A 72,089-nucleotide genomic window follows, 5' to 3' on the forward strand; every position below is an offset into this window, starting at 1 on the left:
TCCCTCTCTCTCTGCCTCTCCCCCACTCATGCTCTGTATCTCTCTCTCTTCTCTTTCTCTCTCTCTCTTCAAAATAAACATTTAAATTTTTTTAAAAATATAGTTTATTATTCTATTAAACTTATTATCATTATTCTCGTCATTACTAGTACCATTATTGCTATTCACATTAATAGGAAAGTTTCCATTTACTGAGCATTTACTATATAACAGAAAATGTATTCATTGTTTTACATGTTACACCTCATTCAAAATTCACTATAGGGGCACCTGGATGGCTCAGTCCTTTAAGTGTCCAACTTTGACTTCGGCTCAGATCAGGGTCTCAGTGTTCATGGGGTCTGTGATGACAACACAGAGCCTGCTTGCAATTCTCTCTCCTCTCTCTCTTCCCCTTCCCCTCTCATGCTTGTGCTCCCTTGCTCTCACTCTCTCTCATAATAAATAAATAAACATTTTTAAAAATAAATAAATCTCACTATAAATATATACCCTAGGTTTATCCTCATCCCATATTATGGATGAAATGATTGAGGCCCAAATATGCAAGGTAAACTGCCCAAGGTCAACTAACTAAGAAGGCGTAAAGAAAAACTAAAAATCAAACCTATCTTTACACATTTGCAAAAATTCCTACAATCCTGATTTCAATGAGCAGAAAGTATCAGTAGCTTTCATCATGTATCCAACATCATGAAAGTGTAAATTTAAAGGAATTACTCAAAAAGAATGAAAATAAAATTGAAAATTGTGTAAAGTTCTTTAAGGTCATATTAGAAATACAGACATTTTTCATAGTACATAAAAGTCAAATATCAATAACTGGATGGCAAAGCAAGAGTCTCTAGAGAGCCAATATACTTCCTCACATTTTAGTGCATGCATTACAAGAGCACACAACACTTGCTCAGCCATGATATTTTAAAGAGGTATATTTATTCAGCTTGGCATTCAACAAAACATTTAGTGAATGCTTGTAACATGTTACCTCTAGTTCTCAAAGAACCAAGATCATTGCACTAGTGAATATCAAGAATTGCTGTGTGAATATCAAGAATTATCAGGAGCGCCTGCGTGGCTCAGTGGGTTGAGCCTCTGACTTCAGCTCAGGTCATGATCTCACAGTTTGTGAGTTCAAGCCCTGTGTCAGGCTCTGTCCTGATGGCTGAGAGACTGGAGCCTGCTTTTAGATTCTCATTCTCTCTCTCTCCTCTTCCCCCACTCATGCTCTGTCTCTCCTTCAAAAATAATAAACATTAAGAAATAATTTTAAAAAAGAATTACAAAGTAGACCCATGAACTAAGAATTTTTTGTGGCTGTGGATTTATATATTCCATCTTAAATGTCATGTGTCTGATCCCCAGGAGATAAAACTCTTTATGGTATTTATATAAAGCTTAAAGGAAGCTAGAGGAGCCAACAGGAAAGAATGCTTATTATGTATATGCTAGGTTCTCATTAGTAGTATATGCCCTTCACATATATCACTGTGTCAGAGAATACTAACTGTTTTTTAAACCTATTTCCTTTTCTTCTCAAGCAGAGTTGACTGCCTTTTCAGCCTACATGGTACTTAGGTGGGGCCATGTAACTGGATTCTAACCACTGGAATGTGGGCAGAAGCAATTTGTACCATTTCTATGCCTACCTCATGAAAACCTCCCTCCTGCGGTCTTCCATGTTCCTTTGTCCTTCTGGATAACTGGGGTGGAAATAGTTCCAAGGAAACTGTGGACACCAGATATTACAGACAGCAGAGCCATGAGATAGAAGGAAAAAGACTGATTCTTAGAATCAAGGCTTGGAGGAAAAAAACATCTGACAATCAGGATCATCCATTTTGCAGTTTATCTGAATACAATATAAACTATAAATGTTGAGTCATTATGCAAGTTTCTATTTGATTGTTACAGCAGTAAGCATTACATAAACACAATTATTTAATCCTTACAGAAAAGTTAGCTATTTTAAGTGGGTTTATACCCATTTTATAGATGAAAAAACTGAGGTTCAGATAGTTTAATAACTAGCCCAGGGGAGCCTGGGTGGCTTAGTTGGTTAAGCTTCTGACTCTTGGTTTCAGCTCATGTCATGATCTCATGGCTTTGTGGGTTCAAGCCCCACATGGGGCTCTTCACTGGCAGTGCAGAGCCTGCTTTGGATTCTCTCTCTCTTTCTCTGCCCCTCCCCTACTTTCACTGTCTCTCTCAAAATAAATAAATAAAACTTAAAAAAAATAACTAGCCCATGTATTCACAGCTAATAAAATTTAAACATGAGTCAAACTCACAGAGTAGCACTATTTTGACCTCATAGCAGAGGAAAATGAATAATGATAGAACTACATGATGGCAGGTCACCTGGGTGGCTTAGTCAGTTAAGCGTCCGGCTTTGGCTCAGGTCATGATCTCGCGGTTCATGGGTTCGAGCCCCATATCGGGCTCTGTGCTGACAGCTAGCTCAGAGCCTGGAGCCTGTCTTTGGATTCTGTGTCTCCCTCTCTCTCTGACCCTCTCCTACTCATGTTGTCTCTCTCTCTCTCTCTCAAAAACAAATAAAACATAAAAAAAAAAGAACTACACAATGGCTCTTAAATGTTCTCCACCTACACTCCATTGGTAGCAAGTCAAACTGACCAAATCTGATGTCAACAGAGTCAAGTAGTATAACCCTCAAACAGAAAATTATAAAAACAAAAAACCACACTCTCACTCTTGAAAACTAAAAGTTAAGAGATATGAGAATGTTATGTCAAACTTAGGAGAAAATGAATTGTAAACAAATTATGAAAAAGAAAAAGAACTAAAATATCAATGAGATGATACACTCTCCTTAATCACCACCCCCAAAAAAGTAATAATGCTACAAATTTAATTAAAAGACATGACTTGCACATTTGAACAGACATTAGATTTCTGAATCATCTCAATGACTATCTTAAGCACACAAAACACATACACCCATGTAGATTTTTTTAAATTTTTTTAAATGTTTTATTAATTTTTGAGAGAGAGAGACAGCATGAATAGGGGAGGGTCAGAGAAAGAGGGAGACACAGAATCTGAAGACAAGCTCCAGGCTCTGAGCTAGCTGTCAGCACAGAGCCCAATGCGGGGCTGGAACCCATGAACCGTGAGATCATGACCTGAGCTGAAGTCGGACGCTCAACCGACTGAGCCACCCAGGCACCCCCAATGTATATTTTAACCTACAGGTTGAAGAATAACTATTATCTTCACAGATTACTGTGTATAAAAACAAGCAAGTCAAATATATGTTTGCCAATTAATAAAGGTAAAAAAAAGAAAAGAAAAAAAATACAGATGAGGTGGGAACAATGAGAAAAACTGCACAATTTTGCTTATGAAGCCAGAGACAAAGAAGTCATAATTCAGTTCTGGCAAGTGATAGTCCCTATTCATTTCCTTATCTCATATTCCTACCTATATTTTAAAGGAAATTACTTTTTAAAAGTATGATTAAGCTGTCTCAAGTTACTAGTGCCTTATTAGTGTATTAAATCAGACAAATTGATCAAATAATTCATCTCAAATATTTAATCCAATTTTTAGTCAATAATTGTCAGTTAAACATTGAAGAGGTATTGTCTAACTCTGATTAACACACCTCTATTGCCTTATAAAACAAATTAATCTGAGCATCTCTATCTTTTCTGAAATCACTTTGTACATTCTAGTCTCACTGAATATTTGATAAATGGATGACTGAATGAATGGACTGGAAATTCTATGCTTCCCAACATGATTTCACTTACATATTTAATACTTAGGAAGTTCTACAGTAAGACTCAGTGTCTTTTATTTTATTCTTTGGAACCCAATAAAGAAGACCAAGATGACACACATACAGTGAAAATAGCAGTGAGCCAGAACTCAGCATTAACTTCTAAGTGGGAAGAAAAAAGAAATAAAGTAACAACAGAATGGACAAAATAGTCAAATTTAGCAATCATTTGCAGAACATCTGTGGATTTAATGCAGTTGTATTTTTTTAGTGTTTATTTATTTATTGAGACAGAGAAAGAGTGTGCATGTGTACGGGATGGGCAGAGAGATGGGGAAAGAGAGAATCCAAAGTAGGTTCTTATACCATCAGCACAGAGCCTGACATGGGGCTCAGTCTCACGAGCTGTGAGATCATGACCTGAGCCTAAGTCAAGAGCCAGATACTTAACCGATTGAGCCACCCAGGAGCCCCAGTGCAATTATATGTTTAATGTTGGTATTTGCCATTAGACTGAAACTCTACGAGAGCAAGACCCAGGTCTGTTTTAGGTGGTGTAGCCTTAGAACTTAGCATAGAAGCTACCACAAAAGAGCTCAGAAAGTACTCACTAAGATGAATGAATATTAAAACAGCTCTATGATTGATTATTTCATATAAATTATCTTTGTTAATCTTCAGAACACCCCTGGGGGTGGGTTATCGCTGCCAATTTTACTAATGAGGGAATTGAGACTAGAGAAGTAAGAGCAAGTTCTCTTAACTAATAAGAAGCAGAATCAAAAAGAAAAACATTAGTAGGTAAATACATAATTTATTCTTCTCAGAATAAGTGCTTTGATAATTCAGTGAAAGCCATTTGCTGGGTTGGTTAAGTTGAAGGGCAAGATAAAGGACCAAAAAAATGATTTATGTACATGAAATGGAACCAAATATTCAGTGTTTTTTTTCCATGATGAGCAAAAGAAACTAACACAAAATAGAATAAATGGCAAATGAGATTACAAACATATTTATCAGAACTAAGAATGTATATTATGAATAAAGGTAGAATACAGAGCTCCTGATAATGCCAGAAATGATGGGAAAAAGAGAATTAAATGTAGGAAAACAAACTTCATAATTAAAGTGCATTTCTTTAGCCCACAGAGCAATTGCTTATACCAGAAATGTCACATGTGTAAACCAATTACAACACACCAGCCAATGACAAGATGAGACCCCTTCATTCTTATGTGTCTAGATCCCTGATTTTTCCATTGTATAATGTCATTTCCCTGGTTTGTGTGTACCTTCTTGTGTATATTAGTCAGGAAGAGGGCTTGATAGTTGCCTCAAAATGATAACAAGATAAATGAAATGAGAAGGAAAAAATAAAATAGTTGCCTTGCATTTACTTTACAAACTCTTTTCCAAATGCTCCATATGGAGCATTATGGTCAAAATGCTCCATAGAAGAGTATTCTTCTTTATGGATAAATTCTAGCTAATAAATGATAGAATTAGAGTAGAACCCTTTTGCAACCCTAATGAAATCATGAATCTTGGCAAAAATCAGCAATGGTTCCTAAAACCAATAGGTAAAGTGCTGTCAGGGAAATTATAATGGATGGATCAGCTGACAACAACTACATTCACTGATATTATCACAAAAAAAGATAACCAGATATCACGAGCCTTCCAATGTGATTCAAGAAGAAATATATTGTACCACTAATCAAGTGTTCTTTCCACAAAAGCAAACATGGGTCTGATCAAGCCTCTAGGTCTCTCTGCTCTTTCACAGAAAATCCAGGGGATGAGAGGAACATGGTAAATGATACCTCCTAGAATGCAATCAGCTAAATCCAGGATGCAGGAAGTTCTAGAAACAAGTGACTTGTTTTCTTCAACAAGTAAAAGGTAAGTGGGAAAAAAAAAAAAACCCAGGAAGGAGGAGCTGTTATTTAGAAATCTTGATGTGCTCCTTAAGCATATAAAGAGACATATCGTGCATTGTGGACCTTCTTTGGGACCTGATTCAAATAATACCAACTGTAAACAGACATTTATGACATAATTGGGGAAATTTGGATACTGAATGCACATTTAGTGATATTAAAAATTCTTGTTAATTGGGAGAATGTAATGATGTTAAAAATAGTCCTTATTTTTTATAATGCCCACTGAATTCTAACATAACGTAATAAGCTACCTGAAGTTAGCTTCAACATTATCTGCTAGGGGAATATATGAGTTACAGTTGAAATAAAATTGGCCATATGCTGGTAATTCTTGGAACTGGATGATCAGTTTTTTTACAGTATTCTCTCTTCTGTTTTGTTTTATTTTTAAGTTTTTATTTTATTTATTTTAAGAGAGAGAGAAAGAGAGCCCTTTCAGTGCAGAGATCTCATAGAACTCAAAAACTATTAGATCATGCCTGAGCCAAAATCAAGAGTGGGACATTTAACTGACTGAGCCACCCAGGCACCCATCTCTCTTCTGTGTTTATTATGAATTTTCCATCATGAAATATGGCAAGGGATCACCTGATAGAGTTCTGAGAATCTGATATCTCCTTATCATAAAATGAACTTCCAACGCATCGTGAGGGGCAAGGTATAGCATTGTAGTAATCGGTTAAATCCCCATCCCTAGAAACCTAGACTTAGACTCATGGACAATGTGGCTGGAATAGCAAAAGACATTTCTTTCTGGAGTAATGTTCTACAACACTGTTAAAGTTTCCCTTGTCTGATACATTAGCTGATTCTGGTTTTGTGAGAACCTTGTCTCCCAGCTGAAAAACTTCCACTTGTTGCTGGAATCAGGAGAAGGGAAGCAGCCGCTGCCTCTGTCACAGCCCCATGACCTGCTGTCACCCACAAGCCTGCACAACAGTAGGAAACCAAACACTGTAAATCCATAGCAACCACCTCGGTGCCATCCAGACTCCCGGGAAGCACTAGAAAACATGTTAATAACGGTGATGATGATTCACTACAAATCTGGCAGTGTTTCACACTGCCCACCTCACCCAATTCTGCACAGAGTTCCAGAGACTTCAATAGGATCAATATGAAGAAAAAGATACCCCTAATAATTTGGCCTATGTTTTTCCAAGAAAGCCTATTGTAGTGTGGCTGGCAATGTAGTTTAGTTGGAAAATGCTTTTTTCCTTTAGAGAGAGGCAACTGAGCACCTGTTCACAATCTTCATTTGCAGTAGAGAATATCAGGTAGAAATGGGCAGCCAGTTTGGCATCTATAATTAGTCAGGGGTCCCTTTTGTGTGACCCTCAGAACAGAAACTTTTTTTTTAATTTAGCAAACACTTGAATGCTATATATAGCTGCAAACTGCCTTTGAGAGACTAGCAATCCAGATATCAGGGGATATATAATATGGTATGTCACAGGGGCGCCTGGGTGGCTTCGTCGGTTAAGCGTCCGACTTTCGCTTAGGTCATGATCTCGCGGTTCGTGGGTTCGAGCCCCGCGTCGGGCTCTGTGCTGACTGCCAGCTCAGAGCCCGGAGCCTGTTTCAGTCTGTGACTCCCTCTCTCTCTGACCCTCTCCTGCTCACGCTGTCTCTCTCTCTCTCTCCTAGAAATAAATAAAACATTAAAAAAAAATTAAAAAAATAAAATATGGTATGTCACATAAGTAGAAAGGAAATCATGGGAAATGGGTTGTTTTGGATCAAGAATTATGAAAATCTCTGGGCTGCCTGGGTGGCTAAATTGGTTAAGAATCCTGAGCATTCGGCTTAGGTCATGATCTCATGGTTCATGGATTTGAGCCCCCTATCAGGCTCTGTGCTGACAGCTGGAGCCTGCTTCAGATTCTGTGTCTCCCTCTCTCTCTGACCTTCCCCCCCACCCATCTCTCTCTCTCTCTGTCTCTCTCTTTCTCTCTCAAAAATAAATAAATATTAAAAATTTTAAAAAAGAATTATGAAAATCTGGAAAACACCTGCCAGATTCAAGAATTCTTAGGTTGGCAGTTAAATAGGAGATGAGGTGACAAAGAAAAAAATCTGAAATTTATTCCTCTGGTTATATATTAAGTGGTAATTTTTTCTGGGTGGAAACACTTACAAAATAGGATTGATGAGTTATTTTGGGAGAAATATTGTGTGACATTCTGTTTTATTATAACTGTATATAATATTTGGTCTTTTCAAAGTAAAAGTCACACTAATATGGGGCTAGACCACTACTAAATAGTAAAAATACAATCAGAAATCTAAATATATGCCTATTTGCTCTTAATATATACCATTAAAATAGCATTAAACTACTATAAGAACTGCCTTTAAAAATTATTTAATTGCACCAGATCATAACACCCACCAAGCTCCACACCAGCCACAGCGTGGACTTCTCAAATTACAGGCTTTGAGTTTCCCTGGTTAAAAAGACTCTAGATAACCAGCCCCTTTCATTTTCAATGGTTTGGGGAAGTATTTTTCTTATGTAATCCTCTGTGTGCCACTCGATAGTTCTCTCACTCTCATGCTCTCTCTTTCTTCCTCTTTCTCTTTCTCTCTCCTCTCTCCATGATAAGGGCTTCCTCCCCTCTGCAGTACCCATGATCCTTTTCTCTCCCAAATCACATCTCCACATCTCCTACCTTCCACAACATGGCCTCTTCTCTCCCCCTAGTTGTGTTCAGATTGATTTCTTGAGTGTTCAGAATGATCTTGTATTTATCTAGCTGTGTTTGAGGGATGAGCAAGCATAGGGTCCCCCTACAACTCCACCATCTTAACAAAGCTGGAAAGAATATCCATTGGGGAAAAAGAAAACAGTCTCTTTAACAAATGGTGTTGGGAAAACTGGACATCAACATGCAGAAGAATGAAACTGGACCACTTTTTTACATCATACACAAAAATAAATTCCAAATGGATGACAGACCTAAACGTGAGACAGGAAACCATCAAAATCCTAGAGAAGAACATGGGCAGCAAGCTCTTTGACATCAGCCATACCAACTTCTTACTAGACACATCTCCAGAGGTAAGAGAAGCAAAAGCAAATGTAAACTATTGGGACTTCACCAAAATAAAAATCTTCCACACAGTGAAGGAAACAATCAACAGAACTAAAATCAGCCTAAAGAATGGGAGAAGATATTTGCAAATGAAATATCTGATAAATGGTTAGTATCCAATATCTATGAAGAAAATGTCGATCTCAATACCTGAAAAAACAAATAATCTAGTGAAGAAATGGATAGAAGATATGAATAGATATTTTTCCAAAGAAGATATCCAGATGGCTAACAGACACATTAAAAGATGCTCAATATCACTCATCATCAGGGAAATACAAATCAAAAACACAATGAGATACACCTCACACCTGTCAGAATGACTCAAATTAACAATCAGGAAATAACAGGTGTTGTCAAAGATGCAGAGAAAGGGGAACCCTCTTAAACACTGTTAGTGGGAATGCAAACTGGTATAGCCACTCTGGGAAACAATATGGAGGCTCCTCAGAAAGGTAAAACTAGAACTACCCTATGACTCAGCAATTTTCATTACTAGGTATTTACCCAAAGGATACAAAATACTGATTCCAAGGGTCACATGCATCCCAATGTTTATAGGAGCATTATCAACAATAGCCTAATTATGGAAAGAACCCAAATGTACACTGACTGATAAATGGATAAAGAAGTGGCATATATATATAATGTAATATTACACAGCTGTAAAAAAAGAATAAAATCTTGCCATTTGCAACGATGTGGATGGAGCTAGGATGTATTGTGCTAAGCAAAATAAGTCAGTTAGAGTTAGAGAAAGACAAATTTATGATTTCACCCATAAGTTGGAGTCAAGAAATGAAGCAGATGAACATAGGGGAAAAAAAGAGAGACAGGCAAACCATAAAGCAGACTTTTAACTACAGAGAACAAACTGAGGGTTGCAGGAGGGTTGGTTGGTAGGGGATGACTTAAATGCCTAATGGTTATTAAGGAGAACACTAGTTGTGATGAGCACTGCATGTTGTATGTAAGTGATGAATCACTAAATTCTACTCCTGAAACTAGTATTATACTATATATTAACCAACAAGAATTTAAATTAAAAAAACTAATTCCAAACTAATTTGATTTGCTATCAAATCCCAGAAATTACAATTTGCCTGATTCTGGATGAATAGTATCTCAAGCTGAAAACTTGGCCAGGAAGTTAGAAAGTAACATAGAATAAATTCTATACTGACAGTCAAGGGACTGACCTCTAGTCCCGGTTCAACTGCATATTAGCGTGAGACTACACTAGCCAATTAGCATTTCTGAGCCTCTATTCTGCTACATATAAGGGATTTGTACTTTCTGCTTCCAAAACCTGATGTAACCTAATAAATTAAAAACATTGTAAAATTGTAGAATACTAGTTCTAAATTTTTCAAAGTAGAAAGGTGACTACCTAAAACTATGATTATCTGTTACAAGACTTCTGAAAGAAACTAATTGCTGGATTGGGACACTGTATTTGACGTTAAGTTTCCCCAGGAGAATAATTTTTTGAAAAAGAACAAATTCATCAGCACAAACAACCTCATTCCTGGAAATAAATTTGAATACAAATTAATTCATCTCCTGACTCTAGTAGAGAATCTGGCTAACATTGTAAAAATCTGTCATTTAATCAATTACAGCTTTATAAATGGCACAGAAATGTCACTCAAATGCATGCTTCAATTACACACCCTCTCAATAAAGACAGATCAAAACATAAAGGGATAGGGGCACCTGGGTGGCTCGGTTGGTTGGGAGTTCGACTTCAGCTCAGGTCATTATCTCACAGCTCATGGGTTCAAGCCCTGCGTTGGGCTTTGTGCTGACAGCCAGCTCAGAGCCTGGAGCCTGCTTCAGATTCTATATCACCCTCTTTCTCTGACCTTCCCCTGCTCACTCTGTCTCTCAGAAATAAACAAACAAACAAACAAACATTTAAAAAAACATAAAGGGGTAGTAGGATGAGACACTATGGTCTGGACATGCTGTTCCCTGATGACTTCACCAAAGGATGGAGAGGACTCTTTCTCAAATATCAGATGTCTTAAGAGAACTTTATGCAAGCAGCTCTGTAGTCAGTATAAGTTTTTTCTCTAGCTTCATTTGTATTGCGTCTAGGCTATGATGTTAGCTGAAGTTTAAAACATATGCTTTAGATATCAGAGAAATGGAGGTAAACTATTCATTTGGTTGTGGAAAATAAAGCAGCCTGACAGGTGTTTTGCCTAGGTAGGAGGCTAACCTTCCCTGCACTTACAGCGATAGATGCCTCTTAACTTTAGCTAATTAAAACTTTCCAAGCACCCACTCATGTTAACTGTACAGTACAAAAGAACATCTGAACCTGCCAAAACATACAGGAATCTTTTTATTTTAGGGATATAACCCTTGATCTGTGATATCTGTCATTGCTCTTTGCAACTGTCATTTATATTTAGACTTTGTTTGAGACATTTTGTTATATTAACTAATTTTTATTTTTATATGGTGGAATATATCATCCTTTTCCTTTATGCTCTAAGTTTCTGTCTCATTTTCTGCCATGTTCCCTATTTTCTCTAATATTTTCTTTTTTAAAATTTCGATCTATCTAGAATTTATTTTAATGAATGATGTAAGGAATGGATCTAACTTTTGTTTTCTTCCAGACAGATTGCCAATTTTGAAACCATCTTTATTGCATAAGCCTGGACTGGAATTTTATTTTAAATGTAGGAAAGAACATAAAGTACTGAATTTTTTTAAATTTTTATGTAATTGGTATTAAGTTGTTCCCTAGGAGAATTACTGGCCAACAGATCTTGATGCTTCCTGAAACTTATTCTACTTAGACAATAAAATTATGCCGCAAGCTTAAATAATGATGATTATCTTTATGCTTATTGTAATCTAAGATCCTTAAAGACAGAAACCATACCTTATTGATTCTATATCCCACCACAATTCATGGATTACTTCACATATATTAGATATTCAATAATACTTCTTTAAATTAACTCTATGGTAGTGGAGTAGTATCCAATTTATCCAAGAGACTTGAGGATATCTTGAAAACAAAAGGGTCTCGAGCTTTATTGTAATCATTGAAGACTCATTTTGAAGTACATGAAAACATGTCTACAAATTGCAATTAACAGGAAATTCCCACAGGTTTAGTGTGATTATAATATTTGAAGGAAGGAAGCTACAACATAATTGATCATGATACCAAATCAGGAGATAGCTAATTGTTACAAATACTGTTGATGACATACCCAACAGTCAGGCTCCTTCTTCCTTGATAACAAATCAGATTTGTTTGGGGCTTCATTCCCTCATGTAAGGGCAATTCTCAAGAGGTGAATTATGATTGTTGTCATAAACATGATGTTACATGATGTCTCATTTCTCTTGATAGTGATTTGCTAAGGTAATATGGGCATGGGACCCAATTCTGGTTGATGAAATCTACAGTCAAATCTGCTGTAGGATTTCTTAGGCAAGTTTTCTCTGATAATAGCAGGAAATACAACAGATGAGACCCTCTTCTTTTTCTCTGGTGTTGTTGATCTGTCTTGCAATCACAGAAAAGACTTGGGTTCTTAAGGACATTGTTGAGCCACTAGGTCAACCAACCCTGGAACTTGTGCTAATTCCAGACTTATCATTATATGCAGAATTAAACCCCTTATGTTTAAGTGGGATACGTGTAGTTGGATTTTCATTACTTACAGTTGAAACCACTATAACTACTACATACTGAGCATTAAATAAGACCACAGACTTTGGATCAAAGGCCAGCTTGTCTATCCACTACTTTTTATTTTGAGATTGAAATAAATTTTTATTTGGTTTCTTCTATCTTGTTTTATTCCATACAACTGAAACTAATACTAATTTGAGTCTGTTAATCAATAAAATAGATAATTACTGGCAAAAAAAAGGATAATGTGAAGCACTGCTTTTTTTATTTAGAAATAGGGTTGAGGTGCATGGGCACTTACACCCCAATGTTTATAGCAATGCTATCAACAATAGCCAAATTATGGAACAAACCCAAATGTTCATCAACTGATTAACTGGATTAAGAAGATTGGTGTGGGGGTGTGTGTGTATACACATACATACAAAGGAATACAACTTGGTGGTGAAAGAGAATGAAATCTTGTCATCTGCAACAACATGGATGGAAACAGAGGATATTGTGCTAAGTGAAATCAGTCACAGAAAGATAGATATCACATGATTTCACTCATGTGGAATTTGAGAAACTTAACAGATGATCATAGAGGTAGGGAAGAAAATATAAGATAAAAACAAAGAGGGGGGCAAACCATAAGAGACTCTTAAATACAGAGAACAAACTGAGGGTTGATGGGGATGGAGGTAGGGAAAATGGGTGAAGGGCATTAAGGAGGGCACTTTTCAGGATGAGCACTGGGTCTTATATGTAAGGGATGAATCATTGGATTCTACTCCTGAAGCCAAGACTACACTGTATGTTAACTAACTTGAGAGTAAAATAATAATAATAATAATAATAAATACTCAAAATTTTANTTACTTATTGACTGATAAATGGTTTAATTTAAAAACTATTCTCAATTAAAAGTCTTGCTAAAAATGTATGCACATGTGTATTAAAACAAATGTTTAAAATCTTTATATTAATTATATGAATATTTTAAAATAAAATAAGCAGAATAATTAAGTAGTATTGATATGCATTCACATTCTTTAATCAGTTTCTTAACCATATCTTTCTAATCCTGGGTCACTGGAATTCTTCTAACTGATGTAGTTTTTCTTTAAAAAAAAGTTTATTTATTTTCAGTGAGAGAGATCGCAAGTGGGGAAGAGGCAAAGAGCGAGGGAGGGAGAAAGAATCCCAAGTGCTCCACACTGAGCCCAACGAGGGGCTCAGAGCAGGGCTTGATCTCATGACTATGAGACCATGGTCTGAGCCTAAATCAGTAGTCAGACGCTCAACTCACTGAGCCACCCAAGCGTCCCTGATGTAGTTTTTCTTATATGCTTTCACTAGTTTGTTTTTTGTGATTGTTGTTTTTCGCCCACAAGATTGCCTGCAATCATTTTCAAAGTAGTATTTTATAGACAATAAATTTTAAAATGTTGACAACTTCAGGATATCTGCGTGCTTCCATTGGTTCAGTGTCTGACTCTTGGTTTCTGCTCTGGTCGTGATCTTGCAGTTTGTGAGTTTGAGCCCACAGCAGTCTCTGTGCTGACAGCTCAGAGCCTGGAGCCTATGTGGGATTCTTTCTCTCTTTCTCTCTGCCCTTCCCCTACTTGCTCTCTCAAAAATAAACAAAAACATTTTTTTTGAATGTTGACACCTTCAACAAGCTTTCTGTGTAGAAACAACATTTTTTAAATAAGAAAATATTCTTACTACAGATAGTAATTTTTTCACTTAGAAATGTATAAATATTTCAACCCAATATGATCAAAGTATTGCCTTTTTTGCCTACTTCAGGGCACCTTTCTTCAGTAAAGTCTTTTTACAAAACAAAATTTATCCAATAAGTTTTGCACATGCATCCTCCACACCAAAGAAGAGGTCATGGCAGAAGCTTCCAGTACCAAACAAAAGTCCAACCCATTCTGATTTATTTTAAGGCAAGTATTAATGCTTCATTTCAGGGAAAATGCTAAATTGGGCGTGGGATACTGGATCTCCAACTATAAAGCCAACAGTACCAGATAAGCCAGGATGTATAGCCAGCCTACCTATAATGCAGTGTCTATGATTTCCACTTTGAGGTTTTCAAAGCAAAGCAACAAGTTAAATACTTGCTAAGTAATCTGAATTCGTAATTTTTTTCACAATTTCTAAATTGAAATTTATCTTACAATTTTCTTCATAGTCTTTTACCCACCTCAATCTATTACCTAATTCAACAAATTACATCTAGCATGTCTTTCCACAGTATTAAATTCAGTTTTCATACAAATAATTACTGTTTATTACATTCTTATTACACTCTTACAGATTTTCATTATTTTAACTAAAGTATGGAAATTAAAAACGTAAGTTTGACCAGCATAAGCAGGTTTGGAATCAAATGTAATACTCCTGGTCATCACTGTAGAATCTGAATAACATAAGCCCCGTCTTTGAGATAGGAAATATGAAATATGATAGGAATTAGTCTCCCCATTACAAAGAGAAATAGCTCTAAAGAGAAATTATAAAGCAATCACCAGATTGTTTTTCAGGAGTATTAAAACAAATTGCCCCTGCTTTGAAATATCCACCGTATCTTGTGATGAACAAAACATCTTACTTGTTAGGCTAAGACTGAAGGTTCTGATACAGATTATGTTTTGCTATATTCTGTTGAGTATCATACTCCTAATATTTCCTGACATTGAACTTCTAAGGAAAGAAAAGTCCTCAAATACATGTATTTTATTTTAAAATATAAACACTAACTCCTAGTCTTATATGTTTTAAGTTTTGTGAAATTTTGTAAATTGTATATACACATCAGCATGACTAGTAGGGAAAAACAGGAATAGTGATGAATTTTTGCTCACAACTATTAAAATGAGAATAAATTGGCAGGGAAACAACTAGGTGTTTTTTAATTTCTTTCTTGCTTTACACTGGTTCTTCTATTTTCTAAAAATATTGAAATTCAATGTAATATCCATGAGTCCATATTGATTTGAATACACTATTGAATAAATAAATAAGAGAGAACAGACAAATCTCTCATTCAGAAGAATTCCAAATAATTTATATAGATACTCTGCCTTCAAGAAGGTGTAGTAGGTCAACCTCAATAGTGTTAAGTCATGTTGGTAGTAGGTATCCTGACATGATGCAATGAAAATGACACTTTACCTCTGTGATCTTCCTCCAAAAAACCTCTAAGCCAAGTCTAATCTTATCTAAAACAATTTGGAAAATTTTCAATTTTCAGTGACAACAAAATCACCTTAATAATTGTCTCCTCGAGGCACCTGGGTGACTCAGTCGATCAAGCATCCGACTTCATCTCAGGTCATGATCTCAAAGTTCATGGGTTTGAGCCCCACATCAGGCCCTGCACTGACAGCTCAGAGCTAGAGCCTCCCTTGGATTCTGTCTCCCTCTCTCTCTGCCCCTCCTCTGCTCACACTGTCTCTCTCTGTCTCTCAAAAATAAATAAATGTTAAAAAAATAAATAATAAAAGTCTCCTCAAAGGTTTTTTTTTTTTTTTCAGAGTGGGTGAGGGACAGAGAGAGAGAGGGAGACACAGAATTGGAAACAGGCTCCAGGGTCTGAGCTGTCAGCACAGAGCTTGGTGTGGGGCTCAAACTCACGAGCTGTGAGATCATGACCTGAGCCGAAGTCAAATGCAAAACTAACTGAGCCACCCAGGTGCCCCTCCTCAAAGTTTTGAATGACCATCCAACAGACAGATCAGTTTATAATTCAGGACATACACATGTATAATTTAGACCATCTTTTCTGAATTATAAAGTTATTTTCTCTGAGATTGAAGCTGATTATTCATGACAGATTTTCAACATTGTTTGTGGCAAGAGAGCTTCTCATGTGAACATGTTCAATTTTATTTTTTTAAATTTTTTTAATGTTTTATTTATTTCTGAGAGAGAGAGAGAGAAAGACAGCGTGAGCAGGGAGGGGTCAGAGAGAGCGGGAGACACAGAATCCGAAACAGGCTCCAGGCTCTGAGCTGTCAGCACAGAGCCCGACGCGGGGCTCGAACCCACAAACCGTGAGATCATGACCTGAGCTGAAGTCAGACACTTAACAGACTGAGCCACCCAGGCGCCCCAACATGTTCAATTTTAAAGGGTAGATCAGACACAAGAAAGGGTGTGTGTGAGAGGCGGTATTACTAGCTTCTAGATAGAAAGGTCCTTGAAGTTAATAAAAAGAGATTAATTCTAGTGAAGATTTATACTTCTATTTATCTTCTCATCCAAGCCATGTTATAAAAGATCAAGATAGCTAGGCTAAAGCTTTTTTTTTAGATACATCATAAGACACTTGGGGTTTTGCTCTTGTCTTAGGTTTTTGCTTGGGGAAGAATAGTAAAGATGAGCAGAGCTTTCCGAGGTAGGGGTGATGTGGTGATGATGGCGGTGAAGACGATTCATGCTAATGAAAACAGACAGCAACATCAAGCCATTAATAATATAACTTAGTAAAGAAATTAAACGTTAAAAAAATGTTTTTAAGGGGCACCTAGGTGGCTCAGTTGGTTAAGTGTCCGACTTCGGCTCAGGTCATGATCTCACTGTGAGTTTGAGCCCTGAATCGGGCTCTGTGCTGACAACTCAGAGCCTGGAGCCTGATTTAGTTTCTGTCTGTCTGTCTCTCTCAAAAATAAATAAACATTAAAAAATTTTTTTAAAAAGAACTTATCTGTCACAAGCAGTATGCTAGGTGCTATACATTTAGCATCTCATGTAGTACAACAAGTTTGTGAAGAAAATATTATTCTTTTTTAATTGTTTTATGTTTTATTTATTTTTGAGTGAGAGAGAAATAGAGTATGAGCAGGGGAGGGGAAGAGAGAGAGGGAAACACAGAATCCAACAAAGCAGGCTCCAGGCTCTGAGCTGTCAGCAGAGCCCAACAAGGGGCTCAAACACATGGACCACGAGATCGTGACCTGAGCCAAAGTCAGACACTTAGCTGACTGAGCCACCCAGGAGCTCCAAGAAAATATTATTCTTAAATATGAAAAAACTGAAGCACAAAAGCCTTACTAACAATAAGTGGCTTAAATGTCTGGGCCCCTTCCACTCTGTGGTACTGGCTCTGAAGAATATCAATTTATTTCTGATATGAATGATCCATGTATGAATTATTAGCCTACATGCATTAAAATGCATTAGTCTGACTAGCTCTTGGAGCAAGCTTGGGAGAAATGTATTGTTTTTATGTAGGCCATGTGACCCTGAAGCTAACTCTCAGATAATAACTAAAAATACAGATAATAACTAAAGATACAGCTAATACTGTACAGTGGAATACTGTAATTCCATTCTCACTCAATTTTTTATTATCTGGGAGTAATGGAAGAAAAGTGAACTGAAATTTCAGACATGAAGAATGTTCTTGTATCAACTATATTGCAATGGTAAGACAAGAACATTGATAATTGAGATCTTTGTCTTTGATCCACAACCCCGGCCATGTCATTAAGGACACTGACAGGCTTACAGAGAATACATCCACTTGAGACTTCACAGTTATCAAGGAACAGACATGGTCAGAATTAATTAGGTCTTGGACAGGAGTCACTGCAGCAAGCGTGATGAGCTCCTTTCACTCTTTGAGAAGTAAGATAGGAGAGCTGCAGTAGAATTTACTAGAATCAGTGACTGAGTATAGATTCTGGAGGGCCTGAGTGATATGAAACGAGGGGCAGACTGAGAAAAAAGGACTAACTGGAAAGAAACTTGAACAAATTTACACAAATACAGATAGGGAAAATTCCAAATTACACGGATGCTCATAGGACACTAGGCTAAGAGATACAATAACTAGAAACATGGGGTGACAAATAGCATCAATTAAAGTTGTACATGAGAAATAGTCTACATTTCTCGATGGTTTGTTTCTTTCTCAAGTATGTCACACATTCTCAAGTATGAATTTAGTACTCTTCTTACCCTTAGAAAAATATGTAAATAACTTAAGGAGAAGCTCTTCAGACTGCTTCAACTTGCACGCATCAAGAAATTCTCTTATTGAGGGGCGCCTGGGTGGCTTAGTCGGTTAAGCGTCCGACTTTTGCTCGGGTCATGATCTCGCGGTTCGTGGGTTCGAGCCCCGCATCGGGCTCTGTGCTGACTGCCAGCTCAGAGCCTGGAGCCTGTTTCAGAGTCTGTGACTCCCTCTCTCTCTGACCCTCCCCTGCTTACGCTGTCTCTCTCTCTCCTAGAAATAAATAAAACATTAAAAAAAAATTAAAAAAAAAAAAAAGAAATTCTCTTATTGAATGTTGCATCTTTGGAAAGGATATGTGGCAGTATTTGTAATTTCATGGAACTCCCAAAGGGAATCTAAAATGTAAACTGTGCCTTAGTTGTCATAGCAAATTTGTATTCAACTATAGCATATTATATCCAAGGATAGCATGACAGTCACCATCCTAAGACCTTGTTGTGAACATTTCCAAAAACAAGAACCTTCAGTTTTATTTTCATGTTAACAGAAGGGAATTAAAAAGCACCTCCTACATCTTTTGAAATCTGGATCATCACTCCGGTGTACACGGCCTGTATGTGAGAATGGAGTGAGAGATAATGATCAGAATGTTGATATAAGGACAAAAGAAAAAGTTTTGTTGTTGTTTTAACTTAAATTCAAGTTAGTTAACATACTGTGTAGTCCTCGCTTCAGAAATAGAACCCAGTGACTCATTTCTTATATAGGACACCCAGTGCTCATCCCAAAAAGTGCTCTCCTTAATGCCCATCACCCATTCAAACCACCCACCTCCACTTACCTCCCCTCCCTCAACCTTCAGTTTGTTCTCTGTATTTAAGAGTGTCCTGGAGCACCTGGGTGTCTCAGTCAGTTAAGCATCCAACTTCAGCTCAGATCATGATCTCACAGTTTGTGGGTTGTTTTGATAGCTCAGAGCCTGGAGCCTGATTCGGATTCTGTGTCTCCCTCTCTCTCTGCCCCTCCTCTGTGGGCTCTCTCTCTCTCTCTCTCTAAGAAATAAATAAACATTTAAAAAACTTTTTTGAGTAGCTAATCAAAATTTGTACCTGCTCCCTTCAAAATCTCCCAGTAGAGGTATCCAAACACTACAAAGCTAAACCTAAATGTTTTATTATTTTTATGGAGAAAAATATCACCACATAGAGATGAAGAAATCAGTTTTTTTTTTTTAAAGGACCTATATTCCTCACAGGAAGTCCTCTCTGATGCAAAAGCCATCTGTTGTCTGTACTGAAAGACTGGCACAGGACACGGGTGGGCCAGTGCAGAGGGCTGGAGCACAAACATGCCCTTGGCTTTGCAGGCTGATTAAGAGAGCTGAAGGGTTGTCAGAAACAGGATTTTTAGATAAAACAAAGAGACCAAACCAAAGTCTTCTTTGCATTACGTTCAGTCAGTAGAGTACAATATGGCTACATCCCTCATTTTTCTTCAACACAGAACACTACCTTTCACTGAGCTATGGACTTGAAGCTATTGTATCATCATCAAAAATGCAAATACAAGGCTGGTGGGTTGGAAAAGGTGCGGTCAAATTTCACAATTTTCAGAAGAGTTCAATATAAATACCACCTAAGAAGACCATCTCGAAAAAGATGAGGGAAGCCTACCTTAAAGCTGAATTTATTTCTTTGTTTCTCGGGAATGAACATCATAATTAAAGTTACTAGGCTCTTGGAATTTAAATGTGTGCAGCAATTACAGCAGTATCCCCTTTTCTCTTAACTAGTCCTCTGGTTCTTCTGCAGGACCAAGCAGGGAGGTAAATGGCTACAAATTGACCATAAATCCATAAGTATAAAAATGCAGTCTTTAAAGTCTGTTTCTGGTCACCACATCTACATTTTCAGAAGCCACTAGACAAGCAGATGGGTCTTCTATAAAAGTGTAATGTATTTTTGGAGGCACCTGGGTGGCTCAATCGGCTGACCATCTGACTCTTGATTTCAGCTCAGGTCATGATCTCTGGGGTGACAATGTGGAGCCTGCTTGGGATTCTCTCCCTCTCTCTCTCTACCTTGCTCTCTTTTTCTCTCTCTCTCAAAAATAAAATATAAATTACTTTTATAATTCATAAAATTATAATAAAATTTATATTCAATTTTATTATAAATAAACAAAATTAAAGTATAACTTATGTTTTCAAAATAAAATTCCTTTTTTATTAAGAAATTCTAATGACTTTGAGGTAAATGATGCCCTTATCAGATAGTGAAGTAATTTGGTGTAAGATATGAAAATAATGACACTGAGACAGTATGGTACCAGCACAAAAACAGCCACATAGATCAACGGAACATGATAGAAAATCCAGAAATAGACCCACAACTATATGGTCAACTAATCCTCAACAAAGTAGGAAAGAATATCCAGTGGAAAAAAATACAGCCCTTTCAACAAATGGTGCTGGGAAAACTGGATGGCGACATGCAAAAGAATGAAACTGGACCACTTCTTACACCACACACAATAATAAATTCAAAATGGATGAAAGACCTAAATGTGCAACAGGAAACCATCAAAATCCCAGAGGAAAACACAGACAGCAACCTCTTTGACCTCAGCCAGAGCAACTTCTTACCAGACATGTCACCAAAGGCAAGGAAAACAAAAGCAAACCACTAGGACTTCATCAAGATAAAAAGCTTCTGCACAGTGAAGACAACACTCATCAAAATTAAAAGGCAGCTTGCAGAATGGGAGAAGGTATTTGCAAATGACATATCAGGTAAAGGGTTAGTATCCAAAATCTATAAGGAACTCACCAAACTCAACACCCAAAAAACAAATAATCCAATGAAGAAATGGGCTAAATACATGAATAGATAATTTTCCAAAGAAGACACCCAGATGGCTAACAGACACATGACAAGATGCTCAACATCACTCATCATCAGAGAAATACAAATCAAAATCATAATGAGATACCACCTCACACCTGACAGAATGGCTAAAATTAACAACACAAGAAATAACACGTGTTGGTGAAGATGCAGAGAAAAGGGAACTCTTTTGCACTGTTGGTGGGAATGCAAACTGGTACAGCCACTCTAGAGAACAGTACAGAGGTTCCTCAGGAAACTAAAAATAGAACTACCCTGTGATCTCGCAATTGCACTATTAGGTATTTATGCAAAGGATACAAAAATACAGATCCAAAGAGGTATATACACCCCAATGTTTATAGCAGCACTATCAAAAATAACTAAACTATGGAGAGAGCCCAAATGTCTATCAACTGATAAATGGATAAAGAAGATGTGGTATATATGTATGTATTTATATATATTATATATAATATTGTTTATACATATATATAATGCAATATTACTCAGCCATCAAAGAGAATGAAATCTTGCCATTTGCAATNAGAGGTTCCTCAGGAAACTAAAAATAGAACTACCCTGTGATCTCGCAATTGCACTATTAGGTATTTATGCAAAGGATACAAAAATACAGATCCAAAGAGGTATATACACCCCAATGTTTATAGCAGCACTATCAAAAATAACTAAACTATGGAGAGAGCCCAAATGTCTATCAACTGATAAATGGATAAAGAAGATGTGGTATATATGTATGTATTTATATATATTATATATAATATTGTTTATACATATATATAATGCAATATTACTCAGCCATCAAAGAGAATGAAATCTTGCCATTTGCAATGATGTGATGGAGCTAGAATGTATTATGCTAAATGAAATAAGTCAATCAGAGAAAGACAAATACCATATGATTTCACTCATATGTGGAATTTAAGAAACAAAACAGATGAATATATGGGAAAGGGAGGGGGAAACAAGAAAGGAAAACGAACCACAAGAGACTTTTTTTAATATTTATTTTTGAGAGAGTGCAAGTGGGGAGGAGGGGTGCAGAGAAAAGGTAACAGGATCCTAAGCAGACTCTGCACTGACAGCAGTGACCCAATGTGCGGCTTGAACTCATGAACTATGAGATCATGACCTGAGCCAAAGTTATATGCTCAACTGACTGAGCCATCCAGGAGCCCCCAAACCACAAGAGTCTCTTAATGATACAGAGAAAATTATGGGCTAATGGAAGGAAGTGAGTGGGAGACGGATTAGATGGGTGATGGGTAATAAGGAGGGAACTTGTTGTGATGAGCACTGGATGTCGTATGAAGTGATGAATCACTAAATTCTATTCCTGAAACCAATATTTCAATGTTTGTTAACTAAAATTTAAATTTAAAAAAAAGAAAAAAGAAAATAAAAAAACAAGATCATAAAAAAATGATACTGAGAGAAAGAAAGCACTGATCTGAAATTATCTTATTTAAACTCAGGTGGAGAATTAAGAACACTTCCAATCAAAGTTCTGAGCACAAAATCCAGGTATGTCCTGCCATGGACTTGCTGCCTTGATGAAAGATGAACTTAGAAGTCGATGGAAAGAATTCACCATCTAGCAGAAGAGCAAACCACAAAATGGTTGTCTCCTGTGAAGAAGCCAGTAACTTTGTATTTGATTTTTCCACTTTGGCTCATTTCTGACTGTTCAGCATTTGGATTCCTAAAATTTTCTTCAGAACTTAACTAATTATTTGTTGGTCAAAGGAGCTAGAACTATTTCTCCATACATGAACTGGCCTTGGCATGAATGACTTTTATAATAAGAAAACAGCTAAAACACACTGCCACATCTTCCCCAGTTTTCATATCTTTCTTGGTGGTGAAGAACTCATCTCCACACAAGCAGGGGTAGAAATACATCACTGAGTCTTCATCATATTTGAAGCCCTCAATATCCACCTCATCGCGAAAGCCATCATTGTCACTGGGGCCAACAAAGGGCTATCACTCCAGCTACTCCCGCCACCTGACACCAGCCAGCCAGTCTAACCTCATGGGCACTGGCCAAGCCAGATGTAATCACCAGAGGAACTCAAAAGTATAACTTTAAATAGAGTAATGAATTACTGAATAAATGATAAAACTATAAATTAGTCAATTATCCTCTTATTGTTTAAGTTTTGAAAAAGTATTTCCCTAAGCTACACATATTATAAGAAAGATTTTATTTTGTTTACAAACTTATACATTAAATAAAACACACCTTGCTTTTCATCTTTCCGGCTCCAAAGCCGAAACAAGTAAGTTAAGAACAACTAAGATAACATCGTGGCTTAAAAGTACGTATGTTCAAAGATAGCAAAGTAAGTCACATCTCCCTAAAATTGAAATCTCATGTTTATAATTTATTTCAGGGCCATTCTTCTTTATTCTTATAATGCGCTAAAACATGTTTTCTCCACCTTTTATTTCAGGTAGTTAATCTTCTGGACACAGTTAAATTTACTTTTGTTCAATTTGGCTCATCAATCTATCCTGCCCTCATTCTTTGGAATACTGGTTCTGGCAGCAAGCTGCACACATATCCCTCCCAGCTTTGGACCATCCTTAGGTGAGCTGTGGATATTCTGACGGGGTACATTTTATTTCTGCTCTAGGACTGAGTTCCTTGGAACTCTAGAAACAAAATGCAGATATAATAAAAATAAAACCTTACAAAGTGTGACTGTAAAGGAATGCTTAAGTATTGGCCCTGTATAGCCTCTCAAGATTTGTGTTTTGGTTTGTTATAGTTGGGTTTTCTTCCCCAAACTTTAGTGTGGAATAAATGACAAATAACTTTGTGTAAGTTTAAGGTTTACAATGTGATGATTTGATGTACGTGTATATTGTGAAATGATCACCGTCATAAGGTTAGTGAACACAAGACTTGCACTTTTGAATGCATTTATTCTGCATTTATACTTTCAAGTTGTTCAGATTAATGTATATGCCTCGTCTACTGATATGCCAGTCAACAAACGTGTCATTTTTAAAAGACAATCTACTCAGTACTGTATATAGTAATTATGAAGTCTAATACTATGTAAGTGAAAAATTAATAAATAACAAACAAGATCCTGGTTAGAGCCCAGCCTCAATGGTAACAAAGGCTGTTAACATTTGGATTCAGCTCAAGAGGTGAAGCCAGACCACTGGTGACGACCTTACAGCCATCAGGCATGAGACATTGTACATTTAATGAGGAAATGGGCTTGGGGGGGACACAGCTGATGGAGGATTTAAGAGAAGGTCATCACAAGAGAGTCTTAGCTAAAGAGATGAAAGCCACAATGTAAAATGAGGCAGGAATCAGAGCTGAAGACTGAGCAGGTGATCAAAGCAAGAACAAGACAGAATGTGTGAGCCATCCTGAATTCCTGTGACATAAACAACCAGCTGTGAGGGAACTTAATCCATCAAAACTAATTAAGGAAAACAGCAGAACATTTTTAGTTTGCTAGCTCTTGAGGAGCCCACACGTTCCAATAATTTACCTGAAATGGGTAGACCTGATCTCATGCTGGAAATGACCCTACAGGAGCCCTACCTGAACAGGGAATTCCGAAGACTCTAAAAGTCCCAGTGCGTGCCAGCTGAAGGGCATCAGCAACCATAACCACTAAGATCATACCTTCAGCTGAGTGATTCCTGACACATAAATCATTCTAAATTAAAAAGAAAAAAATAATGTGACATTAATTTTAATAATATTTTTATTTAACTATACAAAAAGCATTTAAATAACTAATCAGTATTAATAAATTAGTGATCATCATCAGGGGAATACAAATCAAAGCCACACTGAGATACCACCTCACACCGGTCAGAGTGGCTAAAATGAACAAACCAGGAATCTATAGCTGCTGGTGAGGATGTGGAGAAACCGGAACACTCTTGCACTGTTGGTGGGAATGCAAACTGGTACAGTCGCTCTGGAAAACAGTGTGGAGGTTCCTCAAAAATTAAAAATAGAGCTACCCTATGACCCAGCAATAACACTACTAGGAATTTACCCAAGGAATACAGGAGTGCTGATGCATAGGGGCACATGTACCACAATGTTCATAGCAGGTCTTCAACAATAGCCAAATTATGGAAAGAGCCTAAATCTCCATCAACTGATAAATGGATAAAGATGTGGTTTATATATACAATGGAATACTACTTGCTAATGAGAAAAAATAAAATCATGCCATTTGCCGCAATGTGGATGGAACTGGAGGTTATTAGGCTGAGTGAAATAAGTCAGTCAGAGAAAGACAGACGTCATATATTTTCACTCATATGTGGATATTGAGAAAGTTAACAGAAGATCACAGGGGGAGGGAAAGGGAAAAAATAGTTACAAATAGAGAGGGAGGGAGGCAAACCATAAGAGACTCTTAAATATAGAGAGCAAACTGAGGGTTGATGGGGGTTGGGGGAGAGAGGAAAGTGGATGGTGAGCGTTGAGGAGGGCACTTGTTGGGATAAGCACTGGGTGTTGTATGTAAGCCAATGTGACAATAAATTATATTTGAAAAATTAGTGAGATATTTTACTTTTTTTTCCATACTAAGTCTTAAAATCTTGAGTGCATTTCCATTTACAGCCTGTGTCGTCTGGACTAGCCACATTGCCAGTGATTAATAGCTACATGTGGTTAGTAGCTACCACACTGGACAGTGAACAGCTGAACTATCACTCAGATATGTCTATCATAGCCTTCAATTGATATGTGAGAAAAAAAGAATGGCCACTCTCATTTGTAAATCATACCACAATCTAAGAAATGTTTTAATATTTTATCTCCTAGAATCCAACACAATAAACTATTGGGTTGGTACCACAAATATTATTATCATCTCTAGCTGGCGGAGCAGAGAACTTAATAACTTAAGATCTTTATAAGATCACAATCCTAGTAATAAACCTGAACCTAAGACTTCTGTCTAGAAATTGGTTTACCCCAGAGAGATTAAATGAATTGCCGAAGGCTAGCCAGTGTGTCAGTTGCAGAATATGAATTAAAATCTGGGCCATTTTACTCCCAAACCAATGCTCTCACTACAACAACATTGCAGAGGCTCTTGTACTTATATACACAATTCCCAAGACTCCCTTTCCCTGCAATTGGTCTGAAAGTCGATACTAATCACACTAATAACCCCTAGGTTATTCTTACTTGAACTACTAACCAGGGCCTATTCAATAGAGTGATATAATTCTTCAGCCCTTTCTCTTCATTTATATGTCACAGGAGCATTTTAATGGATTCTTATTTTTTTATGGCAAGAATAGGAACCTGTTAAATTTGTAGGAATATTTGAAACAAATTGCTAAAAATATCCTTTTAAATAGTGAAATGTACAAGATTAAGCATCACGTGATCCCATTTTTGTAAAACAATGACAAAATTTCCTTCTGTAACTGTATGTTTAAATACATAAAACTTATGTACTTATGTCTTTATAATTACAATAGTGTACAGAAGAAAAATGCAGGAGAAGACAAAGCAAATGGTTACTTTGGGGCTGGGAGAATTATATAGTAATAGGTAAAGACAAGAAGGGAAGGGAGAGGCAAATAAAAAATAACAAAGGGAAAAAACTGCATCTACAATATGACCCTGTTTACGTAAAATAGTAAGCTTGTGCATATATACACTAGACATACATATGTGTGTATATATACACACACATATGAGCATATAAATATGCACATGTGTGTGTATATATACACACATATGTATGTCTAGTGTATATATGTATATCTAGTGTATATATGTATATATTTTTGCGTTTTGATTATATATACACAAATATGTATGTTTTTAAATGATCTCTTTACAGTCATGTCATGTGATTAGTTTAGAGCTGAAATCTAGGCATCAGCATGATTAATTACCTTTTAAAAATCTTAAGCACTAACACTTGGCAATTTGTTGGGATTTCAGGCACGTAAGTTTTTTTTTTTTTTAATGTTTTATTTATTTCTAGGAGAGAGAGAGAGACAGCGTGAGCAGGGGAGGGTCAGAGAGAGAGGGAGTCACAAACTGAAACAGGCTCCAGGCTCTGAGCTGGCAGGCAGCACAGAGCCCGACGCGGGGCTCGAACCCACGAACAGCGAGATCATGACCTAAGCGAAAGTCGGACGCTTAACCGGCTAAGCCACCCAGGCGCCCCCAGACACGTAAGTTTTTAATACTTTCCATATAGTTCAATGATTACTTGGAAAGACAGACTCCATAGACTAAAATGTTAATCAGGAGAAACTACTTATTGACCCCTTACTACATGCCAGGTACACATAGGGCACTAGAGACACAGCTATGAATAAGACAAAGGCCCTATGCTTATAGAGTTCATATTTTAATGTGGGGAAGTGAACAGTAAATATAGACAAATTAATTACAATAATTTCAGGAACTTTTAAGTGCACTAAGACAGCAACAATTTAGTCTAAGTCTGTAGCAATGAAAAATAATGGAATATGTCAAGTTCAGGATATAACCTGGAAATACGGGCAACAGGATTTGCTGGTGCATTCAACATGGACAATGAGGGAAGGAGGATTCAACAATAATTCCATATTTCTGGCCTGAACAACCACTGGGTGGATGATAGTACCATTTGCTGGTAGGTGGAAGGATTAAGAAAGAATAGATTTTTATTTCTTTTTGAGAAAACTAAGAGTTTTGACTGCGTTAGATTAGAAAAGCCTAAAAGACACTCAAGTGAAAATGTTGAGTAATCAGTCGGGGTATTTTTCTGATGCTCAGGGCAGAGATTAGGTGGAGCTAAAAATTTGGGAGCCATCAGCACATAGGTAGTATTTAAAGCAATGGGACTAGGGGAAGGGGGGTGATGGGCATGGAGGAGGGCACTTGTTGGGCTGAGCACTAGGTGTTATATGGAAACCAACTTGACAATAAACTATGAAAGAAAGAAAAAAGCAATGGGACTAAACAGGCTCTCCTCAGGAAGTGTAACTAGAAAAGATTACAGAACTGAAAAGAACTCTGGGGCACTCCAACATTTAGAGATATGCTAAAGACATGGAGCGGGAAAACCTAAGAATAATTTGAAGAAGCAAATTGATCAAGAACACAAGTCAAGAGCAACAGAGGAGGAAAGGCAGAATACATGGCTAAAGATAAAAGCAGATGGTTGAAAAATGAAGCATTTCTTGTTGGTGGCATCTATTTTCTCTGGGAAATACAAAGCCAAGTCATCAATTGAAAGTAAGAAAGAATAAGCAGTGTCTTGAAATTGAAGGGGAAAAGAGAAGATATGAAATTGTCATCTAGGGAGGCTAAAGGTGAATTTACTAGAAAAGTGAAATAGGGTTTTCTGAGTGTCAGTGATTTTGAGATCTGGAATCCTAAACCTGAGGCAAGACTCATGAGCAGCATAGTGTGATTGTTATCCAGCACCATTCATCTGCTCTGGTATAGGGCCAGGGTACACAGATACCTGGGGCTAGGAGGGACTTAAGTTTGCTCAGGTGCATACAATGGAGGAGAAGGGTCAATAGAGTTAAAGATGTCAGTGAGGGAATGGCTGAAACGCCAAAACATGGAATCCAATTTGGATTAAAAGGGGAGGGAGGATATTAAGAAGTTTTAAATGGCAAAATGTGAAATAGTTGACAGAAGTCTTTAAGATGTAGTATTATCATGTGGATATAGGATAAGAGTTAATGGTCAGCAGGCTGGGAGCCAAAGTCAATGAGGAAAATGAGATGTTGGAGGTGTTGCAGTCACCAGCGATACCAGCTTCAGATATAACTATATACACAAGTCAGGAAAATGGAGAGAAGGAAGAGATTCCTGAAGCAGCCTAGTATAGAGCTCAGCAACAAGAGAAGAAAACAATGAGCCACAGTCACAGTCACCCAGGAGCCAGCAGTGAGAGGAGGCAGCTGGGAGGAGAGTACACAGCACCACAAGATGAAGTAATGGTAACATCTGAAGTTGGGAACTAAGTAAGAACTAGGTATTTAAAGGGAGAAAAAGAGATTTGTAGGCAATGAAGAAAAATAAGAGGCCATCTATTCATCTCCAAGCCTTGAAGTACACATGGAGTACAAGAAAAAAACATAGCTACTTCCTGAGGGACTATAGAGGAAGTAGTACCAGTAAAAGCTGGTGTCACTTGAACAAGAATGTGATGGGAACAATTAGACAAGGGGTAGAGGTGTTGAGCAGCTTACAGGTGACAGACCCTGGGTTCTCTGGAACAGAGCCAAAGAGTCTGGACAGGGAGAGGAAGGAGAGAGCATCAGACCAGAGTATGCTCTGAACAATGAGAGTATTATTGTTTTTGAAATGATGGATAATCTAGGTAATGGTAAAACTTAAGGTAAGCAGGGATGTAAGTTTTGTGGGAACTCTCCCTGAGAATCTTGGCTCCCTCGGCTCACAACCATGGGAAGCAACTTTGGAGCACTCCAGTGCTCATGTCCTCAGGACTGACTGTCCTTTTGTATATAAATGTTTTTTCCCCTCATCAAAAGGACAAAGAACTAGGCTGAATACTAAACAAGGCAAGAACCTAGGACTGGAGAGGCTGAAATAGAAGTAAGAAAATACTTAGGAACAATTTCCAGGGCACTATTGCTTTCTAAAAGTACAAATTGATGTAATTTGCAATTGTGAACACCACCACCAACAAAAACAACAACTAAAAAAGAACAAGATGTCCTAAAGCACACGGCTGCTCTTCTCCAACAGCAGTTCAGGGAGGAAACTGGATGAAGGTGATTAAATCATGTACTTTCTCTGCCTGAATCAATTATGACACATTTGTTGCTAATTTCCTGGACATGGATTACTGCCTATATCTAAAATCTGTAAATTCTCAAGTGTAAATATAAATATCAAAAATTTGTTGAATCTGAGGAGGAAGCAAAGAAGAAAATAGAATAAGTGACCAACGAAACAAACAGAAAGATATGGTATACATATTTTGATTAAGGAAATAATTTCCTTTAATAAAAAGTTAAATTGAGCATAAATCTCGTGTATTTTAAGTGATGTAATGTGAGCTCCTATATTTATGTTGAACAAATTAGTTTTCCAAATGTAAAGGTCACTCATTTCAATAGCTGGATTTTCTGACTTTTCTCAATTATCAGAGCAATGCATGCAGAAAATGAGAAATAATAAAGTCCCATTATGGTAATGTTACAATGTATCACAGGAAAAGCAAGAAAGAAGTCTCTTGAGAAAGTCAATAAATAGGAAGATTAATTCAGTATTACAGTCGTGTTACTACGTAGGTAATAATTTTTTAATTTGGAAAGGGGAAAATATCTCTAAAGACAGTTTATTTTCTAGAGATAATTTTACTCAACAGTCGCCAAATAATTGAATTTACAGTAATATGCTCATCCAAATGTTCTCGAAGGTGGAAAAGCCCACCATCTGCCCTGAGCACCATTTGGAGTCAGAATGACTATTTGGGAACAATAATGACCAAAGGCTTCCAACCACATGCTGCCAGGCTCTGCTCCTCATTCCCATTGTTAAGAGGCAGGCTGTTGACTCTAGAATTCCTTCAGGAGTCATAAAGGACCTGATATGCTTAATATAATCAATAGTTTGGGAGGACACTCACACTGTAACACACACATACACCAAGCTTTTCATCTAAACAACTCTAAAGGAAATTTATTGAAAACATATGTCAATAGTGCTAGGAATATAATTCGATTAGAGCATTAAACTAAACATGTTTCTCATAAGCCAAGATTACTACAGCTTAGGAAATACCTAATTCAAAAAGCCATTGGCCACATGTTACATGAAACAAACTGGGGTAGATTCCTTGTTTAAAAGTTCAAGGAGTTTAAAATCTTATAAAGGAGACATAAAATCCTGGTAGATGTGAAATCGTATGATTGCAATAGACTAGGCATTCTGTAAGCATATATTAATTGGTCTTCAATGGGTCAATTTTATTGCTGGGTTAGAAAAACTGAATGGAATAATGAATGTAAATAGACTATTGTAAGAGCAGAATCTCATTCAAGCTACAGGAGGTAGAGGGTATTTGAAGTTTACAACCTCAAAGTACCTAAGTAAAATCAGGACTCCTATGAATAAGATCCGGACTTAAAAAGTCAGTCACTATCACACTCTCCATCCAGCGGCAATCACACAACATTAGCTGAATCTACCTGTCTAATGTTCCCTCCCTCTCAATGGGTGCACGTGGCCAACAAGGCCACAAATCCCAAGTCTGCATGATCTCCTGAGTCCAATGCCTACCGCTGTCTATTTGAATCAAGCTCTCAGTATTCCAACTCCAAATTCCAGGCCTAACTAGGCTCAAATGTCCATCGATGGTCCAGTCAGCCATAGTATCATGTGATACATAATACTATTCCTGCCACAGATTAGAGGAAAGCAGATTCCCTAAGGAAAAAGTGTGTGTAGGGAAGGGATGATTGGCATTTCTACCACAAAGGCATTTATTCTTCACCATTCCCATGTCCTAGTATTTGCCCTTGTACAGCTCTCAGCACACCATGGCATTTGTCAATGATTAGCTCAGGGGTGAACATAGTGGTAGCAATCAACCTTGGCATTGCCATGGGAGCATAAGTAATAAAATGTCTCCATCATAAGATTGTATGTTAATTAGGATATGTGAGGTCACAGAAGGCTCTCTTTTACACTCTTGCTAGTGATATGAAATTCTTACCATATCCTCTATAATTATCTCAATGAGAAATCCCACATTCTCAAGTCAGTCTTCTTAAAAGCAAAAATGAAAAAAAGTAAAAGCTTTGCTACAAGCAGAAGAAATTACAGTTATTACCTACATACAGAATAAAAACAAATATGTGTGCATTCATTAATGAGTGACTTCCTATATTATTTCGTTCTGAATATTTCTGCTCAACCATCTGAGGTCAGATTTTCCTCCTATCATTCTGAAGTCTGAATTCTCTCAAGACCCCAAATAATTCTGCATCTGATCCAAGCTGTCTTTCTCTTTACTGTCCCTCTTGATCTCTGCTGTTTTTGACAATTCTAACTGTAGCATTTTCTGATTTCCAGATCCTCATACAGATCCCTGAGTTCTCCTTGAGCCACTGTTCCTAGAGTCCACAGCCATCTCCCTCCACTGTATAAACCAACCAGCTTGGCCCCTTATTTACCTGGCTCCTATTCACTGGTGACCATAAACACTTTATTACCAACAGTAATGCTAAGGGTAATTAAGCATGTGATTACTGGTCCAGATAGTATCTACAACAAGGAAAATTAAAATTTTGTCTTTAATTTATTGGTACCTGGTGTTATCAGGTCAACATCACCATAAAAGGCTTTGAAAGTATTTTGTTATAACAAACATGAGCATCATATTCCACTCTTCTTAAACATTCAAGCCACAAATTCTTTAAACTGCTGGACCAAATGAGAGAATAAGAAGACAAAATATATTATTTTTTTGAAATCATGAAAAAACATCTGAGAATAAATAATAGGTAAGGTATCAAGAAACGGCAACTAAGAAAATAAGTTACTTATTTAGCAATGCAACATATTTATTTAGCAATATAATAGTATTCAGTACTTCCTATAATCATGATTTAAAGCTGAGCAGAGTCCATTTATTCATAAACACCATTTATAAATGCCTACCTTATGTAGATGCTATGCAGAACAAATCAAAATTAAAATCATATCCCTTGGGAACTTTAGAGTCTAATTGAGAATTGAATGCATAAACAGAAATGATCACTCACAACTTTTTTATGCTGAATACATTCTACCATATTTTAACCAGTTAGAGGGATTATGTTTTTTTCTACCCACTTGACTGATAGCCTAGCTGAACACAGAGTTCCAGATTGGAAATCATTTCAATCAAAATTTTTAATAGGTCATTCCATTATCTTCTGGTATTCAGGGTTACTCATCTGAAATCGAGTACAATTTTTGAAAGCTGGTCAATATTCTTCTTCCTCAGAGACTTTGGGAGTTTCTCTTTGTCAATTTTCTGGAATTTCATGATGATGTACCAAAGTATGGATCCTTTTCTCATGCGTCCTATGCTCCTCAGTGGTCCCTATCAGTCTGGCAATCCATAGCCTCCAGATATGGTATATTTTCCTGATAATTCTCCCCAGTTTTTATTTCTCTCCATTTTCTCTGTTCTCTCTGCTTATGCTAGTATCTGGATAGAGGACCCTTGAACTTGTTTTTTAATTTTCTTATAATTTTTCAACTTTTTCATCTCTCTGGTTGTTTTACTCATAAAGTGTCCTCAAATATATCTTTCAAAGAATCTATTAAATGTTTAATTTCTGGCCCCATAGCTTTCATTTCTTTGTTCACTCAATGTGATCCAATAGTTTTTACTTCTAAGAATTCTAGTTTATTTGATTTATGAAATATATTTTTATTTCATTTATAAAATATATTTTCTCATCTACTTAGGGATATTAATTACAGTTTTTATTATTTTACTTTGTTCTGTTTTTTACCTACCCTATGTCCTTTATTTCTATGTATTTGGTTTGGCTGCTAAAAAATTTTTTTATGTTTATTTATTTACTTTGAAAGAAAGTGAGCATAAGCGGGAGAGAAGCAGAGGGAAGGAGAGACAGAATCCCAAGCAGGCACCATGCCATCAGTGCACAGTTCAATGCAGGGCTCAAACTCACAAACCGTGAGATCATGATCTGAGCTGAAACCAAGGGCAGCATGCTTAACCGACTATGCCACCCAGGTTTCCCTATTTGGTCTGATTTTTTAAAAAAGCTACCTTATATGTCTATCGATACATGATTGCTGACTTTAAGAATGAGGCACTAAAAAATTGAGTAGATGCTACATGTATAGATATGACTTGTTGACTGCTTCACTGACCATGGATCTGGTGTCATCCCACTGGCTCCTAACTGTCCACAACTGTAGAAATTTTGTCTTAGACATAAATCTCAAGAGAGGACCCCTCCAGCTTTTACCCGAGAGCTTGCCAGTATCGTCAGAGTTCATTTAGGAGATGAGAGGAAGGGAGTTTCATGGCACAATGTGTAGATTTTAATTTAATTATCTTTATTTTCTGTATGTTTCCCCTGCTTTCAATTGTGACCAAGTCCGGAGTCTGCTTCGTTTAACCTCTCCAGATATTAAACCTCTGGTCTTCTATGAAGAAGGGGCTCAGCAAACTGTGGGAGGGGATCAGAAGATCTAACTGCTTTTATATAGACTTTCAACCGATCCTTACATTTTTGGCCCTGCTTGTATCACCTCTCTTTTTTCAGAAGTATCTGAAATTCCTAATCCTAGGTTTCTAGCGCTCTGGAGAAGACACAGCTGAGCTCGACGTTTTCCTCACTGCTAGCTTGAGTTTCAGATTCCTCATCTTCTAGGTCTGTTACTATTCATATATCTTTTGAATGAAGATGGCCATAATTATTTTGGCCCATTTGTTCTATTGAAACTACCACTTTGACTAATAAAATGTGGCAGAAATGGAACTGTGCGAGTTGTCAGACCCAAGCCCTACCAAGTAACAGCCTTCAGATCCTGTCTCTTGGACACTCATTTAGGTGCCTTGAACTGCCAGGAAACAATCCAACCACCCTGTAGGACAGACAACATCAGTAAGGCCCTGAGACTGCATGGAGAGAGATCCAGCTGAGCCCAGACTCCTGCTCCCTCTGCTCAAGTGCATGAGTAACGCGATCTTGGATACTCCAAATCAGCCCAGCTGCAGAGAGATACTCTTCAGGATCACAGTCAATGCCATATGAAATGTTAGAATCACCCAACAGAATCCTCCCCAAATTTTTTACTATAAAAATTGTAGAGTATGATAAAATATTTGTTTTAATCCATCAACTTTTGAGATAGTTAACTCTGTGGCCACAGATTACCAGAACAATCTGTTTTCCGCATCCAGATTATGTTGTAGTTTCCCTCTCTCCTGGTCTCTTTGTCCTTGGGGCTTATAACTCTTTTTTTTTTTTTTTTAATCTCTGTGTTTTCATTTTAGGGAGTCTTCAGTGGCAGTGGAAGAGAATGCATATATACTGTCCACATTGCTTAATGAGAAGTTGTCTCAGTTATTCTTTAATCTCTTTTATATTCCAAAGTATGATTTATTTATTTTTTGTATATTTCATTGTTAGGGTTTTTTTTTGAGGGGGCGGATTTTCAAAACATACATGGAAAATTCTAATGGCATAAGCTATCTCTTCCATTAATTATACTTCCACAAACCAAAGTCATTCTGAGAAAACAATTACATTCCTTCTGGTCCCAACACATTTACAATATTAAGATTGAGCCATATTTCTAACAAAGTTTAGTATTCATTATCTTCCCCAGAAAAGTCAATGACAGATAACAGCAATGAATTTAATGCCACATGTCAACTCATTTTACAAAACTAAAGATACTGTCCTTTTTTAAAATCTAGTTAAGGAAATGTCTAATCTCATCTTTTAGCCCTATTCCTGACAGGATCCATCAATACTTGGTAAAAACTGGATCAAATTGATGCTTTCTGGCTTGCATTAGCAGCCAACAAGGTCATTCATTAGTGTGTGAAATATATTCAGCATTTCAAAAAGATAGAGGTGCCATTTGAGAAGAGACCACACTAGTGCTTCATCCCAATCACTCCTACACCACAACCCAAGTCGTAACACATGATCCTTTTCAGGAACATGGCATTAGGTAAGAGTATAACCAATAACAGGTGCTCTGATCTTTCCTTAGAAATCACCATGCTACTGCCATGTAGCTAAATAGCATTTTACAGTGATTTAGGGATTTAGAGGAGTTGGTGACTCCTGCTACCATAAGCTTGATTATAACAGAGAATTAGGGAGTGGGGAAAGAGGAAAGAAGGGTAACCCTAGGTATGTCTGTATTTCAAAGTGGGTGCTCAATAGACATTATTTTCCTGACCCTTTCTTTTGTCTTTCTGTGGAACTATCCAATGAACACAATATATGGGGCTAATTCAGGAGAAGGGAAAGAACAGGGATCCTGGAGAATGGGCTGTATAATGTGCTATGGTCCAGTGCTTCCCAGACTAATGTGCATACAAATTACCTACGATGCTCTTAAAATGCAGATTCTGATTCAGTAGGTCTCATTAGTACCGAGATTCTGCATTACTAACAAGATCCAAAGTTATGCCAAGGCTTCTGGCCCATGGAACTCACTTTGAGAAGTGAGACTATAGTCAGATTTTTATATATCTCTCTTATCTCATTAAATTTCAGATCTCATCCTCCCAGCATTTCAATAAAATTCAGAAAAGGTTTTACCGAAGGTTTAGGACAAAAGAGCACAGCACAGCAACTTAAAAATTAGGCATATATGTATCCCTAAATACCTCATTCTTTTTTTTTTTTAATATTTTTATTTATTTCTAGGAGAGAGGGAGAGACAGCGTGAGCAGGGGAGGGTCAGAGAGAGAGGGAGATACAGACTCTGAAATAGGCTCCAGGCTCTGAGCTGGCAGTCAGCACAGAGCCCGACACGGGGCTCGAACCCGTGAACCGCGAAATCATGACCTAAGCGAAAGTCGGACGCTTAACCGACTAAGCCACCCAGGCGCCCCTACCTCATTCTTTTAATATGTCTTTTTTGAGCTTTATAAATAAATGTTATAATCTTCTGAGACTCACTTTTTTCATCATGTTTATCAATTTATTCATACAGCTGCCACAACAATAATGATAATGTTCTGATTCTTAGCTGGATGGTGTGTTCCCAAGTGTTCATTTTATTACTATGCTTCAAAATTAAACATCACTATGTATTCTTTTATATGTTTCAAGTATTATATTCTAAAAACACTGCAAATAAATATTTTGCACTTCTGTTATTAAAGTTCCTATAGCCATTAACACTGTCAGCAGAGTCTTCTGATCATCCACTCCATGGACCCATTCAAAGACCACACCACTTGGTTCCAACCCCCCTCCCTCTCTTCTTTCATTTGCTTTCCTCTAATTGAAGCTCTTAACTCTTTCATCCCTATTACTGATTTTTCTTCATGTATTATTCAACATGAGCTTGTGACAGCTGCAATGTCTCAGCAGCGTAGTTCAATAATACAATATTCTTGCTCATATAAAATCCTGGCCACGAGATCTTCTGGGCCACTCTTCCAGGTGCTCAACTCAGAACTCAGGATATTTCCATAGTGTGTTCTGCCATATTAAAACCCTTCCTTTTCTGCTGTGTGGTTAGGGAGGAAGAGCAAGGAAGACTGCACAAGGGTTGTTTATGGCCTGGAAGTGGCATATATCACTTCCACTCACCTTCCATTAGAGGAGCTTAATGACACAGTCCACCTGGACACAAAGGGATACTGGGGGAAATATGTCTTCCTGTGTTCCCAGGAGAAAAATAAAGTAGATATGTAAACTAAAAAAAAAAAAAAAAACTTACCCATTTGCCCTGTTACCATACATAACCCCTTAAAAATTAAATTCTCAATAATGTTCATGAAATGAATTGGCATGGGCAGTTACCCGTGAAGAGGGATCTAATCTGACTGCATAGGCATGGCTTCTTGAGTAACTGCTGAATATTTTGAAACTCAATTTTCTTATATTGGTTTAAAAAATGTTCCTATATAATTGAAAATCAATAAAATATTCATTGAGAACTACATTAGGACCTTTGGGTAATACAAAAAGTAAATTATAGCCCCTGTTCTCTGAAGGGTTATAATCCAGTTAGGAAAAAAACATACTAGCTATGCAATAATACAGAATCTAAATATCAACTTTAAAATCACATGCATATGTGGAATTTAAGAAACAAAACAGATGAACATAGGGGGAGGGAAGGAAAAGTAGGATAGAAACAAAAGGGAGGCAAACCATAAGAGACTCTTAAATACAGAGAACAAACTGAGAGTTGCTGGAGGGTGTTGGGTAGGGAGGATGGGCCAAATGTGTGATGGGCATTGAGGAGGGCATATATTGGGATGAGCACTGGGTATTATACTAAGCGATGACCTACTGAGTTCTACTCTAAAAACCAAACTAGACTGTATGTTAACTAACCTGACTTTAAATAAAGAAGAAAAATAGCAAACATCCCAAGGTACTATTTCCTAAACAAATCAGTTAGGAAAGTAAAAAAAATAAATAAAAATAAAAAAAAAATAACACTAGACCAATTGCCACCTGATTGTTGTGAATTCTATGGAATATAATTTTTTAAAAAAAGGTAGTAATTATGGCTGAGGAAATATGAAATCTTTTGAAAATATTGATAGATGATTGATTCATTGACTGATTGATATAGATCATAGATAATTGGATGTTAGATAGATAGATAGATAGATAGATAGAATAGGTCCTTTTCTCCAAGAGGTACAAGACACTCTTGTGATGCACAGAAAAGTACAAATAGAATTTAACACATTTTAATTTTATTAGCTTGACCTATGCTGCAATAGGCCCATTTATCCTATAGCTCAGTTCCTAGTAGTTTATGCCTCCATAAAAATAAGATACTATAATGTTCTACTCTAACTGTTATGCTTCCATTTTCTACTAAAAATTCCTTTGGTAATAAGGAAACAGGCAGATTCATTTATCTCACAGGGCCTGCAAATTCAGTAGACAATGTCCTGTATTGCCCTTAAAATTAATCACATCCCAGAGTGCCTCAAAATGAACCTTAGCAAATAATGCAACTGTGGTGGAATTTGCATATCAGATTTACAATGTATTCAAAGCTTCTATCTCCCCCATCTCATTACTTCTCTCCTAAATGAAATTGCACTATCTGGTAAGAGCAAAGGTATAGTGCACTGCAAGAGATGTCAACCTTACTAAAAGAAACAGATATGTGCCTTGTGGTCCGAGATGGTGGCAATATTTAAGCAGATGGTAAAGCTGCATTTAGATTTACAGTTGTGATTTGGGGCAGGATACACAGGTTATCTAGCAAGATAAGATTTTTCTCTTGCTGGCAGTTTCATAACAGGAAGTGGAGCCGTTTAGAATTATTAAAGTGAAAAGTTGTGGCTCACATTAATTAGCATATGAAATACATTGAGCATTTCAAAAAGATAGAGGTGCCATTTGAAAAGGGAACACACTAGTGCTTCATCCCAATCACTCCTGCACCCCAATCCAAGATCATCCTCAACATGATCCTCTTCAGCAGCATGATGATAGGTGGGAGGGTAACCAATAGCAAATGCTCCAAATGATATTTTCCCAGAAGTCAGCATGCTACAGACATATGACCAAATAGCAATTACAGAGACTTAGGTATTTCTATGAGGCATATAAATTCACTTACATGAATTCTAAGACATCAGGACTAGCCAAAGGAAAAACCCAAAGTGATTCCCACCCTAAACGTTCATTGACCCTTCTCTATCCCCATGACAAACTTTCTCTCCTGCCCCTATTACGAACACCTGATGGCCTTCAGCTTTCTTCTTCCACCAAACATTTCTCTTAGAAAGAGATCTGCCACCAGCAAGTTGTCTATCTGTATCCTCATGCTGGGCTTCCCAAATGAGAAACACGGAAATTGTGCAGCAGCTGCTAGGGAGCAGTGAGCCAGCAGAAACACGAAGTCACAGAGTAAAGCTAGGGCCATGCATTGTGAAAGTCAACTTGATTCAAGGTAGAGGGTTTGTCTATCATAAAAAGCACACAAGTAGGATCAATTGTACACTTAAATTAATTCTAAAGATAAACTCTCAGTTGGTGGCAGATTGGCTTCCTAATCTATATCATTGTTTTGGATCAGGTCCAGACATACATATTCACCTCCTTCTGCCCTGATGGATACTTCAGAAGAAAACTGTGAAGAAGCACTGTCTTCACACTTGTACTATGTTTTGATCTACATTACTTTTCAATCCAGTCTTGTTACTTTCCAATGATTCAGGAAGTATATCTGTATAAGAAGCTCTCTTATCCATAGACCAAAGCTTCTCACCTTTTTCTGTATGAAAACACCTAGGGATAAGACACACATTGATGAGTAACACAGGGGGTGATCCTCAACAGGGTATTAGAACCCTGGCAAAACATTGATTCTGATAATTCCCTCAGGAGGAGTCATTCTATTACCTCATCCCATACTTTTACCTATTCATTTGGCCAATAAACATTTATTTAAAGTCATTTCTCTGTAAGTCAAATGCTATGCCATCATTAAGAAACTTACATATATTTGAGGCTGGGGATCAGGAAGGCAGTGAACATTATTGTAACATAATGCAACAATCAGAATCATAGACCTTTGAAATAGCAGTAAATGTATCTAAAAATCAAGAGGATAAGAGACCAATAACCAAAGCAGATCTAGGGATGATTCAGATTTTAGAGTTAGTAGAGAAGTTCCCTTACAGTCTTCACCACTGCCTCTCCTCATCTCAACTCAGTCAGGAACAAGTCCAGGAGACCAGGAAGCACAGCAACCAGGGTTCAGACACCAGCATACAACACAGAGCAGAATATGCATGAGGAAGAATCTGGGGACAGATTGTCTCAGAACTGGCACAGAAACCATACAGAATAAGAACTGTGGAGAGGTCACTTGTTTTGGCAAGTATAAAGTCAATGATGACCAATCTTTGAGATAACTAAGAAGTACTTAGAAAGATTTTGTAGGTAAGAAAACAGAGAGTAAGGCATACAGTCCTGGAATAGATAGAGAACATAGATTTAAGAACACAAATTAAAAGACTGACCTTGGGAGAGCGCCTGGCTAGAGCATATGACTCTTGATCTCAGATTCATGAGTTCAAGCCCCACATTGGGTATAGAGCTTACTTTAATAGATAGATAGGTAGATAGGTTGAGAGATAGAGAGATAGTAATCTTGGGTGACAAGGATAAAAATTTGTACCTTCTTACTCAAATGTGCCAGAAAAATTTAATGTAAATTTACTTTTATAACTAACTCCATTCTGTTTTCAGGAACTCCATTCCTGTACAATAGCAAAATAAAACAAAACTCTCATTTGTGCATTTAAGGTATTTCTGGCTTTTCTTTAAGATAAATTCAGGGGTTGCCTGGGTGGTTCAGTCAGTTAAGCATCCAACTCTTGATTTCTCCTCAGATCACGATCTCATGGGTTCATGGGTTTGAGCCCCACATGAGGCTCCACTTGCTGACTGTCCACTCTTCTTGGGATTCCCTCTCTCTCCTCCTCTCTCTACTCCTCCTGCAAACCCACAAATTCTCTCTGTCTCTCTCTCTCTCTCTTCATATCTCTCTCTCTATGCCCTCTTTCTCTCAATAAATAAATAAGAAAAGATTAATTCAGGATCTTTTAGATTAGTCTTTGGGGGTAATAATCTCAGGGATCACTTAATTAGGTTCTCTGCTTTTTGCTTGACAGAAATCTTGGGGAGCTCACTTATCACTGTGGCACCAGTGTAAGGGATGTCTGATGTACATTTGACCCTGCTTTTCAGATATTCACACTTTCTTGAATATATCCCTAATTTCACATGACCCCCTATGTGTGCCACACTGGTATCTGCTAAAATATGGCTAGTTTTTTATAGCATCCTCACCTTCTGTAGGCTCCTCTGCCTCCTCCTTGCCCCAACATGGGCTGTTTTAGGCTCTGGTAGACTTCCTTATCTCCAAGGAAGCCTGATAATGGCAGGCTGTTCTCTGTGTTACATTGAGTGTGTTCCACCCACAGGCCTTCAACATTCTCCTCAGCCAGGTCTAATATCCCACTGTGACAGTGCCATGTCATAAATGTGGTAAAAGAGTTTAACAGTTTCCTGGGATACACCCTGGAAAGGAAGAAACAAGACACTCTCGATTTATCCTTTGCTCTCTCTTCCTCCCCCTCTCAACCCAGCTAGAGGGTTTTCTACTTTTCATTTTTATCTGACAAGAACTACAGGCAAGTTCAAAAATGATCAGATCGTCCTTCTCTTACTGGGGAAATAAAGGAGGAAAGCTACTACAACATAAACTCAATTTCTAAGAAAATGAGAATGAAAATGGAATTTTTATTGAGTGTTATTCTTTAAGACTTGGAAAGCTTATGTGGTAGGCTATGTCCAGTTCTGCATTGGGGCCAAAACACTACAAAAAAATAGAACACAGATATATGTGACTGAGACACAGGCAGGAATGCTTTTATTGGCACTGGTATGTCATGTCCCCACCTATAGAGTAACTGTTTCAACAGCAGAAAAGGGCCTGAAGTTTCTTGTCTCCTTGGAATTAGTGGTTCTTAAATTTTCCCCATAGGCAGTACTGACAACAGGATCTGGGTGGCAACTCCTTAAGGAACAGAGGGAGGCATCAGGTAACTGCATACATTGGCTTACATACTTTTCTGGTGGACATAATTTACACAATTGTTTTCTAGGCAACCAAAGTGAAAGTAACCTTGAGCCATTTCCAGTTCATCGTTCTGCCGAGTCTTTAACTGATACCAACTTTCATAGCCTTACCTAGCTCAGCGTCCCCCTCCACCAACTCTCTCTTATCCATCTTCACCTTGCCTTTAGCTCTCTTTTTCCTTATAACTTTGACTTGTCAAGTAAAAACTTGTTCCCTGGACCCTGTCTTGAAACTTCCTTCCTGGCTTGCCCTGATCCCTGCCAGGCCAACTTTTCCTTTGGATACCATCCCACAGGCTCACATCTCTCCAGTTGCCCTGGCCTCAAAGGCAGTGCAGGCCACCTTTTTAAAGACATTTGTATCAAAAGAAAAATAATTATGCAATCAACCACCTTACACTAAGTTTCAGGAGTTCCTGGCCTCAGCATGCTACAAATCAGACTAGGTTTGCAATATTCCATTATTCTACCTGAGTGTATGACTACTGTAATCAGTTTCCTATGGCTGCTATAATCACAGACTTGGCAGCTTAAAGCAATGTACATTTATTCTCTTACAGTTTGGGAGACTATCTCAGCTTCACTGAGATAACTATAAGCTGCTGGGAGTCCTGATTCCTTCTGAGGCTCTGGAGAGAATTCCTGCTCTTGTTTTTTCCTAGCATCTAGAGGCCATCTGCATTGCTTGGCTCAGGAATCCTTCCTTGCATCACTTCCATCTCTTGCTGCTATTATCTTCACAAAACTCCCTCCACCTCCCTTTTATGAGGTCTCTTGTGATTACATTTAGGGTCTGCCCAGATATTGCAAGATAATTTTCCCATCTCTAGATCATTTAACTTAATCACTTCTGTGAAGCCCCTTTTGCCATAGAAGGTAATAGTCACAGGTTCCAGGGATTAGCACACAGATATCTTCGGCAGAACCATTATTTGGCCTACCACAACTATAAATACATAGCAGAAAAATGCCAAATGTTAATGCCACCATGAAAGTAAAAAAATACGTATATACTGCAGTAACAAGAGGAAAAATAACTTCCATAAACACAAACAATTATTAAAACTTTCATATTATCAAGGGCTTTCCACCAAATATATTTAAAGAGTTTCAAATTTTTTTTCATTTAATACCCATGTGAGGAGAGCTACATGTAGAAGTCAGTTTTCTTTTCACTATTAAAAAAACTCTAAGCTCACTTACAAAAGAATTAATACAACAATTTCTGTGTACCAGGTATAATTTAAAGAAAGCCATGAAGAAATAACACCGTCTAGGATCCAAAGATAATGACCTTTTTGTTTCATGCTTTTTTATTATAATTAATATAAATAATGTGGATAAGCCAACTATACATCAATAAAAAAATAATAAGGTGGATATTAGCAAAGTAAGGGTCATCAAGTAGCAAGGGAAAGTAAATAAAGTACATAAAGATCATTCAAAGATGTCTTTCAGGAAATTCTGTGTACTTTTAGGTAGTCACAGTTTATTTTTAAATTACATCTTTATTGGGGCACCCGAGTAGATTAGTCAGCTGGGAATCCAACTTCAGCTCAGGTCATGATCTCATAGTTCGTGAGTTCGAGCCCCACATCAGGTTCTATGCTGTCAGCTCAGAGCCTGGAGCCTCCTTCAGATTCTGTATCTCCCTCTCTCTCTGCCCCTCCCCCACCCATGCTGTGTCTCTCTCTGTATCTCAAAAATGAATAAATGTTTAAAAAAATTTACATTACATCTTTATTTTTATAGTGGGTCAACTTGTCAGCAAAATATAGGCATAAACTTTCATCATGGCATTAAAAGACATATTTTATGAACCATATTGCCTGGGATCTACAGGTATAAATAAGTACCATTCTGTAGCAACATGTCTAGCACTGTGAATATCAGCCCTACCTTGAGAGTCATAGTGCATATTCATATAAGAGCAGTGTGAGCTTAAACTCCTCTGTGCTTCAGAATCTTCATCCATAAAATAAGGATAGTTCCCACTGCTTAGTGTTGTTGCACAAATTAAATATTACATAAGAAACTACCTAGAGCGGTACTTGGCAAAAATAATAAGTTCCCAATCCATTTTAGTTACTTTCTCCTTTTTAAAAATTTTTTTTTAACATTTATTTATTTTTGAAAGACAGAGAGAGACAGAGCACTACTGGGGGAGAGGCAGAGAGAGAGACAGGGAGACACAGAATCAGAAGCAGGCTCCAGGCTCTGAGCTGTCAGTACAGAGCCCAATGCGGGACTCGAACCCAGAACCATGAGATCATGACCTGAGCCGAAACAGGATGTTTAGCCTACTGAGCCACCCAGGCTCCCCCATTTTAGTTATTTTCACTATCTAAGCTCTTGGATTCACCAGTTTAATTTTTAAAAACAAGAAAAATCTAGAATGACCACAAAATATTGATCTTAAAAATAAATTACAGCGAATTCATGTAAAGTGCATGCATTCATCAAATTTGGTCACAAAAATAGACTATCTTAATAATAAACACATAGATCAATGAAACGAAATGAAGAACCCAAAATGGGCCCACATAAATATGTTTAACTGATTTTTGATAAAGATGCATAACAGTTCAATGAAGGAAGGATGGCCTTTCGACAAATGATTATGTAGTGATTGGACATCATAGGCAAAAAAATAAATAAACCTTTATTTACATCTTATACCTCATACAAAAATTAACTCAAAATGGATCATAGACTTAAATATGAAGCCTGGAACTGTAAAACTTTCAGGAAAAATATACAGGAGAAATTCTTTGGAATCTAGAGCTAGGAAGAGTTCTTAGAATTGGCACCAAAAGCAAAAGCCATAAAAAGAGAAACTGATAAATTGAACCTCATCAGAATTTAAAATTTGGCCCTGTGAAAGCCCATATGAGAAGGATATACAGATGGCAAAGAAGCACAAGAAAAAGATGTTTAACATCCCTTACTATTAGACAAATACAAACTGAGACCACAGAATAATTTCAGTACACACCTATCAGAATGGCTAAAATAAAAAAGTGACACCACCAAACGCTTGAAAGCTATGTTCAGAACTAAATCATTCATACATAGCTGGTGAAACTTCAGCTCACAGTTCATGAGTTTGAGCCCCACATTGGGCTCTGTGTTGACAACTCAGAGACCAAAGTCTGCTTTGGATTCTATGTCTCCCTCTCTCTCTGTTCCTCAGTACTCTGTCTTTCTCTCTTTCACAAAACTAAATAAAATTTAAATAATAATACAAGAACTGAAAGCTATTCTAGCCTTAGAAATTTCCTAGTGTATTGACATTGAAGGCTTGCCTATTCTTGCCTGTAAGGTTGTACAGCCCTGCCATCCAGAGATTAATGGAACCACAGTCCACATAGCCAGGCCCTGATAGTATTTGGTAGCTCACAGGCTTTGTAGAAGTCACTGACACATCTGTGAAAACGATCTACTCAACTGGGTTAAAAGAGCAACTTACTGGCCAGGGGGAAAGAAATTTATGGCGTGGAATATTATAAAGATGCAGCCAGTGACCAACAAAAATATTATGACATACTGCTGAGGGTGAGGAGAATCGGAAAGATCTATAAAATGAATTTCTTTCTCTTCAGCAACCATAAGGGTACACTTCCAAAATAAAGAGAACCAGGGTCACCTGGGTGGCTTGGTTGGTTGAACATCTGACTCTTGATTTCAGCTCAGGTTGTGATCTCACAATTCATGAGATTAACCCTTCATTGGTCTCTGTGCTGAACCTGCTTGGAATTCTCTCTCTCTCTCTCTCTCTCTCTCTCCTCTCTCTCCCCTCCACTCTCTATCAAAAATAAATAAATAAACTTCAGAAAATAAAGAGAATCAAACTAGACCCCTCTAAGCTTATCACTACTCAAAACTTAATTTCATTTGAACCATGAAATCGTATCTACTGTCTAAAGAGTAAAATATAAAGATTTTGTTGGGTTCTAACTGATATCATAAGAAACATCAGATTTTGATGCTGAGTGAAGGGAAATGTTAAATATTGAACTGAGAAACACCAGATTGAGACTATTAATGAAAGACCACATATGGAGCAAAGGAGAAAAACAGACTTGGAGACTGGTTTACTGTTAGCTTTAAAATTTTTTTCTTTCTTGCCTTTCCTTGTTCTTCTACTTCTCTACCTCTTCTTCTCCTTCTTGTTTGTTTTGTTTCATTTTTTAAGATTCTTCATTCACCTGATCTGCCAGCTTCTATATAAGTAGTTCATTTCTAGGCTTCTGATATGTCTAAATAGTTCAGATGGACTTGGGAAAAGGAATGGAGGAGAAAACAGAAATGCAGTAGCATTCAGGACTGAGAAGCAAGCCCCTCAGGAAAGAAGATGTCCAAAGAATATAAATAACTTGGCTAAATAAGCTTAGTTACCAGCAAAGAGAAAGCAAAGTGTTTATCATAAGCCATCTATTCTGACCCATTGACTCAATTCTAGTTAGGTGTAAACCATTACATATATGTGATCTTCACTAAAACCTAAGGCACTTAGACCAAGACAGCACCAGCTTGGTATCTGCATGACAAACAAAACTCAACATGAGAGAGAGACTCCCTCCCACCTCTGCGAGGAGGGGGGCTGAGTGTGGCTGAGGTCCATGTCCCACTGAATGTTCCACATAGCATAGTCCCACCAGAAGCAGCTAGGAAGAGCCTTTACATAGCAGCTAAAAAGACATATTTGTGAGATCACAGGAGTCATCCTCATAGATGCCCAGAAATGTATAGAAGAGATACAAGGGATAATAGAAATTATGAAATAGTAGATAGCCAAAAATCCAGGGGAAAAAAGGCATAATTTACTGTAACTAATACAAGCACATTTTAAAGCTTACGCTGGTGTAGCTCAGGGAAATACAAGTTTCATGTACATAGTTTACTTTCACTTAACAAAGAAAGAACTCAATGGGAATAAATTGACCGCCAGTCTCCTCCCAAACCTAACTGAGTAACCCTCCCTGAGTAATTAATCCCTATGGATGTCTTTTTATTCTTTATACAGTTAATGAAATACAACTTTTGCTAATGACAGGTTTTTATGCCAACATGTAAATACTCATAAATAAAAACTACAAAATATAATTTCATCTATGCAGCAATTGATTGTCAGCAATGAATTAAATGTAGCATATAACATGCTATCAACTTCCTAATAGACGTGATCTTTTATTTCTGAGCAAACTATCTATACCATATACTCCAACATGTAAAATAAATTTCTTCATAAAAGGACCTCCAGGTCTTACTTGCAACACCTTCCAATTTGTCCTATGATTTTACCTAAGTATCTAATAAATTCCTTCTTCCTAACTAGGAAATTCCATGGCCACCTTTGGTCATCATTTCCACATCTGAACTGCACTCTCTCAATAATATTTTAAACGTCAGTCCCTTCTTTGTTCTATTTCATGCCTTCTTGCTTTTGAACTATTATATCCTTGAGGGGTTTCCTTTTATATACCTTTTCTATCTTCCAAACTTTATCTGCATGCGTCATGTTCACCTTTCATTTCCCTCTCAAGAATGAGCACTGACCTCATTTTTTTGCTCTCCACAAGGATCTATGACCTAAAGATCTTTTATCAACATGGCTGTCTTTATTGATGCTTCATTATCATTCTTGTCATAGAAGGTTCAGAATCATGCACAAAGCTCCAAGTGGGGTGGATTTCCAGTTCTTTGAAATGCTTTTATAAGGATGCAGATCTGAGTTCCATTAGCCTTCCTGATTATTAAAAGGCTCCTGCTTTCATTTTGTTTCTTCTCACCTATAAATCATGTAACTAANGCGCCTGGGTGGCTTAGTTGGTTAAGCATCCGACTTTCGCTTAGGTCATGATCTCACGGTTCGTGGGTTCAAGCCCCGCATTGGGCTCTGTGCTGACTGCCAGCTCAGAGCCTGGAGCCTGTTTCAGTCTGTGACTCCCTCTCTCTCTGACCCCCCCTGTTCATGCTGTCTCTCTCTGTCTCTCTCCTAGAAATAAAAAAAAAAAAAAAAAAACATTGAAAACTTTTCTAATATGACATACAGCAAGCGCAATGACATTTTCTTTAGTACAAAAATCAATATAGTAATTATGTTTTGCTAATTAAATCAATTTAAATAAGTGTTTTATCTCACCAAAATACCACTTAATGGTTTTCTACATGGTATCTGTCACAAACGGAAAGGAAGCCAGGCAAAAGGAGATGAATGGAAAGAGTAGTATGGAATATTCCTACTACTGGAAGGGGAACCCAAGAACCTATATTGCTGATTGTGTACTAGTTGAGTCAGCTCTATATGAAGAGCATATTTTGTGGATTTTTTTTACATGACTTAAAAGTATTCACCTACTACAGAAAAATATAAAACTTGCAACTAAACAATAACCTAAAGTCTCAGAGAACTTATACTTTTTTATCAGCTTTGGTTTCTGAGATTTTGACCTCATTTTGGTTTTGCTTTTATTTTACAATTCTGAAAATCAGGTAGTGAAAAAGTACGCAAGTACAAATTGTTCAAGGCCACATGCAAATTGATTATGCAACTGGAATCAGAAGTCATAGCCGTCATGTTCACACTGCTGATAATCTTTTGCCTTATTACCTTAGAACACCCCACAATTTTGCTTTCCCTGTTTCATATTCCAGGAAAAATGATAATTAGTGAACTCAGAGATGTGCCATTTGTTTTTTTCTTTTCTTTTCAAGTTCCCTGGAACTAACATTCTCAAACTTAATCTATCACACCCACATCTTATCTGCAGTATCCAGAGCAGAGGAAAAAGAAATCCTTGGGCACTGTCCCAGAAAACAGAAATAGGCTACCAGTTTCAGTAAAATAGGAACAAATCAGCAAATGGTCAAAATAATTCATCTTCCTGCTTACTTTCTTTTATATATATATATATGTGTGTGTGTATATATACACATATATATATGTGTGTGTATATATATATACATAAAGATATATATATACCTTTATATATATATATACCTTTATATATATATACACACATATATAAATATATATTTCTTATATATATGTATATATATATACATACACACACACACACACACACACACACACACACATATATATGCACCTTTTTCTCTCACACTTCCCACCCCAAACTGTTTATCTAAGAAAGTTCCTAGAGAAATATACCTCTGTTCAATGGAACCTATATCTGCCATTCCGGAAACTTTCTGCTAGACTCTAGAAGTAAGAATTGGAGGAAGGAGGGATGTCTTATTCAAATTGTTTACCTCCACATGTAGCAAAATACTTGCCACATAATCAACTGAAAAATGTTGAATCTGGGGTGCCTGGGTGGCTCAATTAAGTGTCCAACTCTTGGTTTCAGCTCAGGTCATCATCTTAGGGTTTGTGAGTTCAAGCCCCACATTGCGCTCTGTGCTGACAGTGTGGAGCCTGGTTGGGATTCTCTCTCCCTCCCTCTCTCTCTCTGCCCCACATGATCTCTCTATCTCTCTCTCAAAATAAATAAACGGACTTCAAAAAATAAAAATTAAACATAATTAAATAAAAAAGTTGAATAAATAAAATATAATATGAGCATGCCGTAGTTCACTTCTAGATCATACTTGCACTTGAGACCTCACTGCCAAATTGTTACCAATTATACCAAATATAGGTAATGAAATAGCTTCATATGATTTCTCATTTTTCTCCTCAGAGTTTACTATCATGTTTTATCCTTAAGGTTTTGATCAGCTGGGAGATAACGAATTCCAGAGAAACATGAGCTAAATTATGCAGTCTTGTGGTTAAAAGTGCTGACTCTGGAGTCAGGTTGTCTGGATTCAAATTCCTGCTCCAGTACATACCAGCTGTTGGTGGTAGGCAACTTAATTAATGATTCCATGTCTCAGCTAATCCATCGGTTAGTATCACCACCTACTTCACCAAGTCGTATAAGTATTAAATGAAATTTGTAAACCTCTTAAAATAGTGTCTGGCTCATAGTAAGAATTATATAAGTATTTCTTTTTAAAAAGTGGTCTTCTGAGCTACTACCATCAATTAGTCAACTAAAAAGAATTTACCGTTTGTTATAGGGAAAAAATGGCAGGCCGCATCTCTATGAAAATATTCTATGCTAGATGTAATATTTTAATTGGTAGAGCCTGTCAAAAACTGAGAATAATTGATTGCATGATGATGGGTATAAGTCATAAAACTAAACTTGTCTCCTCCATCCTCCTCTCCCTGTTCATACTCACACAAAAATTTTACAGTAACATTTCCTCCTAAAATCTGGAAATGTTCTTTAAAGCACATTGTTTCTCCTTGCCAAATGTAGGAAGCTCTGGCCTCTGGCAATACAAAGAACAAGATATCCTGAAAAATCCTTTCAGACAAAACACCGGTGTGAGATGACTTGCAATAAAGATTCTTTTCAGTAAATAGCTAAAAATACAAAAAGTAAAACAAGTCCTCAGAGACCACAGAATGAAGAAGAAGCAAGAATCAGTGTGATAAATTGGTACTCAAATGACTCCTGCCCTGAAGGCATGTCCTGACTCCTGGAACCTAGAGCCTTCCATCTAAACCCTACACTGGATGGATTAGACAGAAATCTGCCACAAGATAGCAACACTTACTATAAAGCTAGAGCAAATATAACTGTTTAATAATGCTTTGGGGATAGACAAACAGATCACTGGAACAGAAGAGTGTCCAGAAATAACACACACATATATGAATATATGACACATGACAGGAATGAATACAAACTAGGGGAAAGGAGGTGTTATTACAAATTGTAAATAAATGATCTAGTATCTTCACTGTGTGTGTGTGTGTGTTGACAACAGTTCTTTCTTTTCAAATTATCTAAATTCAAGTTAATTAACATACACTGTAATAATGGTTTCAGGAGTAGAACCTAGTGATTCATCACTTACATAAAACACCTAGTGCTCATCCCAACAAGGGCCCTCCTCAATGCCCATCACCCATTTAGGCCATCCCTCCACCCACCGCCCCTCCAGCAATCCCCAGGTTGTTCTTTTTATTTAAGAGTCTCTTATGGTTTGCCTCCCTCTCTATTTTTATTCTTATTTCTCCTTCCCTTCTATGTCTCCTGCCACAGAATAATATCACTTCAAAGTAAATTAAAGACCTATGAGAAGAACAAACCATAAAGCTTTCAGAAGACCATAGAGGAAAATATCTTTAAGATTTCAGGAGAAGGAGAGATATTTGATATATAAAGATTACTAATACAAAGAAAACATGATAAATTTAACTATGATAAAGCTAATTTTTTCATCAAAAACACCTTAGAAAGAGAAGGAGTAACAAAGCAGACAATGACATTTGTGACACATATAATTGACAAAGGACCAGTGCAGAGAAGACCTAGAGAACTGCTACCATTGCACACCTCCAAGTTTGCCAAAAATAATGGAAGCCAAACAGTATCAAGTATTGGTGAGAATGGAAAGCAAAGAAAATTCTCATGTACTGCAGATAGGAGTATAAATGGTAAAGCCATGTCGGAAAACAGTTTGGTATTAGCTAGGAAAGTGATGATGTACACAGTGTGGGTAAAAGGAAACTGGAATCTTAAAAAACTTTATTCAAAAGAAGGTATAAAAGGGGAAATCATACAAAAAGAACAAAAATAACTGTAAAATAAGGAGGAATTAAATCCAAATATGTCATAAATTACACTATGTATAAAATTCAAATTTAAATGTTCAAATTTACCAATAAAGAAATATTATCCTGTTGGATTTATAGAAAGTCTTCAGCTGTATAGTATTTACTAGACACATCTACATGATTAATAGAAAGCTACGAAGTTTTTATTAATAAAAAACATGTCCCAGGTAAAGATCACTCAAAAGAAATCTCGTATAGCTATATTAATTACAGACAAAAATAGATATGAAGGCAAAAAGAATAATCAGGATTCACTATAATGACAAAATCTTTTGTTTAAAAGGACCATCTAGTATTTCCAAATATGTATCCTCCTAAGAACGCAATTCCTTATGGCAGACAAGCCAGCCATTCACCAAACATGGGACTGAAGTTGGACTATATCTCCCAGACTCCACTTTGTTAAGTAAGGCCATTTGCCTTGATTTTATCAATGGAAAATGAACATTCCATTTCACGCCCAGGAGATGGTCCTATACAGATGACTTCGATTGTTTAGAGATCCTTAGATATTAAGGCAAAGCCCCAACTCTCAAAGAATTTCAAGATTCTGATGACACACATATAGAAATAAGCATGTGTAGTGCAGTAATAATTGCTATCACATATTGGAAATATGTACGAAGTACCACCAAAACCAAGAGAAAGGAGTGTTCAGTTTACTGGGGAAGTCAGCCATGGCTTCTTCCAGTTGATTAATGAAAGCAGATAAAATGAAGAGATGTAATACAAAGACACGAGGGCCTATGGCTAGTTTAGAGAAAAGTAAGCAATTAAATAAGACCCATGACCCATGACCATTAAATAAGAGCACATGACCCATGCGGAGAAATGATCCAACCTAGGACTGTGGCAAACAGTACAGAGAGGAGAGACTGTTCCAGCGACATTGAAGAAGTACATAGAAATGAATGACTTACTGAGAAGTAGGAAGAAGGGGACATGCAGCATCACTCACAGGGGGACTGCAGAGGCGTTGACTGAAAAGCAGATCAGAAACACAGGTTATGACAGTTGTGTTTGAACCTGAGAAGAATGTTTTAACTGAGGGCCATTTGTGTATACTTGGTAGCCGGGACAGTGGGCTCATATAAGTTTGCCTGGAGATTATTTAAAGTAAAAAATGAGAGCATGAAGGATGGCCTAGTTTACCCCCCAGATGCTTAGCAACCCGATACTAAGTTCCAGGAGAATCTGAGGGTCTAAGTGAGAAGGTGACCAAAATTCTAACTATTTGTAAGATTTCTCCTCAGAAAACGAATGAGCAGTCTGGAGTGGTGAAGCATTTCTAAATCTTTGCTACCACAGTCTCTGGAGACATGTTAATCTCTTCCCATAGAACAATCTGGGCCAGGGAAAAAGAAACAAGAAAATGAATTTTCTGTTTTAATTTTTATTTAAGACTCAGTATAGCAGAACTGTCTATTGTATATAGAATATTGATTGTGCTTGGGCTCAGTCCTTTGTGGAATCTTCCAAATCAAGCCTGGGAGATGTCCTCGCCAAGTTCACCCCCACTTCTGTTCCTCTTGTGGCCCCTGTTATTCTCCTCAGGGTAAAGTGCTGGAACCATTTTGCAAGGAAAGAAAAATAAAACTAACCAATGAAGGAGCTCAAACAGCCCTGCCACCCAGGCAAGCTGAGGCAGGCCTCAGATTACCTTTTAACAGTTCTGATGTCAGAAGAGGAAACTGAAGGAGGCCCCCTGACAGCTTCTGGGAGCAATAAACAACCAGATGAAGGAACCTGCTAACCCCCTTGAGCTCCCTGCCTCCTCACTGTCTTTGGAGGTGATAAGTAAGTGTCTCTCAGATTCCAACCGCGCAGCTTTTAGGTTATGAGCTTTCAGACTTTATTTGAACATTTCTTTTCTTGGGCTGGGTCCAGAAACTGCCCTGAATCAGAATGGGTCTGACTTGGAAACCAGAGTGGGTCTGGGGTTGGACTAGGTTTGACTTAAGTGGGAATGGGTCAAGTGTTTGGCTTCAGGTGAATAAAAAAAGTTTAAGGCTGAATAAGCAGGTTAATCTTATCAAAGACATAATAATCTTGAATTACAGCAACCATAGTAGAGAAAGTTTAACCTAGATAAGCTTATCCATTTATAAGATGACCTAGAGAAAAAGTGGTCTCAGACAAGCACTCACAGTAAGAGGTAGAAGGGGAAAGTACTTTTCTTCCTCTATAGTTTCTGCTGACCAGAATGAGACCTGCTGAGGCACGCCACTTGCTCTAGATCCTGTAAATGGGATCCTGGGAAAACTAGCAGAAGCCAGACAGGGGTGAGAATTCTTACCCTAGTTAGCTCTCCCAGATCTCTGTCTATAGTGCCTACGTGAGAGAGGAAAGTAAAATTTTACATTTTTCCTATCCAAATTCACACTGGCAGGCAAAAAAAAAAATTAATAAGAATTCGATCTTTGAATTGTGACTTGTGACTTTGCTTTCAGATACCCGTTGGTTGTTGATCCTTTCTCTCCCAGGGACAGCCATTACCTTCTTGTTTGTCTCATTTTGTGTCCTAAGAATTTGGCTTGGCAGCCATCAGGTGGGGGCCCCAAAATATGGTCAAACATAAATGCAGTTTGCACCCCATTTTGCTAGACAGAAATGTGGGTTGTACTTCATTTTCAGCTGGTGTCCTACCACCATTGCCAGCTCTCAGAGCAATTGTCTAACTCTTGCCTAACTCGGTCTTTCTGTGGTTATCTTTGAGAGTGGCTCTGGCGCTTAGTGGGACAGTGTCTTTTGTACCCTCTTTGAGGATGCCTCTGGAGTCCAAGCAGTTATTCAGAACTGCGAGGAATATTTGCTGTTGTTAGCTGAAGCCTGACAAGATATTTGGAAAAAAAAAAAAAAAGTATTTTTGTTTTAAGTAACTCTATGGTGAGAAGTTGGCCAAATTGAAAGCGGATATTCAGAGCCTGACAGGAATTTATTTTAGACCTTCTCCTCTAAGCTAAAATGAAACTATGTACCCAGAAGGAAACATTCTGAAACCTTTGTGGAAGGATTTACTAAAACATTCTAAGACATACAACTCTAAATTTAGAACATAGGGATCTTTTGATTTACATCTTATTTGAAGATCTTCTCCATCATATAAAGAAGCACATTGAGCATAATATAGTTGAATGGGTGGTTGGTCAGACTCTTGATATCCTTCAGTTTGCAATCCAATCCTCTGAGTAACTAAACTGAATTTGTCTTACAAATCTAGTCTGTGTAGTAACAGAAATGTGACTCTAGAAATAACTCAAAGTCCACCTATCCTATTTACCAATTCCAAACCTTCCCTATTTATCTCATAACGCCAAAATTTATTGTGAAAAATCTAGACTTAGGGAAGAAAAATCATCTTGGTAGGACTTGCATTCTTTCTCTGTGCTTCTTGAGATGCAAGCATTCTACTTGGTTTTCTCTGGAAATCAAGATAATTCTTATCAGAAGGAGAAAAAAGAAAAGGAAAGGTTATTTTAATTACTAGGCCTATAAAGTATCTTGCACAAATATTAGTAAAAATCTTTAGCCATCTGTCATCTAAGAGGCTAACTTTAATTTATTCCATCTGCCAGAAGCACAATTTAGGTCCAACTGTTCTTTTACAGACAAAAATATTGCATTATCAGAGCTGTCTCATGGCTAAAATTTTAAAATAAAAGCTATAAGATATCTGTTTACAATTGCCTGAATGTTTATGTAGGTCTATGTGTGTATGTTATAAACATGTGATATTTTTTTCTACCTCCAGATGGCATTGCCCACACTAATTTGTAAAGACCTCTGTTGACTTGGCTTAAATACAAACAAGTGTTTATATAAATCAAGTATATTCTCAGAAATACAGAAATTAACCCAAAAATTTTCAAACTTCATTTGATTGAGGATAATTATCAGTAAAAACAAATCTTAAAGCAAGTATACCTTCGTTAGTTTAATTTAAAAAAAAAACATTTTATCAGCATTAAATATACATTTATTCTACGTAGGTTTACTAAAAATCAAATAAGCTTATTATCTCTAACAGACATTGTTAACAAGAAATAATTTAATATAATGGTTAGCTGTTTAATGTCTCATAAAATTTTCATGACTAATTGAAACATAACTGTCAAAAACAGGTGAATCAAATAGATATAAGTAAGATAAGTTTATAAATGAACTTTCCAATAATAATTACGCTTTATTGTGTATCTACTCAAAAATAGTTTCCAAAGTCTTTTCAGTAATTTGAAACTTTAAACTTATACTGAGAAAAGTTAAATGATGGATAGTCATAGAATATCTAGATCATTTCCAAATAAGATAAAATACTGAAATGTTAATTATTGAACACAGATTTATATACTTTTGGCTTCTTATTGCCAAGGAATTAAAGATATTTGAGTCAATCAGTTAACATGCCTTGTGCTATTTTGAAACATTTACTATGAGGAAAAGGTCTAGAAATTATGAAATGTATTTATAAATTTGCCCATTCAGAAAATCCTAGTGTAACAGACAATCAACAATTGCTAACTTCTTAGTTTTCACTAGGACTAAAGGATTTGAAGGGTAAGAAATTCTAATTAATAAATGTAATTAAAACTACTTAGAAATAACAAGAGTGAAAGGAAAAAATGTGTATTAAAAGTAGGTAAGGAAAGTAAAATGAATTATTGTTCTAGTATGAAAAAAGAAAAAATAGAATCTGAATGGATATGAATAGTTGTAGAAGTGGGGCGCCTGGGTGGCTCAGCCGGTTAAGCGTCCGACTTCAGCTCAGTTCATGATCTCACGGTTTCTGGGTTTGAGCCCCACGTCGGGCTCTGTGCCGACAGCCAGCTCAGAGCCTGGAGTCTATTTCAGATTCTATATCTCCCTCTGTGTCTGACCCTCCCCTGCCCACACACACACTCTCTCTCTCTCTCAGAAATAAATAAAACATTAATTTTTTTTTAAAAAAATAGTCGTATAAGTTTTGTTGGGAAAAAAATTTTTACACGTAGTCAAGCCAGTTAAGATTAGAATGGATGTAATTAAGGTTTTAAAATTAATTTTAATATCAAAAGCACACTGATATAAAATTAGAATTTTGTTATCTCTCTGTTAGAAGGACAAAGTTTTCTTGGTTATTGGTCTGCTCTTGATAAGATATTGTGTAAAGTTTTTATTTTGTTTTACATTTTGGGCAACCTACCTGGAAAGCAAAGATTCTATCTTACCAAAATAACTTATTGTGCTTCATGTTGTCATTATAAGGTCTTTCTTTACTTAAGAAAATCCAGTCCTCCCAATATTAAGAGCCGTTATATTTGCCTTTAAAATCTTCTTGTGTCACGTTGTTAGAGATGATTAAATACTATTTGGTAATGATATGTGATCTTACTTAGTCAAATCTTCAAACCTTTTGGCATTTTGATAACTTCCAAAAATCAAAGTCTAACTATAGTTTTTGTGACCTCAAAGTAACTTTGAGATGTCTCAGAGCAACCCTGGAAAAAATCTCAAAAGGTTTATCTCTCATTTTGTACAAGAGCAATGCTAAATTAACTCAATTTATTTGGCATGTTAAATTACATGAGAAGCATTGTCAGAAAAGTGATGATAAACTTTCTTAGATATGGATGCATGTTAATGATATACGTGTTCTAAAATATTATATGAAATTCCTAAAAATCTGAAATGCCCTGATGTAATGTTAACATTCATATTTCTAGTTATTACCTTAAAATGTTATATATCACAGAAATAACCAAATTTCCTTGTCAATTTTCTTATCATGAATTTCTTTTCATATCTTTAACTTTGAGCATTTTAAAACCTTTTGTGATTTACAGACACTTATTGTTTTACTCTGATACTTTATTAATTTTTTAAATCTTTAGTTGTTTCAAGAGTTTATTGAAATTCTAGTTAGTTAACATATACTGCAATATTAGTTTCAGGAGTAGAATTTAGTGACTCATAACTTGCAGATAACACCCAGTGCTTTCAGAAGTGTCCTCCTTAATGCCCATCACCCCTTAAACCCATCGTCCCACCCACCTCCCCTACAGTAACCCTCAGTTTGTTTTCTATAGTTAGGGTCTGTTTGGGGGGCACCTGGGTGGCTCAGTGGGTTGAGTGCCAGCCTCCTTTTTCTTAAATTTTATTTTATGAATTTACATCCAAGTTAGTTAGCATATAATGCAACAATGATTTCAGGAGTAGATTACCCATTTAGCCCATCCCCCTTCTCACAACGCCTCCAGTAACCCTCTGTGGGTTCTCCATATCTAAGAGTCTCATGTTTTTGTCCCCCTCTCTGTTTTTATATTATTTTTGCTTCCCTACCCTTATGTTCATCTGTTTCGTCTGAGAATTTTTTTTAAGTGACATTCATGGAAAGGACCTTACCAAGGACTCCTGACCTCTGACACTGTTGTCAAATTACAAGGTGTCAAACAAAATCCGGGTGCATATTTCACAACTGAAGGAGGTTCCAGTGACATCTATTCCTGTGCAAATGCTGAAGACCTCAAAATCAAATTGGCCAGGAAAAGAAGCTGACACTGAGGTAGATTGCTTCCTCCCAAAATGTTGAGTCATGAGCCATTTTTTTTTTTTTTATTTCTCCTTTCCTCTCTGACCATCCTTTCCTAATTCTGACACATAAAGATCTTTATGGTTCTTTTGTCTACTTTTTTTCTTGCTCTGGCCTGGGAAAAATGCCACCATTCATATAGGTTAGGCCATTGCAAAAAGTATTAATTCCACCTCCAAATGATTGTTGGATCTGCCATGATGCTGGTGATCTGGTAGTTCTGCCGATCACACACATCTCCCTGATTTCCAGTGCCTCGATTTCTCCAGAACAAACTTAGGTCCATCTCTATCATGTCAGACTCTTGATCCTAGAGGTCCATTTCCCTGTCTCTTGTTAACAATCTTAAACTTGGGGAACTTTGCATCCACACTCTCTACAATGAAAAGGACACAAGGCAAGAGTGACCAAAATAAAACCACCTGTGTAGTTTACAGACCTGTACATTTTACTAGCCTCTGTGGCTGTCACCTTGCCACTTGTGAACCACAGAGCCAAATGGGAGTTACCAGGAGGCATCCATGATTCAAAAGCCATTTTCTCTGGCAAATTCCTACTCACCTGGCTAGGAGTAAGTGTAAATGAGGCTGTGACCAGGAAACTCTCCTTACCACTTAAAGATGTTACAGAATATGCTGCTAAAGAAATAGCTGCCCAACAAAAATCGCCAGACTCTCTGACCAAAGTTGTTCATGATAATAGGAGAGCCCCTAATTATCTTCCAGTAAAACAAGATGTCTGTGCTGTGGCCAACAGCATTTGCTGCACTTAGATTAACATTTCTGCGAAGTTGAGACTCAGCTACATAAGATCACTGAACAAGTTTGTTGGCTTAAGGAAAGACTTCTTCAAAAGTCTGATTGGTTTGGGTCTGAGTCGTTTGGGTCTTGGGGACCATGGTTGTAAAGTGCAGTCCCCACATCAAGAATAATCCTGCCGATAATAATCAGAGTAGACTCCCGGGTGCACTGTGGTCTCTCAAACACTTTAAATGCATGTTCACAGCTGCTAACCACCAAGCAAATGATCTCCCTAAGAATAGAACATCATAAAAGGAACAAACAGAATGACCAACTTAAAGAATGTGAACCCAACATTGGGACCTGTACATAACACAGAGATTTAGCAAAAACTCCCAGAACCCCAGAGTGGTACCTGAGAATAGCGCTAATGCCTTAAGTTTTCTATCAAATTTCTCAACTAGACTAAGGTTCTGATCAAAACCAGGGAATTGTTTAAAAAAAAAAAGACAACAGGCCCATAATAGAATTGTTTATGCTAAGTTCCACATCACTACACTAAGATTTAACTTACAGTTTTGGCTTTTCCAGACATGGAATTTTAAAACGGTCCATCAGGAAATGACCTTGATAGCTCAGCCAGTTAAGCCTCTGACTTCAACTCAGGTCATGATCTCGCGGTTTGTGAGCTCATGCCCTGAATCAGGTGTACTCGACCCCAATTCAGATAAGCTCGTGCCCTCCTTTGGGTGAGCTTGAGACCTGCTTCAGGTAAGCCCTGCTTCTCTCTCTCCCTCTCTCCCTCTCTCCCTCTCTGTCCCTCTGTCCCTCTGTCCCTCTGTCCTTCTCCCTCTCCCTCTCCTTGTCTCTTTGCCCCTCACTCACTTACTCACTTTGTTGGGAGCTCTTTCTGAACTCAAAGGTTGAGAAAACTCCTTATGAGGTTAAGGTAAGTTGCATGGACTCTTACCATCAGATGGTGACCCTGATATCCACCCACACCCAATTATTTCAGCTTGAGTACCGACCCCCAAGTCACTTTGTTAATTGATATTAGGAGTGACTCATTCTGGCTTGGATATGCGGATTGCAGTTTGTGAAGGAACTTACCATAGGAATTTCTTTTGTAGTTATGGGAGCAACATTGTGTACCTGAAAGACCTGTTTTTCTTAATACCTCTGATTAATCGATGAGCCTAACTTTTGCCTTTACTATGCTAATGCCACCTCTGGGCAGTTCCCCATCTTTTACAGATCAATGTTCTGGAAAGTCTTTACTGATATAAGGATTTATCATCAGAATGCCACTCCTGTGCCGTCCCCCAAACACTGAATCATAAAATAAAGTTGAGTCTCAGACAGTGCAGAGAGGCCTGGCTGGTGACCAGAAAGAATCTCGCGCCTCTCTCATCCCTCCCTTGCCGACACTGTCCATCCTTCAGGGACCCCTGGACCCGGCCGGAGCTGGACTCCAGCATCACTTGTGTCCTCTCTCTCTCTTTCTCTTTCTCAAAAAAAATAGAAAAAAAGGAAATCACCTGATCAGCACTAGTTAGGTAATCTGCCTGTTAGACCCTTGTCATCCCCTGAAGGAAAAGTAATCTTACAATAATCCACCTTCTTTTTTGTCTAGTATAAACTTCCTTGTTCCTGCTCTCTTCTGCCTATAAGTCTTTCATTTTGTACAGCTCCTCAGACTTCCTTCTTTTGGCTAGATTGGATGCTGCCTGATTCAAATCAATTTTTGCTCAAATAAACACATAAAAACTTTAATATGCCTCAGTATGTCTTTTAACAGAAATACGGACACTGCCACCACCAGGAGCAGTCTGGAGCTTTGAGTTTGTAGTGACTTTGTTCTTCTATATCTACCCACAGATCTTCGTGGAAGGCACCTACTCCATGGCGAGGGGTGGTAGTTGTGTCTCCCTTGTCGATAGTCCCAAGGTGGTTCCCTGTCACTAGGTAATGTTCTCTCTACTTTCCCCATTGCATATGGCTTCTGTTTCCTGCTCAGATCTTGGCCAATAGAAAATGTATTTCATCTAAGAGAATGAACCAAACCTAAGCTAGTTCTCCATCCATGATTTGTTTCTTGATTAGCCAATATATAGAAAGAACTCAAACTCGGGACTCCCAAGAGGATGAGACAGAACAGGCATGTTTTGCTGAATGTACAAGTGAAATGAGTTTCCTGAGTACTCACAGCGGTGAATGTGGAGCAGCTGGGGAAGGCAGGTGGAACAGCAGCTGCAAGTACTTTCCCAAAAGTAAATGGGAAAGAACCATCTATTTTGATTTCTACAGGATCCCAAAGAGAGGAATTAATCTACCACTCTGCAGTTATGCCCAGCTAACTATATTTATCCCTAATAACCCCTAATTTTTTATTTTATTTTTTTACTTTTATTTTGAGAGAGAAAGAGAGACAGGGTGGGGGGGGAAATGGCAGAGAGAGAGAGGAAGAGAATCCCAAGCAGGCTCCACACAAAGTGTGGAGGCTCACTCCCACCACCATTAGATCATGACCTGAGCCAAAATCAAAAAGTAGATATTCAACCATCTGAGCCACCCAGGCACCTCTACCCCCTAATTTTTTTTTAACTCAGTATCCATTGAATTCAACAAGTAAAAACTATTGTTCTTTTTAAAACTATTTTTCTTTCATTTTTCTTTATTTAACTTATTTTTGAGAAACAGACAGAATGTGAGCAGGGGAGGGGCAGAGAGAGAGGGAGACACAGAATCCTAAGCAGGCTGCAAGCTCTGAGCTGTCAGCACAGAGCCTGACTGGAGCTCAAACTCACGAGCTGTGAGATCATGACCTGAACCAAAGTCCGAAGCTCAACCGAGTCACACAGGCACCCTTCTTTAATTTTTCTTAAACTAAGAGCTTCATACTCTGTTTCTTATTTTATTATATGTATTTCATAAGTAAAGATCCAAATAAAATTCACAATCTATGTAGTGAGAGTTTCTCAGATTAATATGCCTACATACAAAAGTAAGCTAAGATACAGGTATCAGCTACTACACTTTCTGATAACACTATTGTTTTTCAACTTACATCTCATGCCACCTAGTGTTATAATTTGGTCTTACAACTTCACACTGCCAACATTGATGATTTCAGCTCTGAAAAAGATTAACTTCAAATTTTTGGTTTCCTAGTTAAATTAATGAGTCTAAGGAAATTTCTCAGATTATACCATCACCTAGTAAAGTCTTCTGCAGAATGGTACTGGGTGAAACCCTGGGTTATTTTTAGAATTAAAGCTAATTAAAAATAAATACTAAAATAAAAACATTTGTCTTATGATTCTACCTCCTTTCTTCCCTTCAGGTAAGACCAAGAGCCATTTAAGTAAATTGAAAGCAAACCTGTTTGAGAATTAGCATTGCAAAAGTCTTTGACCTGCCTCTACAACAGTTTTCTTATAATGAACTGTCCAGGTTTCCTGTCAACTGTTATCAGCGCCCTTTCATGTCATAAATTACCAAAAAAAATTTAAATCTGATTCTTTAGTTCAGAGATATAGAGTAAAAGCAAAGGCCCACTTTTTATTTTTCCATATACAACAATGTTTGAAATTCAACAAATATTTGTTTTGTGCAAAGAATTGTTCTAACTTAATTAATGGGGAAAAAACAGAAAAAAAATCTCTGCTTTTATGTAATTATATTCTTGAATAGTCTTAGAATTATAGACTTGTATAGTTGGAAGATATCTTAGACATTAGCTAATCCAGCCTAGTTGTTTCATTTGTAATTCATTACTTACAAAGAAGAAAACACAAATACAACTGATAAAAACAGAAATGCACAAAAACCTGTCATTGAGCATTCACAATACTCTGAGTTTATAGCAAAGTTTTACTTATAACCATATCTGGTCCTTGCTATACATGAGTAAACCCTGGGTATAGACTCCAAGCCACTGATTTCAAACTCCCATCCTGCCTTATACTGGTCTCATCCGTATTGGACTCCTGCCTCCACCATCCTATGTTCTTCCCAATGAGTCTATATACTTTTCTAGTTTGTCCTTAGCTCTAGGGTATTATAATGAAAATCAACCTGCTTGAGTAGGGCCCTAATGCTCCAATGATTCCTGCTAGGCTTCCCTTAGCTCTGGGGTCAATTCTGCATGAAATATGCCTGAAGTGGACTTTCTGATGAGACTAGAAAGAATTCCTGCAAGTCTACCCGAGTTTGAATACTCAGCTACTAAATTCTTTTACCAGATCTTGGTAGTGACACTTCACAAACTGTAATGTGCCTTGAGTTTTCCTCATCAGAATCACCCATTGCACTTAGAGCAAAAACTTCTATCCCATTTAATTTTCCAGTGACTGTCCAGTGTAATTAGGGTCATTGGTATTATGAGATTTTCAAGGTATCAGCATACAGGTGATAAGAGAAGTTAAAACAGTGGACACAATAGCCCAGGGATACAACGTAAAGAATAGGAAGAGAAAATACTCAGTGTCTCTTTGAGAGCCCATCCTTCTCCCATTCTCAGGCCATGTGGTTCAGAAAGAGATGTGACCAAAATCCCAATTCCAGGAGTAAGTATGGGATCCAGGCCTGGTAATTCCAAGTCTTCCCTTCCCTTGGCCATAGTGATTGATTCAGGGATGATCACAGGTCCCAAGCAAGGCCAGTAAAGTATACCTTAGACATGTATAAAGTTATTGAAAACAACATTCTTTTTCCCCCAGGATCAGTATTTGTAATGATAATGTAAGCCTAGAGTTGTCAGTGGTCAACTTTGTCACTATATGGAACCCAGAAAATGGAGGAATTATAGAGCAGACAGATTCTAATGACAATACTAGAACCTATGAATCATGCCTACTGTTATATTCTTCTTATTGCTTAAGTTGGTCTGAGTTGGGGTTTGGTTCCTGAGTATAGAACCTCAAGAAGCATCCATGTTGTTGTTGTTGTTGTTGTTGTTGTTGTTGTGTATGAAAAACAGGAAAGAATGAAATAAATAACATATGACAGCCAAATATATATAAAGAGAGACACAGAAGCTAAGATGGATCAATAGAGTCAAATGTCAAATGTCATATGGTCATGGGTATGAAGGTGAAGAAGAAATATTGGATTTGATAATGAGAAGATAACATATTACTTCTAAGATAAAGGAGCTATGGAGGTGAGATGGTAGGAAAGAGAAAGATTAAGAAAGCTTAAATTTGGACAATGGTTTAGAGCCTCCTTTCTCTGCTATAAGAGGAAAAGAAAGCTGAAATAAGAATTAAATACAATTTAAGGTTTAAAAACACGCATAGAATATGAGGAAATTTATACTTAAGAAGGCCTGTATTTTCAATGGATAAATAGAAAATATTCTACTAAGCACCATGTTGGATTTGAAGGAATCCACAACTATAAAGGTTTGAAGCATTGATCATGGGTAGTGAAAGAGGGAACAAAAGGGAAAGTCATTAGAGATGATGAAAAGAACATAATTGCATGTCCTTAAATTCAACAGAAATATTCCAATGAACCAAAACCCACTGGAGCAAAATCGAATTTCTTGCTGTAAGAATAAAAAGAGAGGGATGCCTGAGTGGCTCAGTCAATTAAGTGTCTGACTTGATTTCAGCTCAGGTCATCTCCCGGGTAGTGGAATTGAGCTTGCTTGGGATTCTCTTTCTCCTTCTCTCTGTCCCCTACCCCCCATTCTCTCTCTCTCTCTCTCTCTCAACACGAAAAAATAATTAGCACAAAATGCATCCATATCCACACAAACACTTGGTATAAAGAGCCTACCAAATGCTAAGCACTGTTTGAAGCAACAAGGAATTCAGTAGAAAATCAACTGGAAACATCCTTGCTTTTGTGGAGCTTTCATTCTAGCAGGAAAACACAAACAAAGCAATATCATGGTATGATGTCAGGTAGCAAGAGTTCTGAAGTTCAATAAAGAAAACCAAATATAGGTAAGAGGATAGAAAATGACAGGGGGTGCTCATTTAGAAAAGGTTGTCAGGCCAGAAGAAAGCTGGATTAACCATACTTATATCAGACAAACTAGATTTTAAAACAAAGACCATAACGAGATGAAGAAGGGCATTATATCATAATGAAGGGGTCTATCCATCAAGAAGTTCTAACAATAGAAAATGTTTATGCCCCCAACTTGGTACATACAAATATATAAATGAATTAATCACAAACATAAAGAAACTCATTGACAATAAAATAATAGGGGAAACTGTAACACCCCTCTTAAAGCAATGGATAGATCATCTAAGCAGAAAATCAAGAAGGAGAGAATGGCTTTGAATGGCACACTGCACCAGATGAATTTAACAGACATTTTCAGAACATCCTGTCCTAAAGCAGCAGAATACACATTCTTTTTGAGTACACATACAACATTTTCCAGAATAGGTCATGTACTGGGTCACAAACCAGCCCTCAACAAGTACAAATACACTGAGATCATACCATGCATACTTTCAAACCACAACACTCTAAAACTTGATATCAACTACAAGAAAATATTTTTAAAGACCACAAATACTTGGAGGTTAAAAAACATCCTACTAAAGAATGAGAGAGAGAAAGAGAGACAGAGACAGAGAGAGGAGAGAGAATTCCAATTCCAAGCATCTCTCTCTCTGTGTCTGCCTCTCTCTCTCTCTCTCTCTCTCTCTCAAAAATAAATAAACATTTAAAAAGAGAAATTGGGGCAGAGATGGAGGTTTAATATATATAGATGTGAATCCATAGAATAAACAGGAATAAGATATATAAATTATTACCATGGTTTTAAATATCTATATGGTAATAAAACCATGGGACTGTATGAGAAAGTGTAGAGGAAGAGGAGGTTCAAGGACTGGGTTTGGGGTATCCCATCATCTCAGAAGAAGCCCTATAAGAAAAATGTACTTGAGGGTAACAAAAGATTAAGCAAAGATAGAGGGGAGAAGGGAATGCAAAAGGAATTGCATAACTCTGAATCTTTTATTTTCAATTAGTAAGTCTCTAAAGAAAGCTAGCAGTTGACTTTATACATTATAGTAATCATATTATCATTGACAGAAAACCACTGGGAACTTGTCCATGACAACAGCTATAAAAGTTCAAATGAAATACATGGCAAGAATTGATGTATAATTGACATGTGCCAACTATGCCATTAACTACAATTCCTTGCAGTTTATTCTCTGTATTTGTTTTCAAAGTCCTCTTTCACATCCCCAACTAGTTAATCACTATAGTACTGACAGGTATTTATTGTACATCATTATCACCGACATGAAAGCTTAATGAATCCACTGCCCTTAGAAATAATGCACTCTTCAAAATCATTTCATGGCATAAGCAGATTAAGTAATCCCCTTCAAATTTAGCTCTATTCACAATAGTCAAGAGGTAGAATCAACCCAAATGTCGATCGACAGATGAAAGGATAAATAAAATATGGTACACCACTGAATATTATACAGCCTTAAAAAAAAAAAAAAAGAAAATCCTGTCACATACTCCAAAATGGATAAACTCTAAGGGTATTATACTAAATCAAATAAGCCAGTCACAAAAGAACAAATACTGTATAATCTCTCTCGTATGGAATATCTAAGGTATTCAAAATCATAGAAACAAGAAGTAAAAAGTTGGGTGCCAAAGCCTGGGAGGAAAGAGGAGGAGAAATCAGAGTGCAGTAGGTATAGAGGGTATAGAGTTTCAGATTTGCAAGATGAAAAAGTTCTAGAGATCTGTTGCACAGTAATGTGAAGTTTATGATTTTCCTTATGGACTTCTACATTTCTTTGATGAAAATGGCTAATCTTTCCAATAAAACTTTTTAAAAATGTTATATAATGAGGGGTGCCTGGGTGGCTCAGTCAGTTAAGCACCTGATTTGATTTTGGCTCAGGTCATGATCTCGCAGCACCCTGTCTTTTCATACTACATTTGCATAATCACATGTGTCCAGGGGTAATGGTTATTACAAATGCCAATATTTATTAACCACATTCTCAGTATTTCTAAATGAATACAGATTTCAAAAATATGACCACTGCAAAATGAGAAAACTATCTTTCTTCTTTAACAGAGTGATACCCAAATTAGTCTAAATTGGAAGAAATATTTGTAGGAATTAATAAAAGTCTAAAATTATGAAGTACTTTCTTTATAACATATCTCATTCCACATAGCATTAGGGGCTATTTATAGAAGTATAACTGCTGAATAAAAATTTATCATCAGAATCACAGAGAAATGTAAATTGGAAGAAACAATTATGGACTCTGGTGGTGTGGGGGAAGGTGTCATGGAAAAATTGGAGTATTTATGATAATCAACTTCTGACTTTTGTTTAGTGATGCAAAGCTGCCTGACTGGCAAAATGGAAAGAGTAGCATGGTCAGTTACACATTTGACATTAACCACTGGAATAAAATATCCTAATTCTCCATAGAAAGTAAAATATTCTTACATCTCATGCTACACTTAATTTCTCGCATGGCTCATATGTCTCCTCTACACCAATGAACACCCAAGGTTATCTGTAAGTTTGTAATTTTTGCAGCAATTAGTATAATTAGACAGAGTTTGTAGTATTAGTAAATGCCACATGTATAAAATCTGAAAACAAGTGTTTCTCAAAATATGGTTGAGCTGCCACCATCATCAGAACCATGTGCCTGTCAAAAATGCAGATTTATAAGCATGTGCCTAAATCTAAAGAATCTGAATTTCTCAATTCTTTCAGTACTCACTCTAAATGTAAATGGACTAAATGCTCCAATCAAAGACATAGGGTATCATAATGGATAAGAAAACAAAACTCATATATATGCTGCTTACAAGAGACTCATTTAAGATCTAAAGACACATGCAGGTTGAAAGTAAGGGGATGGAGAACCACTTATCATGCCAATGGTCATCAAAAGAAAGCTGGAGTAGGCATATTTATAACAGACAAATTAAATTTTAAAATAAAGACTGTAACAAGAGATGAAGAAGGACATTATATCATAATTAAATGGTCTATCCACCAAGAAGATCTAATAATTGCAAATATTTATGCCCCAATGTGAAAGCACCCAAATATATAAATCAATTAATCACAAATATAAAAAAAAAACCTCATTGATAATAATACCATAATAGTAGGGGACTTTAAGATCCCACTTACAGCAATGGACAGATCATCTAAGCAGAAAATCAACAAGGAAACAATGGCTTTGAGTGATACACTGGACCAGATGGACTTAACAGATATATATTGAGAGAACATTTCATCCTAAAGCAGCAGAATACATATTCTTCTCAAGTGCACATGGAACATTCTCCAGAATAGATCACATACTGGGTCACAAATTAGCCCTCGACAAGAACAAAAAAGATGAAGATCATACCTTGCAGATTTTCAGACACAATGCTATGAAACTTGAAATCAACCACAAGAAAAAATTTGGAAAGACCTTGAATACTTGGAGATTAAAGAACGTCCTCCTAAAGAATGAATTGGTCAACCAAGAAATTAAAGAGGAAATTAAAAAGTACATGGAAACTAATGAAAATGAAAACACGATGGTCCATAACTTCTGTGATACAGCAAAGGCAATCATAAGAGGGAAGTATATAGCAATCCAGGCCTTTTTAAAGAAGGAAGAAAGGTCTCAGATACACAACCTAACCTTACAACCTGAAAGAGCTGGAAAGGGGTGCCTGGGTGGCTCAGTCAGTTGAGTGCTCGACTTTGGCTCAGGTCATGATCCCATGGTTTGTGGGTTTAAGTCCTACATTGGGCTCTGTGCTGACAGCCCAGAGCCTGCAACTTGCTTTGGATTCTGTGTCTCCCTTTCTCTTTGCCCTCCCCTGCTCACACTCTGTCTGTGTCTCTGTCTCTCAATAACAAATAAACATTTAAAAAATTTTTAAAGAGCTGGGAAAAGACCAGCAAATAAAACCCCAAACCAGCAGAAAACAGGAAATAATAAAGATTAGAGCAGAAATCAATGATATCAAAATAAAAACAAAATAGTAGAATAGATCAATGAAACCAGGAGCTGGTCCTTTGAAAGAATTAACAAAACTGATAAACCTCTACCCAGACTGACCAGAAAGAAAAAGGAAAGGACTCAATAAAATAAAATCATGAATGAAAGAGGAGAGGTCACAACCAACACTGCAGAAATACGAATAATAATAAGAGAATATTATGAGCAATTATATACCAACAAATTGGGCAGTCTGGAAAAAATGGACAAATTCTTAGAAACAAATAAAGTATCAAAACTGAAACAGGAAGAAATAGAAAATTTGAACAGACCCGTAACCAGTACAAAAACTGAATTAGTAATCAAAATTATCCCAGCAATCAAAAGTCCAAGGCCAGATGGCTTTCCAGGGGAATTCTACCAAACATCTAAAGAAGAGTTAACAGCTATTTTTTGAAGCTGTTTCAAAAAATAGAAATGGAAAGAAAGCTTCCAAACTCATTCTCCAAGGCCAGCATTACCTTGATTCCAAAACAGGACAAAGACCCCACTAAAAAGAACTACAGACCAATTTCCCTGATGAACATGGATGCAAAAATTCTCAACAAGTTACTAGCAACATGGATTCAACAATACATTAAATGAATTATTCACCATGATCAAGTGGGATTTATTCCAAAGATTCAGGGCTAGTTCAATATCTGCAAATCAATGCAATATATCACATTAATAAGAGAAAGAATAAGAACCACATGATCCTCTTAATAGATGTGGAGAAAGTATCTGACAAAATACCGCATCCTTTCTCAATAAAAACCCTCAAGAAAGTAGGGATAGAAGGAACATACCTCAAGGTCATAAAGGCCATGTACAAAAGACCCACTGCTAATATTATTCCAATGGGGAATAACTGACAGTTTTTCCCCTAAGGTCAGGAACACAGCAAGGCTATCCACTCTCAGCACTGTTATTCAGCATAGTGTTGGAAGTCCTAGCCTCAGCAATCAGACAACACAAAGAAAAGGCATCCATATTGGCAAGGAGGAAACCAAGCTTTCACTCTTCACAGACAACATAATATTCTATGTGGAAAATCCACAAGACTCAACCAAATAACTGCTAGAACTGATCCATGAATTCAGCAAAGTTGCAGGATATAAAATCAATGTTCAGAAATCAGTTGCATTTCTATACACCAATAATGAAGGAGCAAAAAGAGAAATCAAGGAATTGATCTCCTTTACAATTGCACCAAAAACCATAAGATACCTAGGAATAAACCTAACCAATGAGGTAAAAGATCTGTACACTGAAAACTATAAAGAGCTTATGAAAGAAATTGAAGAAGACACAAAAAAATGGAAAACTTTCCATGCTCCTGGATAAGAAGAACAAATATTGTTAAAATGTGAATATCACCCAAAGCAATCTACGTACAATGCAATCCTATCAACATAGCACCACCATTCTTCACAGAGCTAGAACAAACTATTCTAAAATTTGTATAGAACCAGAAAAGACCCTGAATAGCCAAAGGAATGTTGAAAAAGAAAACCAGGCTGGAGGGATCACAATTCCAGACTTCATACTGTTTACAAAGCTGTAATCATCAAGACAGTATGGTACTAGCATAAAAACAGGCACATAAATCAGTGAAATTGAATAAAGAACCCAGAAATAGACCCACAAACATATGGCCAACTAATCTTTGATAAAGCAGGAAAGAATATCCAATGGAAAAAAGACAGTCTCTAAAATGGTGTTGGGAAAACTAGACAACGACATGCAGAAGAATGAACCTGGACCACCTTCTTACACTACACATAAAAACTCAAAATGGATGAAAAACCTAAACATAAGACAGAAAACCATCAAAATTCTAGAGGAGAAAACAGGCAACAACCTCTTTGACCTCGGCCACAGCAACTTCTTACTTGACATGCCTCCAGAGATAAGGGAAACAAAAGTAAAAATGAGCTATGGGGACCTCATCAAGATAAAAGCTTCTGAACAGCAAAAGAAACAATCAGCAAAACTAGAGCAACTAACAGAATAGGAGAAGTTATTTGCAAATGACATATCAGAGGGTTACTATCTAAAATCTGTAAAGAATTTATCAAACTCAACTCCCGAAAAACAAATAATCTAGTGAAGCAATGGGCAGGAGACAGGAATAGATACTTTTCTAAAGAAGACATCCAGATGGCTAACAGACACATGAAAAGATGCTCAACATCACTCATCATTAGGGAAATACAATCATAAGCACAATGAGATGCCACTTCACACCTGTCAGAATGGCTCAGATTAATAACTCAGCCAGAACAGATGTTGGTGAGGATGCAGAGAGAGAGAAACCCTTTTGCCCTACTGGTGGGAATATGGAGGTTTCTCAAAAAATTAAAAATAGAACTATCCTACGATCCAGCAATTGCACTACTAGGTATTTATCC

The sequence above is a fragment of the Crocuta crocuta genome, unplaced genomic scaffold (assembly GCF_008692635.1).
Source record: "Crocuta crocuta isolate KB4526 unplaced genomic scaffold, BGI_CrCroc_1.0 scaffold134, whole genome shotgun sequence".
NCBI lineage: Eukaryota > Metazoa > Chordata > Mammalia > Carnivora > Hyaenidae > Crocuta > Crocuta crocuta.